Raw genomic sequence first — 64,345 nt, 5'->3', positions numbered from 1 at the left:
ATGTGACTGTTGGACAGAAAACAACTACAAATCATTCATGCTTAAATAATAGTTTACTTTCAGAAAAACAAACTCACATTGGGCCGAAATACATAATAGTAAATAAATAATGTGTCACAGATTGTAACAAAAATATACCAATACTTCCATAAAGCTGGAACTTCATTGAGTTCTTAATAAAATAAAATATTTTCCTTTCATAAAACAAAGGGAAACATTGAAGAGATGTCACTGTTCTGGAAATTTGTCCACGAGCTTCCCAAAAAGGATGGGAACCGTTCAGTTTTGGCCACAGTTTCCTCGAGCCTTTTCCTCACTCTGGCAGACTAAGCTTTCAAAAGTCAAGGAGTGTATCGTGCTTCCTTTTTTTTCTGGGTGATTTGGGGTATGGCGCCGGATTAGAAGATGCCGACGACGTGCCCGGTGGTGTGGATGGTGTGGTAGCTGTGATGGTGACCAGCTCTTCCACGGGACGTTCTACAGTGGCCTTTAGGTTGGGTGGCAAAAACAATAATTACTTAATGCTGGTGTATTGTACAAAAACAACTGTGTATAGGATGCTCAACAAGTTGATGTGAGACAGGAAATTATAGGATGTGTTCTGGATAATTTTTTGATAGTGAATAGATACACAAAATTGACATGTTATTCTTATGGCTGTCAGAGCCTTCTATTGGCCAGCATCACATATGCTTTAGAATTGTCTCCACATTTGGACAACAATTTGAGAAGGTAATTAGTTTACTTAATATGTGTTTACAGAGAAGGCAGTGGACTATGTGATAGTAATTTGTTTCAACTGTATTTCCACGTGAAATGCGGAGACATTACTCATGATGCATGATGAAAACTAATGCATTCTGATCTCACATGAAAGAATCATATTGTAAATAAAACACGACACCCGAAATTGTGTGCAGTAAACAAGCGCATATATCCAGAACGTTATTCTGACTATGCTCCTTTAGCGACTGGCCATGTAGATGTAAAAGCACGACTCGTTTAAGATACAAACAGGGATGGGCTGAACCGTGATTTTCTGCACAGTTATCCTACTTTACAGTTTGTAGCGTATAGATTTTTTTGGGCAGCTCCCTTGGTAGATTTGTGCACTCCGTAAAGTAGCGATTTTGCAATGTTCATGTTTTAACGCGAAAGTATGATTTTCTATTGCATTTACGTCTAACTAAGATATCTCAATACATTTCGTTGCAAATACATGCGTGGTTGTGGAAAACTACTTACATTTGTGCGGTTCCTTTCCAGGCATGTGTGTTGATATTGAGAATTCGCAAAGCCTTCTGGGTAGTCACTTCGCCGGCAAGTGAGGTAGAGAGCTCCCTAGGTCTGAAGTGGTTATGGTTTGAGGGCACTTCTCCCTCGGTCTTGAGAGTATCGGGACACACCCCATTTTCACGTGAACGCGCAAAACCGAGTGACACATAGCGAGTGAAAGTGCAAAGAATGGGACTCAGCATAAGATTGTAACAGGAGGCAGGCAGGTACCCTTTATTGTTTTTCTTTTGTTTCTTTTTTCCTACCTTTTTTGCCTTTTTTTTATTTTGTTCTCTAGTTTCTTTTTTCCTTTATTTGCTACTTCCTTTTCTCTTTTTTTCCTAGCTTTTATTTTTATTTTTTTCTTGTTATTCTTATTTTTGTATAGTTTTCTTTTTTTTCTTTTGCTTAATTTTTCTCCTTTTTAACCCATTCTGTGAATAAGGCTGCATAATGATGGGTAATATATGAAGGAAAGCAACAAAAACAATCTGAGGAGACGTTTAGGTGCCCAAAAAGCCTGCTCTTTTCGTGAGCCGAGCTGAAAGAGCCGCTTCTTCGAAAAAGAAGGAAACTTGCGCAGCAACATTGACGTATCATGTAGGTAAGAAAGGTCACGTAGCTAAATTGTCCAACCGTGCAGCTATTAGTGAATGTAAACCACACTTGCATTTCTATCATTTAATGTCTTAGTGATAAAACAATATAACAATAATAATTGTGAAAATAAAAAGGAAAACACTTACAAGTTACAACCCCCCAGCCGCCTCTCTCGCAATAACTCGAGCTCACATGCAAGCTTGCTTTATTTTTCGCAATCTGGTGCTGACATTGACTTCAAAATACCATGCTTTAAACACAGCAAAAGGAACTTGCATTGTTTTTACCCACATGCACTATAATTTTGGCCCAGTTTTCATAATTTGAAGACCATACTTTTCTGCGCAGGATGTTATTTCTTGTGCGCTGAGACGGTCTGGGCAGTGCGCAATTGCACAGTTTAGAGCAGACATGAGCAAACTACGGCCCGCGGGCCATATACGGCCCGTTGGTCTTTTTAATCCGGCCCGCCAAACATCCCAGTTATATCCAAAAATATACCAGCAAACTTTGTTCATTTACTTTGCCTTGTAATGCCCACATTTCCCCAATAGATGGCGCGCTTGAGTATTTGCCCCCTTTTCTTCGCGCTTAAGCTTTTCCCAGAAGAAGCACTCTCCTTCTCGGTTTCCGCAGTAAAGCTTTCTCCCTCCTTAAAACAAACATGAGTTTATCAAAGAAAAGAAAAGTCGACAGTGAGTGCCGAGTGTTTAAAACAGATTGGACAACAAAATATTATTTTAAAGAAGTCCGATCAAAGGCTGTATGCTTGATATGTCAAGAAAGTGTCGCGTTTTTTAAAGAGTACAATATTAGCCGTCACTTTGCTACGAAGCATTCCAATTATGCCAGCAAGCTGTCGGCGCAAGAATGGGGAGCTACAGCTGAGAGAATGGCAGCCAATTTACTGTCCCAGCAACATTTTTTTCACCGACAAACTGTGCTTCAGGAGTCAACTACAAAAGCAAGCTTTTTGCTGGCCTTCAAATTGGCAGCAGCTAGCAAGCCTTTTTCCGAAAGGGAGTTTTTGAAAGACTGCATGGTGGACTGCAGGTGTTCTGTGTCCGGAAAGTCGAGGCAATTTCGAAAAAATCAGTTTGTCACTTCGGACTGTGGCTCGTCGTGTGGAACTAATTAATGAACATATAGCTAGCCAGCTAAACAAAAAGGCAGAGTTCTTTCAGTTATATTCACTTGCACTGGATGAAAGTAATGACATGAAAGACACAGCGCAGCTCATAATTTTTATCCGAGGAATAAATTACAACTTTGAGATAATGGAGGAGTTTTTGACCATGGAGTCCCTGAAGGGAACAACGCGGGGAGAGGACATATATGAAAAGGTGTCTGCTGCAATTGAGAAACATAAACTACCTTGGAGTAAACTTGCCAATGTCACGACGGATGGATCACCAAATTTAACAGGAAAAAACGTTGGGCTGCTGAAACGAATCCAGGATAAAGTAAAAGAGGAAAACCCTGAACAGGATGTTAATTTTACTTCACTGTATCATCCATCAGGAATCACTTTGCAAGTCTTAGTCATGTTGCAAATCCAGTAGTAAAACTTGTGAACTTTATACGCGCAAGGGGACTCCAGCATCGTCAGTTCATCACATTCCTGGAGGAAATTGATGAGGATCATCAGGACTTACTTTACCACTCTCGTGTCCGGTGGTTAAGTTTGGGCAAAGTGTTTCAACGCATTTGGGACCTGAAAGAGGAGATTGGCGCATTTTTAGAGTTTTATGAGGAATTTCCTGAGCTACGAGACCAGAACTGGCTTTGTGATTTTGCGTTTTCTGTGGACATATTTTCACACTTGAATGAGCTGAATGTGAAAATGCAGGGGAAAGATCAGTTTGTGCACGACATGTACCAACATGTTACAGCGTTCAAATCTAAGCTCATTTTATTCTCCAGACAAGTTGCGAACACATCTTTCACTCGTTTCGCCGAACTTGACACTCAGAAAGAGGCGATATGCAAAGAAATACAGCAAATCACTGAATGACCTGCACAGAGAATTCAGTCGCCGGTTCTCTGATTTTGAAAACATTGATGAGTCACTTCAGCTCATGTCTTGTCCCTTCTCACAAGACCCGGAAACAGTACCACATGAGGTGCAATTGGAACTGAACGATCTTCAGTCTGACGCCACTTTGAAGGAAAAGTTCAAGACTCTTAAACTTAACAACTTTTATGCTTCACTGAACGAAGCCACCTTTCCAAACCTACGGAGGATGGCACAGAAGATGCTGGCCTTGTTTGGCTCGACCTATGTATGTGAGCAGACATTCAGTGTTATGAACATAAACAAAGCCCGTCACAGATCCAGGATAACTGACCAACACCTCGGATCGATCCTGAGAATCGCCACAACAAAACTTACCCCAGACTTTGATGCACTGACAAAACAGGGAGATCAACAACACTGTTCCCACTGAAACTGATGGTGAATTTTCCTGCTTTTTCAACTGAAATGTATTTAAATTAATCATAAATCATTAATAGGTCAAATCCTGTATGTAATTTCTATAACACTCAATCCATCTGTTCTTGGCTCGGCCCGTCTGTCAAATTTTAGAACTCATTGTGGCCGTCGAGTCAAAAAGTTTGCCCACCCCCGGTTTAAAGCTGGCTTGCTTTTTAAAATATTCTTCTTCTTTTCGTTCCTCTATTGCAGGTGTCGGGAACCTATGGCTCGCGAGCCATATATGGCTCTTTCTATGAGTACCTATGGCTCAGAAACCAATTTGATTGCATGCAAAATTTCTCCATCTTGTTCAAAACTGAGATTGTCTATCCTATTCAGGTACACGTAAAGCCAAACCAAAGCTAAATGCAAAGGAAACACTTCGCAGTATATATAGGGCACGTTTTTCACTACAATTTACAGTCAAGGTGTCACACAAAAAAAAGGGGAAAAAAAACTCGTTTTGGCTGTACAACGCTAAAAAATCCTTTATTTAAAAGTTCACTATATAATCTGTGTTCAGTGTTCAGATACTTTATGATGAATCCACAGAACTGTAAATACGCCAAAACACCGGAAGAGAACTTAGTCATTTGATTGGGTGAGTGGGAGGGATGGGTGGAGCTATGCAAAAAGTACAAGCATTCCCTCCCATCTCTCGCCAAAGGTAAGCACATAAGGCTCCCTATTCTCAGAATGTTGTGACGTTTTTACAAAATAAATGCTTGCATCTGGTTTTGAAACCAATATGTATGAAAAAAAGGGTCAAAAGGAGTTTAACCGATCTTGAGTAATTGCAAGAAAGAGACAAGTTTAAAGTGGTCTGTTTGTTGAATTTGGGACAGGGGCTCTGGCATTATTCTCTTTTCATAATTTTTATCAAATCATCAAAAATAAATGTGCTGAAGACTAAGCTTTTGTCTGGGGCGCGGGTTTAGCAATTTAGTAAATTTGTCTCATAATATATGGTGTGGCTCTTTCCCAAAATAAAATTAATATTTTTTGCTTTTATGGCTCTTTGAGTCAAAAAGGTTCCCGACCCCTGCTCTATTGGATTACCATACTACATACGGCTATGTTTTCCTTCTTTTAAATGAAATGAAATGTTTATTGAAGGTATTGTTGGATACATTAATCAAAACATGACACAAAAAAAAAAAAAAAAACTAGTGCTGAGAGTGAGCATGGCCAAATATGATCACCTTACGCCCCCTCCCCTAAGGAAATTTGACAGATCTGTTTCTGCCAACCTTTGCTTTAAAGGTTTGCACCGTATTTGCACTAATAACCCGGTCAGGCAAAAAATTCCAAATTTTTGGTATCCTGAAAGAAATAAAGTTTTCATGCAAGTTGCTGGTAGGTTTAGGCACCCGTAACTTATATCTGTGACCACGTAAACCATCAACACGACAGAACTCAAAAAATTGATCAAAAGGCACATCGATCATTCCATGCAGTACTTTGAACACAAAAATTAAATCAAATCGAATTCTACGGAGCTCCAAAAAGTCCAAGTTCAGTCTTTGTAGTCTTTCCGGATATGACAAGCTGTGCATCCCAGGTATCCGCTTCGTATACCGTCGTTGAACTCCTTCCAGTAGGTTAATGTCCTTGAGTAAGTAAGGGTTCCACACAACGCTGTTATATTCTAACCCGGGTCTAACATAAACGCAAAACATTCGAACTAAGAATGCTGGGTTCTTGTTGTAAAAGTTTCTGTAAATGTTTGATGCTATGTTATTGACTTTGTTGGTAATTTTGGCAATATGCGTGATAAACTTTAAGTTTGAAGTAAGAGTGACACCCAGATCCTTATGTTCAGTAACAACATGCAAATCATGATCATTAATGTTATACAGCGGAACAGAACCATGTAAAAACGACTGTGCTAAGCATTTATGAGATGAAAATTGCAGTTGCCACTTTTCGGACCAAAGAAAAACTGATTTAATGTCATTTTGGAGAGAATCAATTGTTCCTGTAACCTGGGTTTTTGGTAAGAAAGCCGACAGTTTAGCATCATCGGCAAAAATTGAGATGTCACTACTTTGAATGGCCTCAGGTAGGTCGTTCACAAAAAACAGAAATAATAATGGTCCTAGTACTGAGCCCTGCGGTACCCCAATACAAACTTCCGACCACGCTGAAAGAACATCATCAATTTGTACGCATTGTTTACGATTTGACAAATATGCTGTTATCCATTCAAGCAGTTTTCCACTAATACCATAGCATTTCAGTTTTTGTAAAAGCTTGTTATGAGACACTTTATCAAAAGCCTTGCAAAAGTCTAAGTAAACAACATGACCAGCCATATTGTGAACAAAAAAACATACTGGTAATATTATTCAAATGAGCTATTAAGTTAGTCATGGTAGAATGTCCGGACCTAAACCCATGTTGTTTAAACGTAAAAAGATTGTGCTCCTGTATAAATTTCCATATGGCATCTGAGATAATTTTCTCAAACACTTTACAGACGCAGCTAGTCAAGCTAACTGGTCTATAGTTGGCTGCACTTGTTGTGCTCCCCCCTTTAAAAATCGGTATGACAATAGCACTAAGCCAGTCCTCAGGCAGCTGTGAATCCTCAAAAGATCTAGAGAACAGGTAAAATAATGGTTCACATAAAAAGTCAGCTAGCTTTTTAAGCAAGAAATTTGGAATTTTGTCAGGGCCGGCTGAAAATTTGCTTGGAAGTTTTATCAAGTATCTATAAATTAACTCCTTTGAAAGTTCCACAGAATTTAGAACAGCTGAAGTTCTGCTGGGAAAGTCGGGTGAAACACCATTGTCACGACCAAAAACACTGGCATACTGATCATTTAATATACGGACATTGTAGCATTATCTGTAGCAACGGTATCGTCAGATGCCTTCAGGTTGGGAATAGATGCCCTAGAAATTAGTTTACAGTTGATGTATGAAAAGAATTTACGAGTATTATTAGCCTCTAAAACTTTATTTTCCTCAGCCACCCTTTCCCGCCTGATGGCCCTCCGCAGTTCCCTTGAAGCATCTTGATAACTTTCCAAGTATGCCAACTGATCACGTTTATAAAGCTTGTGAATAAACTGCTTTCGTCTATGCAATTCAGCTATATCACGGTTGACGTGAGGTGTAACAGCAACTGAGGGTACATATACAGATATCAAAGTGTAAACAACAGATTTAAATATTGCCCACATTTCTTCAATATTCCCACAATTATCAAATAAGAGGTACCAGTTGACACTAGACAGAAAGTATCTCATGCCATGTAGATCACAGTCTTTAAAATTTATGTAATTCTGAGCAGCGGTGTCTTTTTTTAAGACCCAGGTTAAGTTGGAAAGTAACAGAATCGTGATCACTGGTAGAGAAACTCGGCCCAACGTCAATGTTTTTAATCAGATATCTGTCAGTGGAAAACACAAGGTCTAATACGTTGGACCCCCTGGTTGGTTTATCGACATGCTGAAAGAAACCTGCATCTGAAACCAAGTTTTTGAACATTGAAGTTAGATTAGTATCAGAATTTTGAAGAAAACTGTGGTGAAGGTCAGGAAAGTTAAAATCACCCATAAGTAGAATTTGCAATTTAGTATCAAAAATAGAATTCAGATGTTCGAACATAGCGACGTTGGCCTGAAAAGAGCTCAGACCAGAGCGATATACAAGCACTATTCTCAGCTTCACCCCAGAAATAAGAATATCACATCTCAATAACTCAATTCTATTGAATTGATAATTAGTGACAGAAAACACAGTTATACCATGAGAAACCATGAGCAAAACTCCTCCATGTTGGGCATTTTTACGGTCAGTTTTAATGGTCTGATATTTCTCTATAGTTGGCCCTGTGTCACCAGCGGAGTACCAAGTTTCTGTAATTGCCAAAATATTAGGGGTGTAGAAATTGATGTACGAGACCAAGTCATCTGCCTTTAAAGTCAAACATTGGGCATTAATGAGATGAATCAAGGGGCTGTTCAATAAAGGCGAAGGCGACCTTAGGCATTTCCCAGCTTGACAATAATTTTCCCGTCCCGTATAATAATGTTTACTTCACCTTCGTCCCGACGGCGCTTAAGTTCGTCCTGTAGTTCCCTGTCGCGTTCCCTTTCTTTTGGTGTCATATCTGGACGAACAAATCCAGAAGACAACGTCGGAAAGGTACTTTTCACCCGATTTAATCCACGGAGAAACGCCAGCCTTGATCTTGTATTCCGGAATCGGATCTTCACAATCCTGGGTTTACCATCATTCCTCAGCCTTCCATCACGAAAAACTTCCAGAATGTCCTGTTTCTCTGCTTCGGCGACTTCCTGAAAGAGCTGGGTATCCTGGACAGCTTCACCATTTTCTCGATGTGTCTTTGCTCCAACCACCACGAGATTATGCTTCCTAGCCTCCTTTGCTAGCATTTCCTCCATTAGGCTAGTTGACGTTCTGGCAACTTCTGGCATCATCTGCGTCATGATCTCTCGGACCAAAGTTGGTACCATGGCCTTCACGGTTTCACAGACAGTGGAGACCAAATCAGCAGAGTTCAGGGCACCGCACGGCCCAGACGACCCGGATAAAGGCACCGGAGTGCTATCCACGTAGGTGAACACCATTCCAGAGCTACTCAGAGAGGCGTAAGAATCCTTATCATACGCGGATAAGCCGGGGACGCAGGACTTGCAGATGTAAGTAGCTTGCTTATCTTGTATCGCGAGGCTTAGGTCCTGAACTGACAGTCCAGAGCACACGTAATGTATATAGTGTTTGCAGTGACTGAACTGGATCATTGCTCCATGGTCCACGGCACCGCAAAAACATGGTTTAGAAACTGCCTTTCTAGGCGCCATATCAAATAAATCAAAAACTCAGTTCAATTATTGAGTAAAACAAAACAAAAACTTCGACTCGACTTCAAAATACGGCATTTAGGACCCGCCGCATTTTCTTTTATTTTTCCCTTTTGTTGTGCTTTTTCATTCACAACCACAGAAAGTACACTAACTTGTTATATGTGTTACCTACGCGTGTGAGCAAGTGACTTTCTAACTTTGTCAGGAAAATCCCATCCTAGGTAAATTTCATTTTGCATTTTGTCAAATCAATGCCTTTTTCCCATATGGCTTTTGGTGGGAGAACACTCACGGCTTGCACTCTGTTTTATTTTGTTTTATAACTTTGTTATAAAAGTCATCAAAACATGCATATTCTTTTCTTGCCAGGCTCAAACACTGTACTACATAACACAATTTTTTCAGTTTTAAAATTGCTTTATGGCCGACCCAACCCACCACACGTGATGCGGACACTTTAGCAACGCTTGTTGCTTCTAGTGCTCTGCAGCTGAGTGTCGAGGGCCCGAAGCTGCTCCAGAAAAGCGCGATTGGGCGAGATGTTGCGCTTGGCGCTAACTGCTGTGATGGCCTGGGCTAGTGTCATCCCCTGGTGGATCATCAGGTAGGCCAGCACCAACGTGGACGAGCGGCTCAGCCCCATGGCGCAGTGCACAAGTACTCGCCCTAAAAAAAAATGACGTGACAAAGAAAGAATATCTCTTTTATGGAAGTTGTTTTAGATTTTAAAGGATGAGTTGTCCGTGACATAATTTTAGACAGATGCGGGATCAACAAATTCAAAAATTCAGAGAAGCCTTTATACAAACAAGGTCACCAGTCGCAGGGCAAACGGAGACAGACACCTCACTCGCTCATTCACACCTAGGGACAATTTGGACTGGCCAATTAACCTGACATGCATGTTTTTGGAATGTGGGAGGAAACCGGAGTGCCCAGAGGAAAACCCATGCAAGCACGGGGAGAACATGCAAACTCCACACAGGAAGGTTCGATCTCATGACCTCAGAACTGTGCTGCGGAAGTGCTAACCACTACTCTGTCGTGCTGCCCACCCAGAGAACCATAAAAGCAAATCCACCAACCGCCAAACCACTTTCTATCTATGAATCTATGAAATAATTATGCCATAGCCTGTGTCCGATATCAATGTAGATACACCACTTAAAATTGGTCTCACTATTGCAGTTAGTGTTGAGGCTCATTTTGACTGTCATTTCTCTCCTAAATTATGGTTTTAAAACAAGGTGCATCACAAAAAAGTGCAATTGCGGATACTAACTATTAACCTTTTGTGCAAACAGCGCTAGGCAAAAGAGAAAAAGTGTTCAAGCCCTGTCAATAGCTAGGCCCATTCCTACTACTCACCCAATCAAATTGCTTTGCTTGAGCTTCTGGGAAATTTTTGGGGGGGATTAAAGTTTGTTCTGCGGGTTTAGCGTAAAGTGTCTCAACAATCAACATAGACTGCTTAACCAGCTTCTTTAGCGATATACATCAACAACAGGTTCTGTTGGTGTGAGAGCTTGACTGTAAACTGTAAAATTTTGTTCTATATAACTGACATGCATTTGCATGTGGATTGATTGGCCCTGTATGAATTAATATATTATAAAACTATACAAGTTCTCTTTTATCTCTGCGCTATAAGTACTCATAAAAGAGCCATATATGATATGACTCGTGAGCAATAGATTCCCTACCCCTGCTGTTTAATATGTGCTTTTCAACTTCCCTAGTGTCCCGCAGGAAATTGTCCAATTGTATCTTGTCAGGTAAAGCATACAATCATTCAATATATTTGGTTTCTTACAGTGAGCACCCAAATAATTGTAATATTGATAAAAATCAATAGATAGCAGCAGATTACTATTTATTTTCTTTATTCATTTTCATTATCTGCTCACTAGGTATAGCACAGTATCTTTAGTAATGATAATAATAATAATAATAATAATACATTGTATTTCAGGACACTTAAGGTCGCTGTACATATTAGTAGGAAACAATAAACAAAGAGTAAAACAACCAAGTAAAATATAGCCAATAAAACACATTATAGTTAAAAGGGGTGGTGTGTGAGCCATATGGTCAAGAATAGGCAAGTCCGAAGAGGTGGGTTTTGAGTCCGGATTTGAAGGTGGACAGGGTCGCAGAATTTCGGAGGTCAGGCGGCAATGAGTTCAGAGCTGGGGCCAGAGCAGCTGAAAGCTCTGCTCCCCATGGAGCTGGGGCGGGGAGGGGTATAGTGAGATGGAGGGAGGAAGATGATCTCAGGGTGCAGGATGGCGTTGGCAATGTGAAGAAGGTCGGAGAGGTAGGGAGGGGCAAGGCAATGAAGAGCCATGTAAGTGTAGAGCACTATTTTAACATCTTATTTTGTTTTATAAAGCTATTTAAGACTGCCCTGCAAAAAATAATTATATGACACCACCTCATGACATCTCCTGGTTGAAGGCTACAGTCACTGTTTGAGTGACTGCAAAGTTAGCACTGATTAGAAATAATATATGGTAAATGGTATGCATTTATATACAGTGGGACCTCGGTTATCGCGGTTAATGGGGACCAAAACCACCCGCGAAAAGTGAAAATCTGTGAAGTAGCGACGCCCCTTTAAAAATGCTTAAAAAAAAATAAAATTAAAAAAAAAAAAAATATATATATATATATATATATATATATATATATATATTTTTTTTATTCTATTATTATTATTTTTTAGGCCTACGAAGCTCTGAACCCACGAACGTGGAACCACGAAGTAGCGACGCCCCTTCAAAAATGCTTAAAAAAAAATATATATATACATATATATATATATATATATATAATATATATTACCGTATTTTCCGCACTATAAGGCGCACCGGGTTATAGGGCGCACCCTGAAAAAATAGTTTTTGGTCCTATTTTTGACATATATAAGACGCACCGGATTATAAGGCGCTACAATGGGAACGTGGACAAAACAGTCAGATAGTTCAGTCCAACTTATTACCCCCTTAACATTCCGAAAGCTTGCAAAGACGCAAATACGTGTCGAGAACATGTGCGAATGCGGTGTCCGTAAGATGTCACTCAAATGCATCGTTCCATCATTCGGAAGGTTAAAGTCTTGGGATTCAAGAAATGATAACCATTCCTTCGTATCTATTTTCTTTTTCGCTCGCAACTTTACTGTGCATATGACAATAAACACTTGGAATTGAGTCTAATTTAAAAATAGACACTCCATTCCATCCATTATCTGCACCGCTTATCACAGAAACATCGAGTTCAGTCTGAAACAAGACAATATAAAACCGGGAATAGCTCACCAAAGTCATTGTGTTCATAATAATGTGCAGGCAATGTCCTCTTATATCCGTGAGGGTAGTAAATCCAGGGGAATACAATATTTACAAATACAGAATAGAAAAAAATGCTTTCTCTATGCCATCGGCCACATGCTATACGCATTCATCTTTTTCGGCCAATTCCAGGCTTTGTTTCGCTGTTTAAGCCAATGGCAGCCTGTACATTATAAAAAGGATCCGCCTCTTGACCTCCGAATAACTTTAGCCAATAGTGATCGATTCAACTGATGATTGACACATCTTTTTCGGCCAATTGCAGGCTTTGTTTGCCGTTTGAGCCAATGGCAGTCTGTAAATGATAAAAAGGATCCGCCTCTTGACCTCCGAATAACTTTAGCCAATAGTGATCGATTCAACTGATGATTCACACATTGGTTAGCCAATGAAACGCCGGTAAATAAATCCCACCAACCACCGCGTACTACTTGGCGTTCGGGGGAAAATCGAGTCGGCGGCTGCCAGTTAGTTGGAAAACTTAATGTTGATCCATAAATAAGGCGCATTGTATTATAAGGCGCATGGTCAGCTTTTGAAAAAAATAAAGGCTTTTAGGTGCGCCTTATAGTGCGGAAAATACGGTATATATATATATATATATATATATATATATATATTTTTTTTAAATTATTTTATTTTATTACTATTATTTTTTAGGCCCGCGAAGCTCTGAATCCGCGAATGTCGAAGCGCGAAGTAGCGAGGTCCCACTATAGCGCTTTTCAAGTCAATGACCTCCCAAAGTGCTTTACAATGTGCTTCACACTTACCCATTTACACACACACTCACACACCAATAGGGAGTTAGCCATTGTATGTAATAGTTAGTAAATCTAATAAAATAAAAATCTCACATCATTTATATATTTTTTCTTTTTATTTTAATCATTCTTTTCTTATTTTACCAAAAAAGGATATATAGTTGTAAATGAAAAATTTATTCCACAGGCGTCTTATTTTTGTTCATTATAAGTATTTATATTTTTTTTTTAAATAGAAATAAATGCAGAAAAACTCAAGCAAGTGGTTAAAAACCGGAAATATTAACCAAAATACAGTGGAACCTCGGTTCTCGACCATAATCCGTTCCAGAACACTGTTCGAAAACCGATTTGTTCGATCACTGAAATCATTTTTCCCATTAAAAATAATGTAAATCGTTTTAATCCGTTCCAACACCCTGAATGTTTACCATGAATGTTTAACGGAAACATAAAGCTAACCCAGGCTAATTGTACGTCCGCGTTATCGTAATCTTCCGTACGAAAGATTACGCTAACATGAACGTGTAAAAATAAAAAAATTAGGTCGTTTACAAGTCATTTAGCACCCGGGTCTCCACAACAAGTGGTGAGCAGTTCATTGGAAAGGGGGCTCTGTTCCAACACCCTGAATGTTGGGCTCCGTTCCAACATCCTTAATGTTTACCTGTAAACATAAAGCTAACCCAGGCTAATCATACATTCGCGTTATCGTAATCTTCCGTACAAAAGATTACGCTAACATGAACGTGTAAAAATTAAAAAAAGGATAAAAAAATAATTATGGATAGGATTTCTTACCTTTGTGGTGGTCAGCAGAAGGCGCAGGTGGACGGCCGTTGTTTGCTTATAGCACTCACTCCCTTAGCCACGTCACTAGATTTCACAGCCTTCTTATTCTTTAGTATCGTACTGATCGTAGATTTAGCCATGCTGTATTCCCTAGCAAGATCAGACACTCGCACACCTCCTTCATATTTTGCTATTATTTCTTTCTTAAATACAATAGTTGTACGCACTATTTTTTTTTTCACCCGTAGCAACTTTGCTGCTTGCACTGACTTTCTTCGGAGGCATAATTAGGGGCTAAAACACCAGTACGCCGCTCAGCATCGCACCCTAGCGTACGCACTCACGCATTACCGGCGTTCAAACTCTGATTTTTTGACTGAACAGCGAAGCAGGAATTTCTCAAAATTTTTGGTCGGACTCCGATTTGTTCGAACTGAGAGGCGTTCGAAAACCGAGGTTCCACTGTAAATACATTGGGTTACACCTGAGCCATGGTGACCACAAATTATAAGAACAACTTTAAACTGTCCATTTAAGCTGAAAAAGAAAGACATGAAAGTAGTTTGGCAAATTATTTTTTATACATTTTCGACGAAACGTATGCTTCGGGATTTTTTAATGAATAAAAGTGCCTCGGCTCAACAAAGGTTGTAAAACCCTGTAATATAGGACCACTATTGCAGTGTTTCCCATAGAACTTTGTGAGACCTCAGTGGGCGGTCAGTCTTGCAGCCCGGGGACCAATTAGGGCCCACAGGGTGATTGTTAGATGCCCCCACTGTAGTGGGGACAGATGTATTATTTAGTGCCTCCTAGTGGTAGAAAAAAATATTCATCAAAGGTGGGGTGCATTGCTTGAGTTGTCCTTAGAAAAAAATATATATATTTTCTCTGTTAAGCATGTTTTAACAAAATCCAACTGTGTTCATAAAGAGGAATTCGGGCATGTCTAAGAAATACCATGTACTTGCACACTAATCATGTGTTACTCTGCCGGCATCTCCTGGCTTGAAGTCATGATTCAGCCTCAAGTATTCAAATCGCGCATCCCGACTTTAGAAAGGACATAATTGATTTTAAAAAACAACACACACGAACTATGAAATAATCATGCAGTCTTTTGAAAATACTCTTTGCTCGAGAAATGTGTATTTATTTTACATAACATGAACTAATGGTCAGCCATCTTTCTGCTACGGCTAACCAAAAATCTGGGAAGGAAGATGGGAGGTAAAATTTTACATTTTGGTCACTCTGCATCTCCATATTTTGTATTGTACCTTCCAATTGTTTTTGGTTGCACTACACAATACAGCATCATCAAGTTGTCAAATAATACACATCGTCCCTTTAATGTACTAATGTATATATCACACTGTTACAACTGTCTACTAGCAGTGTTACAACCGTACATGGTACTGAGTTCAACTGAGACTGTCACAGACTTTGGGAGCTACTTAGCACTCGACCATTGTAAAAGACAAATTAAGGTACCATTTATTGAGAGTTTGAGAGTAATAGCACAAAAGATCATAAAATGGGGGGCAACTGTACTCGGTCTCCCTACTATTATTTGCTTGAATGCAACCTAGGGCAATCGCCGTTCTGGGCATCTCACCTGTCGGCAGAGTCAAGGCATTCCGGATGAAGTCAGCTGCCGAATAAAAGAAGACGCTGAGATCAAAAGTGACCATGTCAAAGGCTTCCACGCCATGATAAGTCAGGTTGACATCGCGGTAGAAAGCGGCGCCTGTGTTGACGTTGAACTTCCCGTGGGCCGCGTTCAACACATGGCTAATGCCTTGTGCCCGAAGTTGACGCCTGTCTTTGGCGGCATACCTTAACAGAACAAAAATTGAATGATAAACACACCTCAGCGTGTTCATTGCTCTTGGATATCGACACCACAGCTCTTCAAAATAGAGGCTTTCAAAAGTTTTATTACAGAACAAGCAGAATTTTTCTGTGTTGGTGGGCATTCTCCTTGGGTGTGGTTGTTGGGGTTGTTAGTGAGCTCAGTCGAAAGTGCTGCTTCCTGAAAAATACCTCACTCACCTCCCATCACTAATCTCTTGTTCGGAAAGGACTTGGCGTAACTAATTCGCGAGCCAAACAACCCCTCTCGCCTGGCTGTGTGGTATCCCTCCATGGCCCAGTAACAGCCTGCAGAAGTACGGTTCCGAACTGGAAGTATAAATACCCCCCTAGGCTCGGTCCAATGGCCAATTGTAACGCACACGTTTCGGCAATCCACAGCCCTCAAGTAGAATGCCCATCAATGCCGAGCCACGTGTTATTATTCAAATAGTAGAAGTAGCCAAATGTGCCTGGCACCTAAGAAACAGAATCAGACCAGGATGTCACTGAACAGGATTTATTGAAATGATACCAAGTGTAAGCGTGACTGGGGAAACATAAGTCTGGAGAAGTCTTCCGGGATTCGACAAAGGGGGTGGTGAACTTGGGGCGAATGTCAGGCTTTAGACACTGCTATTCGGCAAGGAGGGAGTCTAGGTGCAAGAGGATAGGCAAGGCTTACAGGACGTCTAGGCAAAATTAGGAGATAAAAGAAAACAAATTTGACTGGTCAAATGTGAATCAGCTTCGATTTACCACAAATTCTCAATGTTAGAGAAGTTGTAGCTTGTTTCCAGTAGCTTTTAAGGCTGCAGTCTTGATTTGAGGCTGCTAGAGCTGGGTTGACATTGTTATTCATTGGGGGTGCCTTGACACAAAGCCTAGCTAAAAAACCCCTAGAGCTTTAAAGTACAACCGTGTAAATTTTCACAAAACTAGGTCAGCTGTTTCGGAGCCTATAAGCCACAAACACACACACACACACAAATAGGTATTTATAAATACATTTAGATAGATTACATGTATATAATATTAGATACATTTAGAAGTTTATGTCATGATTCAAGGCATCTGTGGCTGCCCAATTGGCGCCAACAGCCCTGAGAGCTGATTAGCTAAGAGACTCCTTTTAAACCCCCGGCTTTCAAGAGGAAGCCGTCAGATCGTTGCGTACCGATACTCCCAGCTAGGCAAGCTCATACTTTCAGACATTTTTCCTGCCTGTTTTCCTCTGCTTGATACCTGATGCCGACCTGTTTCTGAACCCGATTCTGCCCTGTTCTGCCATCCCGACATGCAACCTGTTTTGCCCCGCTTCCTGCCTGACACCTGTTGCCAACCTCATTTCTGAACCAAATACCGCCCTTGCTCTCCCGTGCCGGCTAAACGACCAGTATTCCTGCAAAGTCTATGATGATCCCCGCTCCACACGGAAGTGCCACTTCCACGTTTCCAGCCACCTGCTACCCTTGTCCGTCAACCATCGGATCGTGGAAGCAAGCCCTTCTATCCTTCTTTATCAATAAAACTGAGTAAACGAACGCTACTGGGTCCTGTCTCTGTTTCTGGTCCATGACAGAACGATCTGACGAGAAATGGATCAAGCTAACGTTTCTCCGAGCGGAGATCGAAGCAACTCGGAGTCTTCCTCTGCCTAGCAATGCTTGCAATGGACCGAGGGCGCCGTCCAACAAGTCACGTGTGACGTCGCCTCCCTTCTACAACAAGTGCTACAGCAACAACATATCCTAGAGCAACAACAGCAGCAAGTAGCAAGAATGTCGGATCAGCTGTCAAGACAACTGACGTTATCGGCTCCGTCTCTCGGCAATCCGTCCCCGAGCATACAATCGCAATCTCCGGTCATGCCGCTCCCAACCCCCCACGCAATCGAAACGGCAGAAACGCGTATGCACGCGCGGTAGAAATCTTGTGGCGATCCTGCATAGGTTTGCGCTTTCTTGGTGAATTGTCAACTCATACTTGATCTGCAACTTCACGTCAGAAGCGGCCCAAGTGGCCTTCACTATCAATCATCTGTTCGGGAGAGCCTGACGCTGGGGAACGGCCGAATTCCAGCGGGGTTCAGCGCCGTGTTCCTCCTTCGACCTCCTGGCTCAGGAGATACTAAAAGTTTTTGACCCAGGATCTTCATCAGCCGATGCATCCCGGTCCCTAATGAACATTCGCCAGGGAAGACGTACCATAGCAGATTATTCCATTGACTTGCGAACATTGGCCAGCCAAAGCAAATGGAACGCGGAGGCATTAGTGGACGCCTATCTCCACAGCTCGGCGGACTATATGAAAGATAAGTTGGTGTCCCACGCCCCTCCTACCAACTATCTTGATGAAGCTATTGCGCTGATGGCCCGAATCGCTCGCCGAGTCCAAGCACGACGTCAGGAGAGGGGCCGCCCGGGACGACTGTCAGCCAGTTCGCCCAAAGAGCGACTTTCCTAGGGGCTCTCTTTGTACTGTGGCCGCAAAGGACACCGGGTCTCTTCTTGCCCGTTAAAAGGGGGAGTTGTCAGACATCGGAGGCGTCCATTTGAGTTCAGCCCTTATTTCGACCTCCCGAAACCCTGGACGCATCCTTGAAGCTCGCCTCCTGATTGATGGCTCCCCCCAGACCATCCGCGCTGGTGGATTCCAGCACCGAAGCAAACCTCCTCGACATCCTTTCGCTCGTAAGCTCGGAATACTGCTGTCTCCTCTCCCGACCCCAATATCAGCCCGAGCGTTAGACGGTCATCTGTTGGGCACCTTCAAACAGATCACTGAGCCGGTGGAAATGAAGTTGTCCGGCAACCATCAGGAGCGGATCCGTTTCCACCTTCTTCCATCCCCCGGTCAACCGCTCGTTCTGGGACACCTGTGGTTGGTGCAGCACAACCCCCACCTCAATTGGCGCACGGGGCGGGGCTGGAATGGGGTGTCGATTGCCACCGGTCCTGTCTGCGCGCCGCCTCTCATCCCGACCGGCCCACTTCCTCGAAGACTCCACCGGACCGGTCCCAAGTTCCCGCCTGCTACCACCACTTACGCGAAGTTTTCAGTAAGGCCAAGGCCACTATGGGCCTTATGACTGCGCCATCGACCTCCTACCGGGCTCTACTCCTCCTCTGGGCCGGCTCTACTCCCTTTTCTCTCCGAGAGACAGGCCATGGAGGAGTACATATCAGATGCCTTGGCGGCCGGCATAATATGACCGTCATCGTCGCCGGCAGGAGCCGGGTTTTTCTTTGTGGGAAAGAAGGACGGTTTCTTGCGGCTTGGCATCGACTACCGGGGACTTAACGAGATCACGGTAAAGAACCGGTACCCCTTACCTTTGATCTCCTCCGCCTTCGAACTGTTTCAGGGGGCCAGTTTAGACAAAAGTTGATCTCCGCAATGCTTACCATCTGGTCCGTATCCGGGAGGGCGACGAGTGGAAGATGGCTTTCAACACCCCCACGGGGCACTAGGAATACCTGGTCATCCCCTTCGGACTAACCAACGCCCCCGCCATCTTCCAGTCCCTCATTAATGACGTGCTGCGTGATGTAATCAACCGGTTCGTGTTTGTCTACCTGGTTGACATCCTGGAGGAACACACGCAGCACGTCTAGCTCGTCCTTCGTCGCCTCCTAGAAAACTCCCTCTTCGTGTAGGCGGAGAAGTGTGAATTTCACGCCAAGACCGTGGCCTTCCAGGGATACATCATGGCGGAGGGGAGGCTGCAGATGGACCCCGCGGATGTATCGGCGGTTACTTCCTAGCCTGTCCCCGATTGTTGCAAGAAGCTCCAGCAGTTCCTGAGATTTGCCAATTTTTACTGCCGATTCATACGGATTTACAGTACAGTAGCAGCTCCCCTAATGGCTCTCACCAGCCCTAAAGGAGCGTTCAGGTGGTCTACCGCAGCCGACAATGCCTTCACCACCCTCAAGATACACTTCTTTACGGCTCCCATTCTCCAAGTGCCCGACTCTGAACAACAACTCGTGGTGGAAGTGGACGCCTCGGATGTGGGGGTAGGTGCGGTTCTGTCCCAGAGGTCGGCCGAGGACCACAAGATGCACCTCTGCGCCTTCTTTTCACGACGCTTATCCCCGGCAGAACGCAATTACGAGATCGGGGATCGTGAACTACTGGCCATTAAGCTGGCACTAGAAGAATGGCGTCACTGGCTGGAGGGGGTGTCAGTTCCGTTCCTGGTGTGGACAGACCATAAGAACCTGGAATACATCCGCTCTGCAAAGCGCCTGAACCCGAGACAATCCCGCTGGTCCCAATTCTTCGCCAGATTTAACTTCACTCTTTCCTACCGCCCGGGGTCCCGTAACGTCTCCCACCAGTTCCAGAAAGAGGACGATCAACCCCGGGGTCCGGCTGCTATCCTCCCTGCTTTCCGGGTGTTTGCCACCCTTTCCTGGGACATTGAGGACCATGTCAGGGAGGCGCTCCGCGATCAAGCGGGGCCCAGTACCTGTCTTGATGGGCGACTGTTCGTTCCGGAGGCTCTCCGTTCCGAGGTTCTCCAATGGGGACACGACACCACTTTTCCTGCCACCCGGGGGCAGCCCGCACCGGGAGCTCCGTGGCCCGACGCCTCTGGTGGCCCTCCTTGGCAAGGGACGGTTAGGACTACATAAGGGCTTGCAAAACCTGCGCCCGGAACAATTCGTCTAACTTACCCCCTGCTGGCCTACTGCCACCCTTGCCAGTTCCCAGTCGTCCATGGTCCAACATATCTATGGACTTCGTGAATGGACTGCCTGCCTCGGAAGGATGGACAACCATTCTCACCATAGTCAAGTCAAGTCATTTTTATATAGTTGTGTATAGCCCTTAATCACAAATAGTCTCAAAGGGCTTCACTGGTTATTACACAAACTATTTTTCAGACTATTATTACACCATCCCCTGATCTGGAACCAACATGAGGGCAAGGAAAAACTCAAAAACCTCAACATGAGGAAATTGAAGAAACTTTGAGAAGGGACCGCACATGTGGCATCCCCCTTTCAGGATTACCAGACAGCAAAGGATGCTGCAATCACAAATAATACAGAGATATTGTCCAAGAAGAGTATAGGTTATACATATGCTATAGAGTAGAAGTGTGTTGTAAGCTTAGATTTAAACATTTCCACTGAGGTTGCAGATCAGATCTCAGGGGGAAGACCATTCCACAGCACCGGTGCCCGGATGGAGAACGCTCTTGAACCAGCGGAACACTTCTTGGCCCTTGGGATCACCAGAAGAACAGCGCTCTCAGAACGAAGGCTTCGGACCGGAACATAGGGGGAAATCAGATCTGAAAGATATGAAGGAGCAAGTCCATGTATGATTTTGTATAATACTAAGAGAACCTTGAAATCACATCTTAGGCTAACAGGAAGCCAATGCAGGTTAGCCAAAATCGGCGTGATGTGATCGGACTTTTTTGTCCTAGATAAAAGCCTCGCTGCAGCATTTTGTACCAGCTGAAGACTCTTGATTCTGGACTTCGGGAGACCGGAGTAGTGCATTACAGTAATCGAGACGGGAAGTAACAAACGCGTGAATTATAATTTCCGCATCCGACTGAGACCGCATAGGACGAATTTTAGCAATGTTGCGAAGATGGAAGAAAGCGGTTCTAGTAATTTTCTTCACATGTGTTTGAAAGGACAGATCGGGGTCAAATATGACACGTAAATTTTTAACTGACTCACTCTGTGTGATGTTACATTTGTCAATGTTCACAGCAGGTTTTGAGAATAAGTCATTTAGATGGACCAATAACTAACATTTTGGTCTTTTCAGAGTTAAGACGCAAGAAATTGAAATTGAGTGACATCCACTCTTATATCTCAGTGAGGCAGGCCTCCAAATTTTCACAATTTAGTGTGGCAGATTCCTCCAACGGAAGATATAGTTGAGTGTCATCTGCGTAGCAGTGGAAATTGATATTATACTTGCGAATAATATCACCTAATGGAAGCATGTAAATGCTGAAAAGAAGGGGGCCAAGCACTGAACCCTGCGGAACACCACAGGTAACACTAACACGCTCAGATGTCATTTTGCCATATTTATCACAGTGCGTCCTATCTGAGAGGTAGGATCTGAGGACAGTTCCTGAGAGACCAATTCATTTTTTCAGCCGTTCTAGTAAGGATATTATGGTCCACTGTGTCAAAAGCAGCACTAAGGTCCAGCAGCAGCAAAAGTGATGAAGCGCCAGAGTCCATTGCCAGTAGGAGATCATTGGTTACCTTAATCAGAGCTGTCTCAGTAGAGTGGTTAGCCCTGAATCCTGATTGCATTGATTCAAAAAGATTGTTCTCGGATATGAAATCATTCAGCTGCTGTGCCACTACTTTTTCAAGTACTTTAGAAAGAAACGATTTTTGGTTTGACACAGGTCTATAATTACATAAGCTTTCTGGATCAAGGTTGGGTCGTTTCAGTGTAGGTTTAATAACAGCGGACTTAAAAGCCGCTGGAACTACACCTGAGGAGAGTGATATGTTTATAATATTTAGAACTGAAGGTCCAAGGACCCCAAAAAGACCTTTAATAATTGAACCTGGAAGCGGGTCGAACAGGCAAGTCGTCGACTTGGACGTATTCACCACCTGTTTAAGGTTATCGAGTGACAGTTCACTAAATCGGGACCAATTTCCTGGACAGCCACCATGTCGTGCATCTATACTGTAGATTTCAGCCCTTTAGTATGTGTTGTATTAACACTGTCTTTAGCAATTTCTTCCTGTATGCATTGAATCTTCTTATTAAAGAAGACCATTAAGTCTTGGGCTGAACTGGTGGAACTATCTGGGATAATCTGTTGCCTTGTAAGCGATGCTACAGTGTTGAAAAGGATTTTGGGATTGTTCTTTTGTGACGCAATCACCTTCGAAAGGTAGGCTGATTTTGCAGAGGCAAGGGCCGCTTTATACTTTAACAAGCTGTCACACCAGGTTTGATGGAAAACTTCAAGCTTGGTAGCGCGCCATTTTCTTTCAGATTTCCTGCATTCTTGATTAAGGGATCTAGTTTCATCAGTAAACCAAGGCGTGCATCTTTTAGGTCGTGATTTAAGCCGTATGGGCGCTATTGAATCCAGGACACTAGCCAGGGTAGCATTAAACTCATTCATGAATGAGTCGATAGCACCTTTGTATGAAGGAAAGGACGCAACTGCTCCTGAAAGAAGATCGGAGAGCTCAGAAACTGTGCCAGTGCTTATATTGTGTCCGCTAAATCCTTCAGCTTTTTTAGTACTACATTTAGCTAGCACCTCAAATGTAACTAAATAATGATCCGAGATAACGGTAGTACACGGTAACACCATCATGTTTGAGGTTGAAACTCCTCGAGTCAGAACCAAATCTAGCGTGTTTCCATCTTTATGAGTTGGCAAATCACCCAGTTGATTAAAACCAAATGCATCAATTAGAAACCAAAACGCAACAGTTAGTGAACTGAGTGGGAAGTTCATATGAATGTTAAAGTCCCCCATAATTATAATTTTGTCTGCATAGGTTACTAGTTCAGACAAAAGTTCATCGAATTCGTCCAAGAAAGCTGTGTATGGCCCTGGTGCGCGATAAATAGTTACTGCATAAATTGACAATAGAGAGGACTGCATAACAAGAGCCTCGAACGCCTTTTAATTATTAGATTAGATTATTATTATTATTATTATTATTCCTCATGCCATGAGGCTCTTTAACTCCACCCGGCAGAGTAAAGGCCCACATTATTTCATTCATTTCCGGCGCCGTCACGAATGGCAGCCACTCCAGCAGCTCTCGTGTTATTTTCGCTACTTTTGTGATTTATTTATTTGTTTAGTTATTTTTTGCTTACTTTATCAGTGCCTTGCAACACTTGGATTACTTTCTATCCTATGGATATGGGTTTCAACTCGCAAAAATACTTTTTGTGAATTTCCCTTAGGGGATGAATAAAGTATCTATCTATCTATCTATCTATTAAACCACACCACCTACATTGGATATTACCGAATCTTACTGCAATATGTATTCTGTGTAGCACTATTTAGTTACTCTATATAACACGCTACAGTGGGCATTTGCACGTCACACTGGGTATTTGTATATTGTATTCTTTTGGCTTTATTATTGTATTGTTCTCAGCTCAGGGATGCTGCTGGAAATGTGAATTTCCCTTAGGGGATGAATGAAGTATCTATCTATCTATCTATCTATCTATCTATCTATCTATCTATCTATCTATCTATCTATCTATCTATCTATCTATCTATCTATCTATCTATCTATCTATCTATCTATCTATCTATCTATCTATCTATCTATCTATCTATCTATCTATCTATCTATCTAGAGGTACAAGGAGTAAATTTGAGCGTTTTTTTTTCAGAAATTAGCACGACATGGCTGCTCACATAGTCTTGAGAAGAAGCCTCATTTAACAGTAAAAACTCATCCGGTCTCAACCAAGTTTCACATAGACCAATCAAGTTAAGTTTGTAATCACGAATAATATTATCAACAAGTAAAGATTAGGAGCAAGCGATCTAATATTTAAAAGACCAAATTTTAGCTTTGCTGAATCATTTAACTTAGCTGAAGTCTTTGTGGAGATTGTCACAAGATGTCGCCGTACGGGTGCGTTGCGTTTCAGGTGTCGGTTGACCCGCAAGATCGATGAAGAAATAATGGTTGAATTAGACACATCTTCGTGTCCTTCTTGCTCTTTCGGCTTCGCACGCTTCACACACTTTCCCGCACGACAACCCCTCTTCTGCCTTCTGTCTTTACGGCGCCTTCGTCGCTTCATAGGTGGAGTGGCTGACCACGTAGATCCCGGATCCCTTTGTAGCTCGTTCGGGATGTCATAGGCGGTATAAAAAGTGCCCGAAAAGTCGAAATTTAGACGCCCGACCAAATGAATAAGTTCCTCCCGACTATAAGTCTTATTGGCCACGCAAGTGTCCAAAAAAGAAAGCAAAAAAGACAAGAGAACAGTAATAAATAGAAGATTAGCTGGAGAGCAACGAGCCGCAGCATCCATCATGTGCGCCGCCATCTTGCCAACCACTCAAAAGATCGTTTCAGTGGATCGTTTCAGAAAGATGGTCCACTTCGTGGCACTACCCAAGCTCCCTTCCGCCAAGGAAACAGTTGCACGTTTTCCGGCTCCACGGAATCCCCAAGGAGATCGTTTCTGACCGAGGTCCCCAATTCGCTTCTGGTTTTTGGAAGGGGTTCCCTTGCCTTCTGGGGGCCTCGGTCAGCCTCTCGTCTGGGTTTCACCCCCAGTCAAATGGACAATCGGAATGCCCGAGCCAGGAATTGGCGACGGCTCTCCGCTGCATGGTTTCCTGGGAGCCTCTTTCCTGGGCACGGCAGCTGTTGTGGGTGGAATATGCCCATAACCCGTTGGTCAGCTCTTCCACTCGCATGTCCCCGTACCAGTGCGTCTACGGCTATCAACCACCCCTGTTTCCCAGCCAAGAGGAGGAGGTCACCTGTCCTTCGGCGTTCGCTGACGCCCGATGCTGTCGCCGCACCTGGACACGGGCGCGGGCTGCTCTACTCCGGGCGGTTGACGCCTACTCCCATGAAGCTAACCGTCGGAGGACACCGGCTCTTGCGTACCAGGTGGGCCAGCAGGTGTGGCTATCGTCCAAGGACCTTCCGCTGCGGGTGGAGTCGAAGAAACTGGCGCCACTTAGACGAGTTTTGATTTTTTTTTCCTGGGTGCATTTTTTTCCCCCTTACTGCTGGATTACTTTTTTTTGTTTCCCCTGCCTGTTTGATCACTTTTTGTCCTTTTGTGTTTCCTGCCTGTTGGATTACTTTTTTTTTTTTTCCTCCTGTCGGATTACTTTTTGTCTTTTGTTTCTGGTGGATTATTTTGTTGTTGTTATTGTTTGTGGACTTCTGGAGCTGTCCCTGGGGGGGGGGGGGGGGGGTTTGGCGGGGTTTCATGATTGCCGATTTAAGGCACCTGTGACTGCCCAATTGACGCCAACAGCCCTGAGAGCTGACTCCTTTTAAACCTCCGGCTTTTAAGGGGAAGCCGTCAGATCGTTGCGAACCGATGCTCCCAGCTAGGCAAGCTCAGACATTTTCCCTGCCCTGTTTTCCTCTGCTTTTGATACCTGTTCCCAACCTGTTTCTGGACCCGATTCTGCCCTGTTCTGCCATCCCGACATCCGACCTGTTTTGCCACGCTTCCTGCCTGACACCTGTTGCCGACCTCGTTTCTGTACTCAATACCGCCCTTGCTCTCCCGTCCAGGCTAAACGACCAGTATTCCTGCAAAGTCTATGATTATCCCCGCTTGACACGGAAGTGCCATTTCCCCGTTTCCAGCCACCTGCTGCCCTTGTCCGTCAACCTTCTCTCGCTCTTTATCAATAAAACTGAGTAAATGAACGCAACTGGGTCCTGTCTCTGTTTCTAGTCCGTGACAGTTTAGATATATTCTGGGAATAAATGAGCTAGCAGACAATGTAGCAATTCACTTGTGCGAAGACTGATACGTCTTTACCATTATTCTTATACAAAATGACAATAACGATCGTATTGTCGGAAGCGCAGCAGAATGCGCATTCACTCGAGGGTGGGAGGATTTTGCAGGGGAGTCGAAATTAGGCACTACAGCGGCAGACGCATGCGCACAGTAGCATCAAACGCTTGCTTCGTTTGCAACGAAAAAAATGATACAGAGGATAGGCTAGCGCGGCGAACTGACTTGATTGATTTGCCGTTTCGTGATAGTCTGTGTATACCGGATGGTAACCAATGTTCCCTCTAAGCTGCGCGGGTGGACAATCGCGCACTGCCCGCACATTCTCAGCGCACAAGAAAATCTATCCAGCGCATAAACAACATCAACATAATGTATTAATTAATATCTAATATTAGACTTAATCTAATCCAATTAATTTGCCCAATAATATTGTTTTTTTATTTCTCACTCAGTGAGTGACAGGTGTCTAGCCAATGATATGATACCGTTTACTTACGGTAGGTACTAAGCCAATCATGGCATTGACGGTGCTTGCGTCTGGGCCCCGCCTATATGTGCTGTGCAAGTTAGCTAGCAGGTTAATGCAGTAATCCCTCGGTTATCGCGGTTAATGGGGACCAAAACCACCAGCGAAAAGTGAAAATCCGCGAAGTAACGACGCCCCTTCCACGATCACATGGCAAAGTATGTGAGTATACCAGAAAGCTGGCGAAGCAAAAACTATGCCTTTGAATTTTTTAACTCAATCAATGAGACTGAGACTATGTGCAGTATTAAAAATGCACCCTGGCATACCCTGATAGTAGATGAGAGCACAGACATATCAGTATACAAAATGGTAGTCACATATATTAAATACAGGGAGGAAAATTATATTAACTACAAAACTGTGTTTGGTGGCATCATCCAGCTGACAGCATGCACTGCTCAGGATATTGTGCAAGGAATAACTCAGTTTTACTCCAAACATGGACTGGACATGCAGAAAATGCTGGTGCTGACCCCGAATGGTGCCTCAGTAATGTCAGGAAAACAACGGAGTAGCAGCTTTGTTAAAGCGCCAAATACCACACCTAACTGAACAACATTGTGTGGCCCACGGAGAGGACTTGGACAATGATGATGCCTGGAAAAATGTGCCTTCGATGCAAGATGTTGAAACTCTTCTTAGAACTGTCTATTCCACTTTCTCTCAGTCCGCTGTGAAGAGGGGCAAAATGGAGGACCTGGCAAAGATTCTTGATGATGATGCACTGTCATTCAGGCCTCTGAACGAAGTGCGATGGCTGTCGCAGCACTAAGCTGTCAATGCTGTTCTGAGGAACTACACTGTGCTTACATAATTCTGTAAAAGATAATTCACAGAAAACAGAGATCCAGTGGCAAAATACTGCAACAAAAAGCTGATTGATTCAAAATTCAAGGTAACTATCACTGCTCTGGGAGATGTTTTGGGTGAGCTAGCACAACTCTGCCTCACTTTACAAAGACGCAACCTGACTGTGATGGAAGGAGACTGCTTTGCTAGAGCAAAATATGAGAAGTTGCATTCCCAATACTTAGAGAAGGATGTACAGTGGAGCGACCGTGTCAAAAAGGTAATGGGGACCTCATCAGCTGATGGCAGAAATACTGGTGAGATTACTCTTTTTATTCGTAAACTGTGTGATCACATGGATGCTCGTTTTCCAGAGGATGAATTAAAGGAGTAGTCTGCATTTGACATTGAAACATTGAGCTCAGATATCAGTTTTGACTATGGATCAGCAGACTTTGCAACGTTGGCAAAGAAGTATGAGGCCATTCTCCACCACTCATTACAGTCTATGAAGACCTTTAACAGTCAGTATGCTGAATTCAAGTACATAATGAAGCAAAAACTTAAACAGAGGTCAATCAACACCTTCTCAGATATGGTTGCTGCAACACTTAGATGTGAGGAGCTTAAGTAGATCTCACAGCTTGTGGATATTTGTGCTACATTTCAAGCTTCCAGTGCCGACTGTGAAAGAGGATTTAGTTTAATGAATTATATCAAAACAAAATCCAGAAATCGTCTTGAAGTGACACATTTGGACCAGCTGATGCGCATAAAATCAAAGCGAGAAGCAGACGAAGCCAGCAACCTGGACAGAGTGTACAACCATTGGAGAAGTAAGAAGGACAGACGTGAAAAATAAGGTAAAATTCAAGTCAGATTTGTGCATATTCTAGTGACGGTTATTCAGATTTTGTCTTTATGGATATTAATCATTAAATGTTGTTACTATTAGGTCATTTATGGGTAGTAAAATGCCAAGAAAAACTGTAATTAGATATTTTACAGACAAAGTTTTACAGGAATTTGCACTGTATCACAAGCTACAGCACAAATCATTGTGCAAAATGTGAATGTTTTCATGTGAGCAAAATGCTATGTCTGAAAGGTGTAGATGTCTCATATCTTCCAGAACAGGACCCTCGGCCAGGCCAAAGCAGAACTCTTCCCATGGCCAAAGCAGGACGCTCACATACTTTATAACATCTACACATCCCATTTTTCAGATTTTTGTCTTTTTTTTAAGTGGACCAAATTACTTGTTTAAAAATAAAGCGTGCATACCTGATTTTGCATACAGTAGTCCTCAGTTTGCTCAGGGAGCTTGTCTGTATGCCCAGATACAAGAAAAAATAGAGGGAACATTGACCATAATTGACAAATTTGCATTTTTACGTACAGATTTTCTTGTACGTCGTACACGTCTTAAAACGCATAATAAACGTACTTTGTACGGCAAAAACGTACAGGTTGACAGGTATGTAAATGTGACATAACTTATTTCAGAACACCACTTAGAACAATGTAAACATTGTGTAACGACTCGATAAGTATTCATACATCACATGAACGCACCGCACCGCACCGTGAGTGAAGCTAGCGTAGCCGCTAATGTGCTATGGCCACTTGAATGCCGCGATTTTGGCGTCTGTGGGTTTCGAAAAGAAAATAAAGCACGGAGTCGACGTTGTCGTTGACTCGGCGGATTTCTTTCGAGAACCAGTGCAGGAAGGAGGCCGATTCGCCTGCTTTCCGAGATCGGCCATTGTTGACGCTGGCAAACATGGCGGCGCTGCTTTGTAAAGCGACCAAAACTAAGTCCGGCGAAATAACAACTTGAGAGTCAGAGGGCGATCGGGTGAGGCAATCAGTGGACGGTGCCATAAGAGAAGCGTGAAGTTTTCGAGATGCCGAGCAGAGATGAAGAACTCGAGGAAATTAAAAAGTCACTCGACTTTTTAATGGACAAAATGGATATAGTCACTAAACAACAAGACAGAATCTTGAGTTTAATGGCTGAAATCAAAGACCTAAAAACCGAAAACATGGAGAAAGACAAGAGGATTATTGCGCTAGAAGGACGCGTCGCAGATCTGGAACAGTACACCAGGATAAATGACATTATTATCACCGGTCTGGACATCAAACCCCGGACCTACGCCAAGGCTGTGGCAAATAAAAATATTGCTGATGAGGATTCTGCTGAACAACAGGTCATTGCTTTTATGAGCAAAAAAGGCATATCCATCAATGCTGAGGACATAGAAGTATGCCATCAATTAACAAGAGGTGAGAGGCGACCATCGTGAGATTTGTCTACCGGAACTGAGCATTGTTGATCACACTGACTCCAATAATTCAAGATTAGATGACTTCGATCCTGACCACAAATTCCTATCAGCTAGCTCAGACAATTGCAAATATTATATTGGAAATGAATATAATACTTTTGTTAAATCTGAAGGCAAATTCTCAATAATACACTTTACCAGCATGTACACAAATTTTGATGACATCACTGAATACTTACAGCAATTTGAGAACCCGTTTAGTGTTATTGCAGTTTCTGAAACGTGGTTCAGTGAGGAAAGGGGTGTAAATTTTGAATTAAACAACTATAATTTGAACTATGTAAATTGAACAAACAAAATAGGAGGTGGAGTAGCTATATATGTGCACAAAAGATTAAAATCAAAAATATTACAAAACATGTCATTTGTCATTGACGATTTACTTGAATGTATTACAATAGAAATTATAAATGAAAAAAGGAAAAACATTATAGTCAGTTGTGTATATAGATCACCGGGCTCAAATCTGGAAACCTTCACAAACTGGGCTGAAAAAAAATATTCAACAATAAGCACCAAAACACTATTCATTTGTGGAGATTTCAACATCGATCTAATGAATCCAAACAAACATAAAAACATTGATGACTATATTAATATGATGTTCAGTATGAGTTTGTACCCAACTATATTGAGGCCTAGTAGATTCACTTCACACAGTGCAACTCTCATTGACAATATATTTATAAATAATATGGAATTTACAAACGTCAGCGGATTACTGGTTTGTGATATTTCTGATCACCTACCAGTTTTTACAGTGTATGATGAAAAGGTTACTAGACAAGAATCAATTAAGGATTATGTTTACAAACGAGTTAGAACTGAAGAGACTATTATATCACTCTATGATGACTTAGTTAAACAAAACTGGAATGCTATATATGGTACAGATGATGTGGATCGTGCGTTTGACATATTTTTGGAAACATTCACCAACAAGTATATCAAAAATTGCCAAATGAGACAAACTAATATTAAGAATAAATCTGTAAACCATCCATGGATAACTAAGGGTTTACATAATGCTTGTAAGAAAAAAACACCTTATATAGAAAATTTATTAAACCAAGAACTGAGGAAGCCGAATCCCGATATAAAACGTATAAAAACAAATTGACAGGAATATTAAGAGCAAGCAAGAAATTATACTATACCAATTTATTACATCATAACAAAAGTAATATCAAATGTATTTGGGATATATTAAATAGTATAATAAAAGGAAAGAATGTAAGCAATGCATATCCAAACTATTTTATTGATAAGAACAGTGAAAATTAGAATTTAAATCAAGTTGTGGAGAATTTCAATAGTTATTTTGTAAATGTTGGACCAGAGCTCGCTGCAAATATCCCAGAGTGCAGTGGTAAACAATTTGAGTCACTGATAAAAATGAACTCCAAGACCATGTTTTTATCTGGGGTTACGGAATCAGAAATCTTAGACGTGGTTAACAACTGTAAAAACAAAACATCTATGGATTGTTTTTACATTGATATGGTACTAGTTAAGCAAATTATAAATAGCATTGTGAAACCATTGACCTACGTAATCTATTATTTCTAACAGGCAAATTTCCAAATCAAATGAAAATAGCAAAAGTTATACCAATCTACAAAAATGGAAACAAGCACATTTTTACAAACTATAGACCGGTATCTCTGCTTCCTCAGTTCTCTAAAATATTAGAGAGACTTTACAATAATAGACAAGAACAATTTGTAGATAAACATAAATTGATTAATGAAAGTCAATATGGTTTTAGAGCAAACAGATCAGCAACAATGGCAATTATTGATGCAGTAGAAGATATCACCCATAGTATAGAAAAGAAGAGATACGCAGTCGGGATATTTATTGACTTAAAAAAAGCATTTGATACCATTAATCATAATATACTATTAAAAAAACTGGAAAGATATGGCATCAGGGGAGTGGCTTTGCAATGGATTCAAAGATATTTGACGGGGAGGAAGCATTATGTAAAAATGGGAGAGTTTTCATCTAAATATTTGGACATCTGTTTGTGGAGTACCACAGGCCAAAGTTATTTAATTCATATATTAACGATATTTTTAATGTTTCAAAACTATTGAAAATAGTAATATTTTCAGACGACATTAACATTTTCTATTCAAATGATAACTATATTGATTTGGTAACCTGTATTAATCGTGAACTAATTAACCTAAAAGTATGGATGGATATAAATAAATTATCTTTAAATTTAGATAAAACCAAAGTAATATTCTTTGGTAATCGTACGGCAAATCAAGATTTAGAAGTAAAAATGGATGGTGTCGCAATAGACACTGTATCAGAAATTACGTTTTTAGGGGTGATAATAGACAATAAATTAAGTTGGAAAACACACATCAGACACATACAAACTAAGGTATCTAAAAGCATTTCAATAATTAATAAAGCCACATTTCTTTTAAATTATAATGCATTGTAATTATTTTATTGTTCTCTCGTTCTGCCATATTTAATATATTGTACAGAAGTCTGGGGCAATAATTACAAAAGTTCACCACAGCCCCTTTTTATCCTTCAAAAACGTGCAATAAGAACCATACACAGGGTAGGATATCGGGATCATACACATATTTTATTCATGCAGTCCAAATTATTAAAATTGGATGATTTAATAAAATTTTTCACTTCACTACTGTTATTTAAGGTCAACAAAAACATAGTGCCAGAAAACATACAAAAATTGTTCACTCGGAAAGAGGGAAATTATAACTTTAGGGGAACGACCAGGAAAAGTATGTGTGTGTCTGTGTGTGGAGTCAGACTTTGGAATAATTTGCAAAATGAGGTCAAACAATGTCCAACTATCCATGTGTTCAAATTTAAATACAAAAACACACTACTGGCGAAATACAGGGATGAGGGAAATGGGATATGAGGGAGATTGGAAATACTGCATTTCAAACTATGGTTAACTTGTTGTTATTGTTGCTATTATTATATCAGAACTGTTATTATAAGTATTGTGTTTATTTTTATTGTTATTATCACTGGTTCCGCAGTGACATTATGCGCATTATGACGTTGAGGGATGGGTATTGCGAAGATTAGTGTATAAAATATGTGATTATTGTAACTATTATAATTATTGATATCCAACCTATGTAATAAGTATATCTATGAGATTTTGTTATATTAGACATAAGAGGAAAGGAGGATTTGTGGAATGTATTTAGTGGGGAAGATAATGGGGTAGGAAAAATAAGCATCTGCTTCTGACTACCCCTTTTCGAACATGTTATGTTACATTATTCTGTTGTTGACTCATTGTTTTTGTCCTGTTTTTATTTTTATGATAAAAGTTTTCATTCATTCATACATACTAACCCTTTGACATTTAAAAGTAGTAGATCTGATCGTGCACACTATGTTCACATGCAAAACTCAATATTAAAAATACAAAAATCTAAAAAAAACCCACATGTGCTTGATTAAAACCAAAAGTCGCAAGTGACTTTTACCAAAACAGATATTTAATGTGATTGTTGGAACAGTTTATTTATGCACGAAGTTTTACTTCAGAATAAAATACTCGAGGCAAAATGTGTTGTTGTTGTTTAAAAAATGTCGATTTTAAATTTGTCGATTGGTGTATTTCAAGGGGAGAGGAGCTGTGGTCTGATGCTTAAAACTGTAGTGTTGAATGGATATATTGTGGTTATAAGTAAAAACAACAAGAAATTAATATAAGTACATTGGAATTTATGGATAATCATACTGTGCATTAATTACCACTAAATTGTTTACTTAAAGTCACACAATTATAACTAAAAGTAGTAACGCATTTTAATATTATTAATTTAGTCCAAATTCAGATTGTTGAATTCCTACTCCCGATATAATTGTTTACCAGATTTCACTCCCTAAGTAGATACGTTTATACTTTAGCAGACACTGAAAATAAGGAGAGAAGACATCAATTAATTTTGAGCTTGCAAGAAAAAACATAGAGGACTGTTTGCCAAATTTCAAATCTGTTCTTAAAATCAGTCACGAAAAGCAATTCCGCCATAAAGGGTTTGGGAATCAAAGATAACCAACATGATTGGCCGATAGTGACAATGATGTAAACAGTGCATAATAGTCAAGATAACTTTACTGGCATCCTATGCAATCGCCTTTGACGGTATCAATAGTAAAAACAGAATCAACATATCAGTAGCAGTGGGATGGTCGCTCCCACCAACCGCATGACCAACTCACATGTCCCCTAAGAAGATCCTAGGATAAACCTCATCCATGTGGTGGTGCTCGCTGCCGGTCTTGCTCCACATCAACCTTTGAAGTTGTGAGGCTGGCGGACTCTGGTACCTGGCGGATGCATCCCTGGGACTGACTGAGCTCCTTAGGCAACGTGTTTGGTCTGATTTAGCCATTTTGTTCTTTTGTACTCACTCTGAAACACACAATAGTCTATAAAAGATATATGCACTCATTCATTCACTGTCAACCCGTTTAAAAAGGATCTTTGATGTCTTTATCTGTCAACGGGATAGAATTTTTGTGCTTTTTAAGATTTAAATCACTTTACCGCTGATTTTCGAACCTGGGTGTGATGGGGCCGCATCAGGCTTCCCACAAGGAAAGCTGATAAAATAAAATTGTTCTCAAATGTCTCTATTTTGCTTTATTTATTGCATTCAAAAAGTTAATATGAAAAATAAGAAATCCTATTAAAATAAATAATTAATAAAAAAACAACTATAATTCGGTAATTAATACAAATAGCTCAAGGGACAGTGTTATATTCAGCTCCTCTGAGTACTAAAAAATGTAGTTCATTAATAAAGACAATATTGATTGGAAAATAAATTAAAATTAAATTACCGAAAGGGAGCTGACATAATAGTCCGCCATTTTGCTGCTACGCGTAAACAAAAACCTCAAAGGCTCGGCAAAAAAGTGTAAGTAAAATACAGTATTTTCTGGACTATTGACCCTTTGCTCGTGAGTTCATGTTGCCTTCTCGGGCAGAATGTTAACCACCACTTTTTACACTGGTGATTCATTCCTGTTCGGTGGGAAAACCTCTAAGCCCGATTTAGAATCTTATCCCTTTTGATGAGGACAGAAGATGACAATTTTTATCTGCCGAGGCACAACACTGGCAGGCTGGCAGCCCTCAAGTATTCCAGGATTTGCGGCAAACATTTTTTACAAGGTATGTTTATCCGTTTCAGAGAAATTTGATGTTAAGTAGGTTTGAGTCTCGTCAAAGACACTAAATATTTTAAGTTAGCTAGTGCTAATTAGCTACATTACTGGCTTACCGTTGCCATTTCTTACTACGTAAACAAGCTTCTTTTATTTAACCAGTGATTCAAAAAAATTATCTTTCGATATCACATCCGTTGCATCTCTCCCTTAGTGCAGTCTGCGCCGAAGGTAAATACAACAATATCCTTATCATTTGCAATATTTTGCGATAGTTTTACAAAATAACATGTTGTTATGAAACCAATATTAAGGATAAAAATGAAAGTCAAATTGAGACTCTTAAGTAACTGAAGGGGCCAGACAAATTTTGAGTGGTATATTGATATGGGGCAAAAGCGCAGTATTTTTATTTCATAGACTTGATAAGGCAAGCACGGCTGAGTGGTTAGAGCGTCTGCGGCACAGTTCTGAGGTCATGGGTTCAAATCCAGCTAGCAGCCTTCCTGTGTGGAGTTTGCATGTTCTCTCCGTGTTCACGTGAGTTTCCTCCGGCAACTCCTGTTTCCTCCCACATTCCAAAAACATGCATGTCAGGTAGATTGTCCACTCAAAATTGTCCCAAGGTGTGAGCAATATTATGAACGGTCTGTCTCTGTGTGCTCTGCGGCTGGCAGGCATTCAGTTCAGGGTGACCCCTTCCCAGTGCCTGAAGATAGCTGGGATGGGCTCCAGCACCCCCGTGATCCTACTGATGATAAGCGGTGCAGAAAATGAATAAAGTTGATCAAGTCATGTCACACAGTGAAAGAAAATGTGCTGAAGAATTAGCTTTTGTTGAATTGTGTCCTATATGCTGTGAATCCCTCCAAAAAAGGTTTGCCTTTGGTGTGTCTTGGGCATTTTTCTAGTATGACTGTAGTTGTATTTTATAGTATTATGTATCTGTATTTCGTATCATTTATGGACTCTTATAATGAACCATGCAAAAAAATGGTGGTGTTTCATAATACTCTCATTTTTACCCATATCGGGAGAGATTTGTCTCAAAAATATTTACACATGTATTGTTCTAATGCAGAAATGTATTCACGATTTAGTCAAGATCTGAACATTTTATACAGTATACTGATGGACTCACACGCAAGTTTACAAATCACATATGCAAATTGCAGATGTATTTGTGACTTTGAAATACGATTATTACTATTACTTAAATGCACCTCACTTGTAATGTTAAGGCTATGATACTAACTAATGTGTGTGGACATGAGATAACTATCTGATAATTATTCGTTCAATAATTCACACTTGATTTTCTACTGGAGAAATGTGAAAATTTGGCTATGTAAGTCCTTTTAAAGGTGCTTAAATTTGGCCCTGAAAATGATTCACAAACCCTGTGTCAGTAATCCTTGCTTCCCTCTTTCTCTTCCTTTTTTAAAGCGGCAAAAATTAAAAGCCCCCCCCACCTTTTTCATCTCAAGCTGTCCCACATTTAAAGGCATGAGGTGGTTTATATTTTTCCGACGAGACACTTACTTGCGTAGTTGTAGGCGAGGAAGCCAGATGAGGTTTGTAGGCCACTGACTTCCTAAAACGTAATCTACTCGGCAACATACTTGGCTATTTTAACATTGGCTAAAAATATTTTCGCTGTCATGTTCCAATGAGGTAGGTCCATGGCGTGAAGGTTGTAATGAGGCTCTGGCCATCTACATTTGTGTTTACACCAGAAAACGGGATAGGGACACTGTGTAGTACACGGGTCTCAAACATGCAAATGAGAATGATAGTTTTCAGGTCCCCGCCTTAATGTGAAAGTTAGAATAATAGTGTGTCTTATTTGCCAAATAAATGTTGCTGATTCTGTCGTGCCACTGAAAACGAGTGCTAAAGCCACAACGGAAAAAGAGAAAGTCCGGAGTCCCAAAGAGACCAAAATCTTATACTTTTAAAAGATGAATAAGAAAATTTAAAGATTTATATATATATATATATATATATATATATATATATATATATATATATATATATATATATATATATATATATATATATATATATATATATATATATATATATATATATATATATATATATATATATTTAAATATTTAAAAAAACAAAACAGAAAAATCAAAGAGCGAAATCAGATGAAACTCAAAAAAGGAAAAAGTTGATTTTGTTTTTGTCCACTTTCAGTTTCAGATTCGATGGTATCCACATTCTTACATTACGATTACCATGGGTCCTTTTGAATTCAACAGATGAGTTGGGAATCATTAGGTGACCAAACCCCCCAATTCCAACCCCTAATGCCGAGCGCCAAGCAGGGAGGCAATGGGTACCAATGTTGTAAGTCTTAGGTATGACCCGGCTGAGGCTTGAACCAGTAACCCCCCAGTCTCAGGGCGGGCGCCTGCAAGACTACCGAGCTGGTTGCTCCCCCTACTTTTCTTTTTAATCCCGTTTTCCTTTTTTGCCCTTTTATCTTATTTCTTCCCTATTTTTTAATTTTTTATACACACATTTAATATATATGTATAATATATATATGTCACGAGGGAGACCGGACCAGAACAGAGGCAGGAAGGGAGAACTCAATTGCGTTGACGATCAAAACTTTTATTTAGTAAAATAAAAGTCGTCCAAAACTCAGGGACAAGACACAACAAACAGGCTTTAACTAAAAACGTGCAAACACAGGTTTCTTCCGACTCAAACAAAACAGGACAGAGCAAAACAGAACGGGAAATGCAGACAGAAAATGCAATGAGCCAGCACCCGCAAAACCCACAACCCACCCTTAAGTAGCACACAGGCAAATTAGCTAATCTACTGCAGGGGGCGGGGCCATCCGGTCGCCACGGCGACCATGCTGGACACGACAGAGCCCCCCCTTTAAGGGACAGCTCCTGAGGTCCCAAAAAGATAAATTATTACCTCGCACCCCGGAATGGTTCGACGCTCTCGATTGGGGCAAACCCGCTCCCTCCTCCGAATACGCAGGAACGGGGAGAGGCAGGCGCCATCGGCGTCGGACAGATCGGACTCGGCGCTCGGCAGGGGGGGTCGGACAGGCGATCGGCAGCGGAGTCGGAATGGGTCGACGCTCTCGATTGGGGCAACCCCACTCCCTCCTCCGAACACGCAGGAACGGGGAGAGGCAGGCGCCATCGGCGTCGGACGACCGGACTCGGCGCTCGGCAGGGGGTTCCGGCGGGCAAACTGGACAGGCAAAATCGGGACCGGCGGAATCAGGACCGGCAAAACAGGACAGACAGAATCAGAACCGGCAAAACCGGACAGGCGGAATCAGGACAAGCAAACAGGACAGGCAGAATCAGAACAGGCAAACACGACAGGCAGAATCAGAACAGGCAGAATCAGGACAGGCAGGGGAGTCGGACAGGCAGGCAGGGGAGTCGGACTGGCAGGCAGGGAAGTCGGACTGGCAAACAGCGGAGTCGGAGTCGGACTGGCAGGCAGCAGAGTCGGAGTCGGACTGGCAGGCAGCGGAGTCGGACTGGCAGGCAACAGAGTCGAACTGGCAGGCTGCGGAGTCGGACTGGCAGGCAGCAGGGTCGGACTAGCAGACAGGAGAGTCGGACTAGCAGACAGGAGAGTCGGACAGGCAGGCAGGAGAGTCGGACAGGCAGGCAGAGGAGTCTGACAGGCAGGCAGGGGAGTCGAACAGGCAGGCGGGAGAGTCGAACAGGCAGGCGGGAGAGTCGAACAGGCAGGCATCAAATCTTCCCGGGGCAATACCCAAAACCCCCCTCGCACCCCGGAATGGGTTGCCGCTCTCGATTGGGGCAACCCTGCTCCCTCCTCCGAACAAGCAGGAACGAGGAGAGGCAGGCGCCATCGGCGTCGGACGGATCGGACTCGGCGCTCGGCAGGGGGGGTCGGACAGGCAGGCACGGGAGTCGGATGGGATCGTCCGCTGAGTTCATTTCTTGGCAGGCTCATTCTGTCACGAGGTGGACCGGACCAGAACGGAGGCAGGAGGCAGGAATTGAGAACTCAATTGCGTTGACGATCAAAACTTTTATTTACCAAAATAAAAGTCGTCCAAAACTCAGGGACAAGACAGAACAAACAGGCTTTAACAAAAACGTGCAAACACAGGTTTCTTCTGACTCAAACAAAACAGGACAGAGCAAAACAGAACGGGAAATGCAGACAGAAAATGCAATGAGCCAGCACCCGCAAAACCCAAAACCCACCCTTAAGTATCACACAGACAAATTAGCTGATCTACTGCAGCCGTGCCCAGGGGGCGGGGCCAACCGGTCGCCACGGCGACCATGCTGGACACGACATATATATATATATATATATATATATATATATATATATATATATATATATATATATATATATATATATACATACACTGTAAATTCCGGACTATAGAGCGCACCTGATTATAAGCCGCACCCACCACATTTTAAGAGGATAACCGATTTTGTACTTACACACGCCGCACCTGTATATAAGCCGCATAAGCCCACATTAAAAAATGTAACACAAACACAAAATTAACATAAACCCGACTTTAAGTCCCACGATTGAAACTGAATGTTTTTTTTTTTTTTTTGGTTTGATCAATTTTATTGACACTTTTAACAGCAAATAAACAATGTGAGGTTTGAACATTTTTTCTCGACACTTTTTACACCAATTAAGCATATTCACAATTTCGTTATATCATTTTCTAACAATATGAAACTGAATTTTTGTTTTGTTTTTTTGGTTTGAATGCCCTTCTGGTTTGATTTTTGGTTTGAACAATTTTATTGACACTATTAACAGCAATTAAGCATATTAACAATTTCGTTATATCTGACAATATGACGTTTTAACATTTTTTTCCGACATTTTTAACAGCAATTAAACACACAATTTCATCATATCCCAACAATATGAGTTTTTATCGACACTTTTAACAGCAATTAAATACATTCACAATTTCATTATATCATATTCTAACAATATGAGGTTTGAACAATTTTTATCAACACTTTTAACAGCAGTTAACCAATGTGTAAAGGGCAATACTATTGTGCAAGGGCATAGCTCTGTCTTGTCAAGTGGGATTCCATCCCACTTATTTGTTTTTTTTGGTTTGAACAATTTTATTGACACTATTAACAGCAAATAAACAATGTGAGGGTCGAACAATTTTTCTCGACAATCTTAACAACAATTAAGCATACTCACAGTTTTGTTATATCTGGCAATATGACTTAATCATTTTTTCGACATTTTGGAACAATTACACAGTCTAAAAATCACAGCCGGCAAAATGAACAGAGAATGATACCGGTACTTAACGTTTGATGCAGACCTGCAGAGTCCGGGTCCCGTTGAAAGTAACCCAAGGAAAAAAGTGTATATTTCCAAAGGTAAGGGTGGGAAAAATATATATCCACTATTGTCCGCCGCGTCCACAAACACGTCTCACCTTTACTCCACTTCCCGTCAGCCCCCGTTTTTTTCGCCCCTTCTTTTTGATTTGCCCGTGCAAAACATATCAGAATAAGTCTCTAAAATAAATACATTACAAAAATATACAGTTGCAAATACATATTATACATGGTTACACAAATTTACAAAGAAAGACGGTACACTGAGAGAGTTTTCAAAGCTTTAATAATAATAATATAACTTTCATCCCAAACGGTGCCTGACAGGGCAGTCAATGGTAGCAACACGCTCGCATAACAGTAAACGGGTCTGTTAAAAAAACATACCGTACTTTTAAAAATCACGGTAAACCGTCCTCATCTTCCTCCTTAGAACTGAAGCCATCAAAGTCGTCTTCCTCAGTGTCGGAAAGAAACTTTGTCATATAGACGTCGTCCCACGCTCCCGCAGCCGGACTCGCGCTGTCACTGTCGCTTGAACTCTAATCCACTCCTGATTCTGTGCCCTCCTCTCCGTCACGCAGCAGACCGGCTTTTCAGAACCGGTTGGTGATGGTGGATTTTTTGATGTGCCTTTCTTTTTGCATTTTGCATGATGAGGGTATGTTAACGCTAATTTAATTTGTGCACAAGCCAAGAAGTTGCAGTCTTCTTCGGCGCATATATTCCACCGGTCTAAATCTCACCTTTTGTACTCCAGTGCTGCTGGCGGCCGTTAGAAAAATTACATAAATTGGCTGCATCACTGAATAAGCCGCAGGGTTGAATGTTTGGGAAAAAAAGTACAGTCAGGAATTTACAGTAATCAAATTACAGGTACATTGGATTGTAGTTGCAATTACTGCTTTGAATCCAAAACAGTGACTTGAATGCCAATTTCATTTAGCAATGTGCAATTGACCGTTGATTGTTTGATTTATTGTTAATAATTTTCCCTGTGGTAAGATAATGTCGGATCTACCGATTATTGTTTTAGACAGCCTTGTGAGATGCTGCTATTTGTTTCTTTCAAAAGAAAAAAAAAAGGGGGGGGGGAGATGTCATGTACGGTAATTGATTGTGCCTGCGCGGCAGACGCGTTATTACGGGACACACAGGGAGACCGCGTGGGATCTGGAGACATGTTTGTAAACTAGCAAAGACGCTATATCGTGTTCTGTAAATAAACAAGTTCATGTTGGGTTTAAAGAGGACTCCGTCCATCTTTTACATGGTGTCAGAAGTCTGAAAGGATCCAGATAAGGAGACATGTCATAATGGCCAAGTTTAATCCTCCATCGAACTTTGCTTTCGAGATACCGTCAGAATGGCCGGACTGGAGGCAGCGTTTCGAGCGCTACAGAATCGCTACGAAACTAAACAAAGACGATGGACAACTTCAAGTAAGCTGCTTGATATACGCAATGGGAAGCGAGGCGGAGAATGTGTTCAAGTCTTTTGTTTTTGCTAATGACGGTGAAGAGGATAATTATGACGTTGTGCTGAAGAAGTTTGATGATTACTTCGTTCCGCGGAGGAATATCATCCACGAACGTGCGTGTTTTCATCAGCGTTTCCAGAAGCCTGGGGAGAGGGCAGAAAGCTTCATAAGGGCTTTATATGAACTATCAGAACATTGTGATTTCGGCACGAGCCGTGAGGAAAACATCCGAGACCGGATAGTTATTGGAATATTGGACAAGGAAGTCCAAGCTTCAGTTGATGGAAGGCCTGACATTGACTCAGACTGTGCAAGTAGTTCGACAGGCGGAAGAGATTACTACGCACGTCAACATGCAAGGGGAAGCAGTAGGGACGGTGCATGAAGTTACAAGGCAGAGCTACAGATACCCAAAGTCTAAACCACAAGGTGGGGAGAAAGACAGAAAATGGGGAAATGTGAGAAAATGTCTTATATGTGGAAAAACACAGCATAACAAAGATGAAAACTGCCCTGCTAAGAAATCTACCTGCCATATCTGTCACAAATCCGGGCACTGGGCTAGAGTGTGCAGGAATAAAAAGCAAGTGAATGAGATTAGTGAGCGGGCAGAACAGTCAGGACAACCCGAGCAGTCAGCATACTTCCTGGGTGCTGTGTCACATGTGAAAAATGTAAAAGAACAGTGGTCAGTTGAGCTCCGGCTAAATAAAAAGCCAATAACATTCAAAATCGACACAGGGGCAGATGTGAATGTAGTCAGCGAGGCGACGTACAACACATACACTCCAGAAAGTGTGTTGGAGCCACCAGACATTCCACTGGACGGCCCAGGTGGAGAGCTAAATTGTCTAGGGAGGTTCCAGGCCACAGTAACCTACAAAGGAAAATCATATCCACTAACAGCTTATGTAGTAGAGGGGATCACTAATAATCTCTTAAGTCGCTCAATGTCAGTGAAAATGAATCTTGTGAGGAGAATAGACGAAATCAGTTTGAACATTCAGCAACACGCAGACTATGGGACATTGAAAACAGAGCCAGTGAGAATACAGCTTAAAGACAATGCCCAGCCGTATGCTGTACATACTGCACGCCGGGTACCACTCCCGATGCTCCAGAAGGTAAAAGAAGAGCTAAAGAGAATGGAGAGTAATGGCATCATTGAGCCCGTGACACAACCTACTGATTGGTGTGCACCTATGGTCCCTGTCTCAAAGAAGAACACAGACAAAGCTCGCATATGTGTTGATCTCAAAAGACTGAATGAATCTGTCAAAAGGGAGCGATACATCCTACCTACTGTGGATGAGATAACAGCCAAGCTAAGTGGAGCAACTGTTTTTTCATCACTCGATGCAGCCAGCGGGTTTTGGCAAATTCCACTGCATCCAGACAGCATCAAGCTCACAACTTTTATAACTCCATTTGGTCGGTACAGCTTCAAACGCTTGCCATTTGGAATTACTAGTGCACCTGAAATCTTCCAGAGGAAGATGATGGAGACTCTACAAGGGTTGGAAGGTGTAGAGGTCTTCATGGACGATATTTTGGTCTACGGGAGCAATATGGAGCAACACAACAGACGTCTCAACAAAGTGATGCATCGTATTCAGTCAGCTGGACTTAAACTGAATAAGGAGAAGTGCTCCATTAGGCAAAGCCAACTAAAGTTCCTGGGGCATCTCATCGACAAGTCAGGGATTCGACCTGATCCTGAGAAGGTTGCAGCAATTTGTAAAATGCCACCTCCAGTAAATGTCACTGAGCTAAAGCGAATCCTGGGAATGGTGACTTTCCTTGGCAGGTACATTCCCAACCTCTCCACTGTGGGGCAGCCGCTCCATGAGTTGCTGAAGGACAAGAATAACTGGATGTGGGGACATGCTCAACAGACAGCCTTCGAAAACATAAAGGAATTACTGACTACTGCACCGGTGCTGGCCTACTATGATGTCACCAAACCCACTGCAGTGTCAGCAGATGCTAGCAGTTTTGGACTGGGGGGTGTGCTGTTACAACTTCATGAAGAACAGTGGAGACCAGTGGCATACTGCTCCAGACGACTATCTGATGCAGAAACACGTTATGCCCAGATAGAAAAGGAGTGTCTGGCAGGTGTGTGGGCATGTGAAAAGTTTGACAGATACCTAAAAGGCCTTGAACGTTTCAGGTTAGTGACAGATCACAAGCCGTTGGTACCCCTTATCAACAATCAGAGCTTGGAAAATGTTCCTCTCAAATGTCAGCGTCTACTGATGAGGCTCATGAGATTCAGCGCGGTGGCCGAGTATGCACCAGGTAAAACTCTTGTGGTAGCAGGCACACTGTCACGAAGCCCACTGACATGTAGTGAAGGGGATGTGGATACACACAGTGATGTAGCCTGCTATGTAGCCTCAGTAGTCGGGGGAATACCAGCTTCACCAAAGAGACTTGAAAACATTAAAAACGTCACTGCAACTGACACAGAGTTACAGCTTGTCAGTAAGCTTATCAGGTCAGGGTGGCCTGAACACATAAGTAGTGTCCCTTTGGATGCGAGGGAGTTTACCAAAGTGAAGTCAGAGCTCTCCGTTGAAGGCGGCCTAGTCTTAAGAGGGTGCAGGATTGTCGTGCCACGTTCTACGAGAGCCGAAATTCTGGAGAAGCTACACCAGGGGCACCAAGGCCTGATCAAATGTAGAGAGAGAGCCAAAACATCAGTGTGGTGGCCAGGGCTGTCCAAGCAGTTAAAGGACACAGTGATGTCATGCCAAGTGTGTTTGGAAAAGAGAAGGAAACAACAAAAGGAACCTCTTATCTCCACACCACTACCTGATCGACCTTGGCAAAGAATTGCGTTGGACCTGTGCGAACACAACCACCACAACTACCTGATAATATCAGACTACTACTCTCGATTCCTGGAAATACTGCACCTGTCCTCAACCACTAGTTCACACATAATTGAGAATCTTAAAACAGTGTTCGCTAGATTTGGGGTTGTTGACCAGGCAGTTAGCGATAACGGTCCACAATTTGCGAGTACAGAGTTTCAGAATTTTGCAAAGGAGCTGGATATTGAACATATAACATCCAGTCCTTATCATCCTCAAGGCAATGGACATGCCGAAAGAGCAGTATAGGTTGCTAAGAAAATCCTGAATCAAAAAGATCCATTGCTAGCCCTGATGATCTACAGATCCACTCCATGTTCCACCACGGGCTACAGCCCAGCTGAACTGCTAATGGGAAGGAGGATCAGGACGACAGTTCCAACCTTGGAGAAGAATCTCCTGCCCAGATGGCCCAGCAGGAAAACGGTAAAAGTGAACGACGCCAAGCAGAAAGCAGTGCAAGCTCATTACTTCAACCGCCGTCATGGAGCCAGACTCCTACCTGCTCTAAAACCAGGAGCAACGGTCTACACCAGGCTGGATCAAGAAAAGTCATGGTCTAGACCAGCTGTGGTCTCAGGAGAGGCTGCTACAAGTCGATCCTACAATATCACCACCCAAGACGGTGCTGTTCTACGGCGGAATCGTCGTCATCTCCTGACATCGTCAGCTATACGCCGCACTCAAGCATCGTCTACAGAAAGTGATGAAGTGCAGTTACAGTCTACGATTCAAGAAGAGACTGTACCTGCAGTCCAGGCTACATGTCCATCCGACACACCTCCACCAAGACAGATTGTGACAAGGTCTGGAAGGGTGTGTAAACCTGTTAACAGACTTGACCTGTGAATGAGTTAAAATTCATTATGGCCTTTGGGGAGAGGGGTTAAGAAATGGAAGAGACAACACACACAGGGGACTAATTGTTCTTGTTCGGATGATAATGCTGTGAAAAAAAAAAGAAAAGAAAACATTGTCCCTGAAATGTGAGTTGTGACCAAATGTTATGATTGAAATGACATATTGTTTGCACATTGGATTGTAGTTGCAATTACTGCTTTGAATCCAAAACAGTGACTTGAATGCCACTTTCATTTAGCAATGTGCAATTGACCGTTGATTGTTTGATTTATTGTTAATAATTTTCCCTGTGGTAAGATAATGTCGGATCTACCGATTATTGTTTTAGACAGCCTTGTGAGATGCTGCTATTTGTTTCTTTCAAAAGAAAAAAAAAAGGGGAGGGGAGATGTCATGTACGGTAATTGATTGTGCCTGCGCGGCAGACGCGTTATTACGGGACACACAGGGGTGGGATCTGGAGACATGTTTGTAAACTAGCAAAGACGCAATATCGTGTTCTGTAAATAAATAAGTTCATGTTGGGTTTAAAGAGGACTCCGTCCATCTTTTACAGCAGGATTACAATTTTATTTATAAGTATATTTATATATACATAATGCACCGGTACACGAATTGTGCCTATCACCATTTCATTAAGCTGTCACTGACACTGGAGAGATCTAAAGAGATAGGGGTCACACACGACGTGCGCGCACCACTACAACACTTCACTGAAAAGGGCAACAACAACACCGTGCAGTGCAAGTTATGCCTTCCAGCTGTGAAACTGCTGTCATCGTCCAAGGACTCCGCTTCTAATTTGAAGAAACATTTACAGGTAAGACCGCTATTATTAGCTTAAGTTAACTTTAGTTAGCTAGCGTACCAGAGGCGTGTTCAGGAGAGTGATCAGACATGTAGTCTCTTGATAATCGCTTGCCGCGCACTGCTGAACGTTTTGTAATCGCTCACTGTGATTGCCTTACTGATCCAAAATGGCCGACGACAGTACAATGGATTTCGTTCTACAGCTTGCTTTGAGCGAGTTGGCTGATATGAGCGACAGTTCGCAAATTGACACAGTTAAGGTTATCCTAAACGCAGTGGAAGGGTCATACCTGTCTTGCATTGTTCACAAACATTACCAGGCAATGTAAGACGATATATTACATCGCCAACAGCACTCGTCAGGGTGAGATCCTCCATCTTCTGCACTGTCGACGCCATGTTGGAAATCAAAGTAAGCGGTCTTTCTCCCGTGATTACTCGGGCACGCGAGCGCTCAATAATCACTGGCAGTTCAGAAGCTAGCGATAGCTCGCGATAGCAATCACTCACTCTCCTGAACACGCCTCTGCTGATACTGCTACAACTACTACCTCTGGAAAATATTCTCCAGCTATATTTTCAGTGCTTTGTCAAACAATAGCTCTGGTTTGCTGGTAATTAAAGTCTGTCCCCTATTCCCACATGTAGATGTGTCCTTGAGCAAGACACTTAATTACCCAAATTGCTGCGTCAATGGTGAATGAATGTGCATGAATGGTGAGCTTGATGAGCAGGTTAGTACTCTACGTTGTAGTTAAATTTGTTAACGAAAATATGTTCGAGAGAGAGAGAGAGACTGCCAAGCAGCTGCGTGACTCAATCGTTTTCAGCGTTTTAGTGTTCATGAAGCGATTCTAAGTTAGCAAACGTGATTCTCTGTATCAAGACAACCGGATCATCATTTGCTGTATAGATAGTGACTTTTGTATTAAGTAGCTAACTTAATGAGGGTGGGAAACCCACAGTGGTGATGAGCTGTCAGACCCAAGGGGAATTTCCAGTCAGTTGACTATTAGTGTGAAATAGTGCATTAATAGTGGCATAATGTTAATGTGATGATACCGTCAATGACCACATGGAGCAAGTCCTCCTTCGTTATAACAGAAAGTTTTGCCCAAAGCTCAGTTTTGATTGAATATAAGACTACAGTTGGGCTGCACATTTCCAGTCTCAGGATTTTACAAATGGTTCTTACCTCCTACACACTAGTTCTGCTAATGTATACGCAGCAAATGTTCTTTTTCTTTATGTTCTTAAAGTGTATTACCTTACATTCATTTTGATTGTCCTTTTATTTCATTTTTAAAAATTCAGAAAGCACACCTGATTTGTTAAACATGGTGCGAAGGACTTAAGTATGAGAATTTGGTGTTCACTACATAAGAAGTATACTTTATTACTGTTTAGAGTTGTGTATTGTGGGTGCCCTTAATCTATATAGTAAACTTAAAAAGAGCACTTAGGCCCAATCCCATTCCTCTCACTTGGCCCTGAGAACCCTCCAGTGAGGTCCCTCCATAGGGAAGTCCCCTCGGTGAGTGGAGTGCAAAGTGAAGATTGTCCCCTAAGAAATTGGACGGGACTTGCAAGGTTCCACCCCAGTCCAGTAGATGGCCATAGTACAAATTGGCTGTTGACCTCAGTGACGTATTGGCCTACGTCACATGTAAACAACTCGAGTCTCAACCTGTGGTGTGGCAGTTGGAGAGTCCGTGCAACGTTGAAAATGCCCGCTACGGCTGTGTGATTACCGATCGCCTGGAAGCTCATCACCTTTTCAGTGTCTCCAATCAACGGAGGAGAAATGCGCGATATTGAAAACTGCTTCGGCGCTATGTAGCACTGATTCATCTTTACAAGGTACGTCCACTCATAAAAAAAAAAAAAGACCCGTTCGGTCAAATACAGTAAGGGTTAACGTACAACGCACGTTCTCATAATACCCTATGTTTGTGTAGACATAAATGACAACCTACTTATTAGTATCTTAATGCCATTTTATGACATATAGTAGGGGTCTTTAATGTGTGACACGATGAAAAGTAAACAAACACAATAACAGTCCACCTGACCCTTAAGCTGACATGATCGTCACCAAACTTCCCTGTAGGACCCCAACACCTTAGTTCATAAGGAATTTAATTCAAAAACGTCATTGGATATAAAAAAAAAGATCATTTCTACATTTTTTCATGATGCATACCTCACAGTAAAAGCTGTCTTTTTCTTTTCTATGCCCACATTTATGTCCAAATTGTTTATCTTATCTGTTGTGTTCCAGAGTGGCCATCCTATAAGCATGGACAGGTTGGACAGGAATGTTCCCATCCTGTGCTTATGGTTCGATGTGGAGTCAGAACTCATTCAGGACTTAAGGTTGAGCAAGAAGGTCATGTGGGCCCTGCAGGAGCTGCTGAAGAGGGAACAGGACCATGGCTGGAGGTCCTGATCTACGTCTACTGGCTGGCCCACGGTCTGTCCTATCGTGTGGTGTCACGGGTCTTCAGTGTTTCCAGGTCCACCATACACAGAATTGTCCACAGTTGATATGGAATAAATTCCCCAAAAGCTATGGTTAAAGAATGTCCCCCTGTGTGAAATGCTGTCCCTGGCATATGTTCTGAAAGTCAGACCTACATTTGCATCCTGTGCTTTTCTGCATTACTATTCAATAAACGTCTTCATTTTGAGTAACACCTTGGTGGTTTATTTCATAATGATGTGAGATACTGTGTGTGAACTATCTGACTGTTGGACAGAAAACAATTACAAATAACTCAGTGTTAAATAATAGTTTACTTTCAGAAAAACAAAGTCACATTGGGCCGAAATACATAATAGTAAATGAATAATGTGTCACAAAATGTAACAAAAATATACCAATACTTCCATAAAACTGGAAAACACAAACTGGAACTTCATTGAATTCTTAATGAAATAAAATATTTTCCTTTTATAAAACAAAGGGAAATTTTGCAGAGATGTTACTGTTCTGGAAATTTGTCCACGAGCTTCCCAAAAAGGATCGGGAACCGCTCAGTTTTGGCCTCAGTTTCCTCTTGCCTTTTCTTCACTCTGGCAGACTCCTCTTTCAAATAGTCAAGGAGTGTATCGTGCTTCCTTTTTTTCTGGGTTTTTTGGGGTTTGGCGCCGGATTGGAAGATGCCGACGACGTGCCCGGTGGTGTGGATGGTGTGGTAGCTGTGATGGTGGCCAGCTCTTCCACGGCACGTTCTACATTGGCCTTTAGGTTAGGTGGAAAAAACAAGAATTACTTAATGCTGGTGTATTGTACAAAAACAACTGTGTATAGGATGATGAAAAAGTTGCTGTGAGACAGGAAATTATAGGATGTGTTCTGGATAATTATTTGATAGTAATAGGTACACAAACCTGACATGTTATTCTTATGGCTGTAAGAGCCTTCTATTGGCCAGCATCACATATGCTTTAGAATTGTCTCCACATTTGGACAACATTTTGAGAAGGTAATTAGTTTATTTAATATGTGTTTACAGAGAAGGCAGTGGACTGTGTCATAGTTGTTAGTTTCATCTGTATTTCCATGTGAAATTCGGAGACATTACTCATGATGCATGATGAAAACTAATGCATTCTGATCTCACATGAAATAATCATATTGTAAATAAAACACGACACCCGAAATTGTGTGCAGTAAACAAGCGCATATATCCAGAACGTTATTGTGACTATGCTGCTTTAGATAACAACAGGGATAGGCTAAACCGTGATCTTCTGCAGTTATCCAACTCTACGGTTGAAGAGTTGTTTGCGGCTCCCTCTGTAAATTTGTGCAGTTTAAAGTTGCGATTTTGCAATGTTAATGTTTTAACGCGAAAATACGATTTTCTATTGCATTACGTATAAGATATCTCAATATATTTCGTTGCAAATACATGCGGAGTTGTGGAAAACTACTTACATTTGTGCGGTTCCTTTCCAGCCATGTTTGTTGATAGAGAATTCGCAAAGCCTTCTGGGTAGTCACTTCGCTTCAAGTGAGGTACCGACCTCCCTCTATCTGACGTGGTTATGTCATGGGTTGAGGGCACTTCTCCCTCGGTCTTAAGAGTATTGGGACACATCCCATTTTCACGTGAACGCGCAAAACCGAGTGACTAGGGCAAATAGCGAGTGAAAGTGAGAAGAATGGGACGCAGCCTTAGTGTTTTGTTAACAAACTATTTCCATTTGGAATTTTGCTTTAGGCCCATACTTAAATTCATATTTCATCTACCTACGTGCTGTATTTACTTAATGGTGTGAGTGCTAGATGAAAGACTAAAGTAATATTTTTGTGTTCACTGTACAAGGAGCAGACTTTATTTCTATTTTGTATATTGTGCTGTAAGCCTTGTGCTTTTAATTTATACTCAAAAGCACCTGCCTGAATTTACATTATGGTGTTCAATATCTTTCACTTGCTTGGAATTTTTGTTGAAAATTTACAAAGTGAACACTTTGTGTGTTTAAAACAATATTGGGCTCTTAATGTGAACTAAAACAGAGCAAATTGTCCCTAGGTGTGAATGAGCGAGTGAGTTCTCTGTGTGCCCTGCGACTGGCTGGCAACCAGTTCAGGGTGTCCCCTGCCCACTGCCTGAAGATAGCTGGGATGGGCTCCAGCACCCCCGCGACTCTACTGAGGATAAGGGGTGCAGATAATGGATGAATGTATGTATGGATGTTTATGTATTTTGGGCCATGCGAAAAAATTACAGTAGTGGTAAATTGTAATGAGAAGAACTTCTTGCAACTGAAAATAGATATTTTAATTCTACCCAACATTTATATTGGAAGAGATTTGTCTCAAAAATATTTACATGCGTTTTGTGAAGAATGACAACTATATTATATTCACGATTTTTTCAATGTTTAAAAATCATATACATTTGCATATATAGTTGTGGCCCTACAAAATACACGATTCTTACTCTTTTTTTATTGGTACAGGAGAAAATGGGAAATGGCTTTGAAAGTCATTAAAAGGTGCTTGAATTTGGATAGGGAAAGGGTGTACGAACCCTGCTTTCTTGCTGTGTCAATGAAATGATGAATACGATGTAGATGCATTGCGCCTCACCAGACATGGACCTCACCGCACGTCACTAAGTACTAGAATAATTACTCATACTTGGATTAAAGTCCTTATTATTTTTATTGGAGTCCATTGTTGACCTTTTTAGTATTCCAAAAGATGTTTTCTTGCCGCAGTTCACAGAATGACGCAACGGCGTTGGCAGTGATGTCGGCACTGTAGCCGCAGGTCCAAGTCCAGGAGCAGGGCTAGGAAGTTCCTGTTGGGGTAGATGGCGCGTTTGCGAACCAGTCGCCGCACGGCGTCCTCCAGGCGCAGGCGGCGGTAGATCATCAGGTAGGCCAGCACCAATGAAGACGAGCGGCTCATTCCCATCATGCAGTGCACCAGAACTATGCCTGAGGTGATATGGGATTATACAAGGCCGGGGATAAATCGTATATACGCATGTGTTCCATAACGATGTCTCCGATGAGCTTCGGATATCCGAGGTAAGGTCTTTTTATCAATTTCTTTTCTTTAATGCTTCTGATTGTATTTTGTTATCAGTTGGGGCTGCCTGATGCCAGGCCAACTCATTGCCACTAGTGCGAAGCCAGCCCAACCATTAAAATCCTCCATTTTATTATTGAATTGGGGCTGGCTTCACAAGGTCCAACCCACATCCACTAGTGCTGAAAGCACAACTTGAAATTAGTTAAACATTAAAGATTTCAAATCTTTAATTCTTATTATAAGCCTTTCATCTATCTCCCTCCCTAATGGTTTGTGCGGCTTCTCCACCTAGGGCTTGAAGAGTACCACAATGATACATGACAAAAATTCTGGCTCGACCGGGATTCATGTGCTATGTCTTTTGGTAGCGATAGCTGTTACTACAGCGGTTGTTAAAACCTCACATTGTTTGTTTGCTGTTATTAGTGTCAATAAATTTGTTCAAACCCCAAAAAATTATATCACAAGAGAAATGGACAGTATCTCCCGTTGGAAATGATTGTGGCCATTCATTTTAAATGCCTGGTCACCATGGTGACCAGGGAAGTTCCCAGGGGTTGCCCAGGTGGGTTACTTGACCCACATGAAGTGTAACCATTAGCAAAAGGCATGTTAATGAGTAGATGCTAACTAGTCATGCTAACAGCTACATGCTAACGAGTAAATACTAATGAGTCATGCTAATGGCTACGTGCTAACAAGTTCTTGCCAACGAGTCATGCTAACAGGTAGATCCTAACGGCTACATGCTCACAAGTAATCCTATCGGCTACATGCTAACGAGTCATGCTAACGGCTACGTGCTAACAGCTATATGCTCATGAATAGATGCTAACGGCTATATGCCAATGAGTTGTTAACATATAAATGGTATTGAATAGATGTTAATGAGTCATGCTTACGGCTACACGCTAACGACTACATGATAACGAATAACGTTAACGGTTACATGCTAATCATTAGATGCTAACGGCTAAATGCTACCGAATTCATGTTAACTACATGCTAACAATTACATGCCAGAGTCCAGCCCAAACTGTCACAATTGTCGCAGGAATTGTCTAGTTCTATGTATTTTTTGTCATATGGATGCAGAATTTGTTTTTTTTTTAGCAAGCCATTTAGCTAAGTTGCTATTTTATAAATGCATATCAAACTGGTTGCCCTGTGTGCTAATTGGTAACAAATAAGTAGCTCTTGGCTTGACAAAGGCTGGAGATCCCTGACCTAAAGACTTTTCTTTTTTTGACACTCGGAAATGTATAGCAGGCCGGATTATATCATCCAAAAGAGAAAAAAATAGAAAGAAAGAGAGAATATAAGATGAAAAGGAAGAGAGAGAACAAGATAGAAAGAAAGAGAGAAAGAGATCCAAAGAGAGAACTATATAGAAAGAGAGGAAAAGAGAAAGATAGAAAAAGACAGAGAACGAGATGGAAAAAAAGCGAGAACAAAATAGAAAGAAAGAGCACAAGATAGAAAGGAAGAGAGAATGAAATAGAAAGAGAGAGAACAAGACAGAAAGAGAGAGAACGAGATGAAAAGATCGAGAAAAACAAGGAGATAGAAAAGCTCATGGAGAGAATGACAAAGAAAGAAAACAAGAAAAACAATAAGATGGATAAAAAGAAAGAAAAAGATCAAATGAGAGATTGAGATAGAGATAGAGAAGTACAGCTCCAGTTGCTTTGCAAACAGCGCCTGGCTCGGGAAACATTGAGCGGACACATTTAAAACTGCAGCTTTTTTTTCTCTCGTGCTCCGCTTAGCATAGCCTCGCGGGCCAGAATAAAACCTTTGGCCGACCTGATGCAGCCCGTGGACCGCATCCTTGACACCTGTTTCTCACCACGTGGCGCCTTGAGTCCCTGGTGAATGAAGTCGGCGGCTGGTCTGAAGTAAACATCCAGGTCGAAGTGGGCGGAGTCGTCCGCCGGTATGCCACAGTAGCGGAAATCGTCGCCGTAGAAGGATTGGTCGCCTATGCTCCCCGGCTTGGCGTGTGCTGCGTTCAAAACGTGTGTGATTCCCAGCGCTAGCAATTTCGGCTTGGCCTGGGCCGCCGTCCTGGCATGACCGGAGCAGAGTGAGGCTAGGATGCAAATTTCCCCAAAAGGTCTTAACCATCCTTATCCACCGGAGTCGTAGGGCACCACTACGTGTAGTGTGTCTTGGGCAAGGACAGGCTGGCGGCGCCCAATCCTTTTCGAGCTGTTTTTTTTTTTTTTTTTTTTTTGCTCCCCTACATGAAACCGATAGTACTGGTTTCCACAGATACCCGTAGCAGGAGAAAGCCTCCTGATCTGATTTAGATACAGCACATTCATCATCTGGTCGTCGTTGTTTTTTCTGGTGTAAAGCAGAGGTCTCATACACAATTTCGTAGAGGGCTGCTAAATGACGTTTTCCACAAAACAGCATTGATATAAACTTTCAGCTGTTCTTAAAGAGACAGTGTCTTATGTTTGTCCACTAGATGTCGCTGTAATGTGTAGCACAACTAAAAAAAGAGTCCAAGGACTACTACAGACTACAGAGACTAAAAGTGAGCAAAAGGCACCTTTTTACTCAGCCTCTCTCAAAGAAAGACAAAAAAGAAAAATGTAAATATTTTTGAAGGAATAAAAGATAGGGAAGATGAAATAAGAAAAAAAGGCAAAAAATGAAAACGGGAATAAAAAGAAAAGTAGGGGAAAACAAAGAGAAAAAAGGACAATTGAGAAGAAAAATGGAGAAATAAAAGAAAAGAAATGAACTAAAGAGAAAAAAAGACAAAAACATTTTTCACTTGTCTTTTCCTTTTTTAATAAGTTTTACATTTTTTGCCTTATTTCTTTTTTCATTTTTTAATTTTATTGGTTATTTTTTGTCCTTTTTTCTTTTTTTTTTCATTTTTCATTTTTGCATTTTTCTTTACCTTTCATTTGAGTTTCACTTTTTGTATTATTTCTTTTTTGCATTATTTATCTTCTTTTGTTCCCTTTTCTCTTTTATTTTCTGTTTTTCTTCTTTTTTTCCTATTTCTCTTTTTTTTCACTACAATGCTATGTCTTCTTCCGTTGTGCTGTTTGCACTCTTTTTCGGTGGCACGACATAATACAGCGACATGTAGTAGGAATTTAATCCACACTGTCCCTTTAACTTTCATATTAAGGCGGGGGCCTCAAACCATCATCCTGGGGTCCGCAACTGAACGTCCAGACTGCAAGCTTAAGACCCTTGGGTTAAATTGTCATCCTACTCGCAGAGCAGCGACGATACAAAAGTAGCAATAATCCTTCGTTTTTTTGTGGGGATTGTGTTCCAAAAAGGACCCACAACACTCAAAATCCGTAGTAAAAACATTTATTTGTTTATCAAATATTGTATTATGGATTTAGTTATCAAATACGTGCAAAATTCTCATAGAACAGCACTCTAGAGGAGCGGTGGGAAAAACTATGGCCTGCTTTTTATCAGGCCTGCCAAACGTAAATGGTCAAAATATAATGATAATATATATATTAGTGAAGTAATTTTTATGGAAAATATATTTTGTGGCAACTTCGTCCCCATTGTCCCTTTGTTTGTCCCCAACATAAATACTACTATAGAAATAAAACAAAAATACTTCAACCAAAAAAAACTAAAGTTGAAATTTAGTGCTTAAAAACAGGGACCTAATATATTATTTTGCTTTTATTCGGACAAGAAAAAAATACTACAGAAATACGACAAATATTGCTGCAGTAATACTATAATATAAAGATACCACTGCAGAAAAAAATACAAAAATACGATTATGGAAATACTTACAAATATTTCTACTGAAATAGTACAAAAATACCACTACACTAGTATTATAGTGTAAAATACCATGACAGAAATATAGCAGAAATACTACAAAGAACAAATACAGTAATACTATGAGAGTACTATGAATATAGTACGAAAATAATCTATATAAATACCAAAAAGTACTTCAGAAATACTACAAAATACTGCTACAGTAATGCTAAAATATAAAAATACTACTACAGATAAAATACTATAATGGAAATACTTCAAAAATACTTCTACTGAAATAGTACAAAAATACCACTACAGTAGTATTTAGTGTAAAAATACTGCGACAGAAATATTATAACAGAAATACTACAAAAATACAACTACAGTTATACCATGAGAGTACTATAAATATGCAACAAAAAGAATCTATAGAAATAGCAAAAAGTACTACAGAAATACTACAAAATACTGCTGCTGTAATGCTGTAATATAAAAATACTACTACTGATATATCACAACAGTAATACTACGATAATACAACTGCAGTAATATTACAAAAATGCTGGAGAAGTACCCCCAAAAATGCTAGGGAAATTTTCAAAAATGCTTCTTCCAATATTGTACAAATATACCACTACAGTCATACTATAATTTAGAACTACTATGGCCTAAATACATTATTAGTTGTGATTGCTTCAGCAAGGCACAACTACATTGCCAAGTGCTGTAAGCAGGCACAACTATTATAATCCCTGAGATCTTATTCAATAAAATTAATATTATTATTATATTTATCTTCTTCCGCCGAATTTTGACATGCCTCTCCTCCCAGAGATTTTGGAGTAGCCCAACGATTCATATAGCAAAAATTCCGGTCGAATCAGGACTCTCCTGCGACAATACAGATTTTCGATTCGACCAAAAAAAGTCCCCATCCGGAATAATGGGTTTTGAGAATCTCCCATCCGGAATACATGGGCCCATTCATTTCTATGGGTAGTCATGGAAACGAGGGCTTTTTCAGAGGTTAGTAGGGACTAAGCAGGGACTGTCCAGGGTGGCTTAAGGGGGCCCGACCCACATTACCTTTAACCATGGGTAAATGGTGAATTCCAAAGAGTGGATGCTAGCGAGAGGATGCAACAGCTATGTGCGCCGCTAGCAAGGTGTTGGGCTGGCATAGCCAGCCCAAGTATTAGCGATGAGAGGTTGAAGCTATGCTTACTCATGCTAGCTCTATAAACTTTTGGTGACGAGTTGGGCCCAAGTATTAGCGCAAGCTAGCTGTAAACACTGTCCGCAATGGGTTGGGCCGATCTCAAATGAACTTGCCAGTACCGGGGGGGTGGGGTGGCTGGAGTTCCCCCACAGAACCATGTAAAAAATGACAGAAACATCTCTCTGAGTTAAAAACTTTATGCTAACTCATAATGCTAACAACCAGGGTTATATATACATGCCGGGATCATCTTCCAGATTAATCACAACTCTTACAATTGCCGCGGAAATTGTCTATTATTGACATGTGTTTTTAAAAATATAATACAATTGATGCTATAATTTTATAGCCTACACCTCTTGAGGAAGTTGATTGCATTGCACTGCGGACACATTAAAATTGAGCATGTTTGTCACCAAAATAATATTTGAAATGCATTTTATTTCGGGTTAAATGATTGCAAACACTTAAAGTAAATCATTAAAATTTCCTTTTTTGCAGATTTCACTGAAAAATCAGGGTAAGAAAAAGATAGACATGAAATGCTGCTACAAACAGAATCACCCATTTTCCATTTTGACATGTAAAGCACAGCCTCCGATGACTGCACATCACAGGTAGCATAGTCAAAGTAGCTGATTTCTTACCGATTAAAGTCCCCAAAATTCTCCCTCCCATAGCCAGGCAGCAAATATCAGTACTCACACGCTTCCAATGTATATGTTGGGCCAGACCTCATCGATGTGGCTTAAGTGCAGTTTGCACGAGTCTAGGATCTTCTGCAGGTCCTTGACCGTCACATAATTGTGGTGCTTGCCTTGAGCGCTCCGCATTTTGCAGGCAAAGCCTGTGGGGAGCCTTTACTTTCCTTCCTGCCACTTGCTCACACTTGCAGAACCACTTAGCAGTTTCTGCTTGCTGTGTTTTGGTCCTAGCAGCTGTTTGGACTCGGATGACAACCGAGTGACACTTAAACGCTTGATATAGAAGCCAGGCAACAGTCATCATTCATTTTATGGGAATAATAGTAATGATAGTGATGTTATCTCATGTTAAGGTTATGCCTGTTTTTCATTGACACTATCAAGAAAGTGGTGTACAGTACATTATTTGTTTCCAGGCAGAATTCCAAACTCAACCTATGCTTAGCCTTAGTTATGTCTTCTTGGAATAACACAACACCGTCCTCTGCTGACTCAGATCTTAACTGCGTTTTCCATGTTTTTACACTTGCAGGGGTCTCCAACCTTTTTCAAGCTGGTTGGTACTTTTTGCTACTAACTAAAACAAAGGGCACCCAATCTTAAAGGTTTTCTAAAATAACAACTTAACATGGTAACAACATAGTGATAATTTATTTCACACTTAACAATCTGGGTTGTTAGGGTACCACTTCTTGTGGTGTAACTTTGGAAAGTACAGCCTGGCGGTTTTCTCCCCAGCATGAAACACCTGTTCACATAGTCACAAAAAATAGGGTTATCATACTGATCTGACTCAGATCCAGCACCTTCAACATCTGGTCACCATTGTTTTTCGGTGTAAAGCGTCATCCTGCTCTTCAGAGATAAGCCGGACCTCGGCATTGACGGGCAAGAGCTTGTGACAATGCTAATTCTAGGTTTTAAATCACTGTCGCAGATCTTTTTTTTTTACGACATTTAGAGTATCACATCGCCATTATTGTTTTATGGCAGTTTTATCCAATTGTGGTGACATAACTCAAATATGAATGCAAACAATCTTGTAACATATCTCTTATAAACATCGAGTATGCAGTTGCGTGATCATTTGAAACCGTTTCGGCCACAAATATCGTTGATTAGTTTTGGGTATGTAGGTGAACGGCATCGTATATCCCCAGTGACGATTTCGAGAGGCATGCTACAGGCACATACATAAAAAGAAACTAGGTGGGATTCTCGGTGCCCACGGGCACCACGTTGGAGACCTCTGGTCTTCAATTTTTGACTTAATTTATTGTTATGTGTCACGACGGGTACTAGTAAGGGGACCCAAATGCGTAACGTTTCACACAATGCTTTATTAAGGGATTGGGGAAGCCAGGGCAAGAGGGAAAAAACAACAGCTATCCGGGGCCCGCTGGCCAGCGGGAAGCTCTCGCAAACAAAGCGTGGTCGGAGATCGGAAGAAGTCGGACAGTCGGGATGGGCGGGATTTCAGGGACCTGGGATCGAAACAGGAAATGGAATCGGGCAAGATATGGGTAGCCGAGACATGGGAAAAGAGCTTGGATTGGGGATTAATACAGGAAACAAAATCAGGATATGGGTAGCTGGGACAGGAGAACGGAGCTTGGATCGGGGATCGATACAGGAAACAGAATCAGGATACAGGTAGCCGGGACAGGAGAACATAGCTTGGATCGGGTTTCGATACAGGAAACAGAATCAGGAAACGGGTAGCCGAGGAAAGGAGAACGGAGCTTGGAGGGATCGATACAAGAAACACGTCGGGATCAAAACGGGAGTCAGAGTCAAAAGTGCTTGCGTCGCACGCGCTGAGGTTCGCAGACCGACTGACAAGGAGTGAACGAGAATGACATGTTTTAATAGGAGGTGGACCAATTAGGCAACGAATGGCAGCTGGGGCTGAACGAGCGAGCACATGTGAGGGCAATTGGCAAATCATGACAGTTATGTACAGTAATTCCTCGCTATAACACGTTTTACTGTTCACAGTTTCGCGACTTCGTGGAGGTTTTTGTTTTTAACACGTCATATTTTATTTAGTAAGGTGAAAAAAAAACATACTTTTTTGTTTCCTTCATTATATTTAGAAAATCAGTCCCTGAACTATAAAATGATCTGACAAAACACTCATGTTAAGTATCATGTTACTTATTTCACTGTATTATAACCGTTTCTTTTCAGTGAATAAATAAATATTTTCAGGAATCTTTAGCTATTTGTCATTTCAAAAAAGGTTCAAAGGTTTATTAAAATAACAAAAACCACTATATAATTATGACAATATATAAAGGGGAAAAACCTTCCAAAAGTAAATACAAATAAACAAAACTGCAGTAAAACAACAAAAGTAATTGTTGCAATACAAAAAAAGCAATATATTCCTTCGATTGGATAGAATTTACTACCATACCAATGAGCTGAGAATTTCTTGCAGTGTTCGTACGTTGCTGTAAAGAGACAGTGTGCATTATTTAATGGTTCCGGGTGGTACAAAAAAAACGTTATTTCAGTAAAAAAAACAATTTATATGAATACCCGGCAAAAATACATGAACTATTACACTAATGTTAGTTTTTTATTCAAACATAAAATACCAGTTCGACAAATTTGTACTTTTTTTTACAAAGTGAAATTCGCACTAAGGTCGCCGCCATGTTTGTCCAGCATCCTGCTGCCACTTTGTGCTCTGTAGCACTGGCCCTCGCTCGTACCAGACAACACAGTGCCATCGAGTGGTCCAATGTTACACATCAGGGCTTTAAAGAGACTCTGTGTATGTTTTGACCACTAGATGCTGCTATATTTTGTAGTTGATACAGAAGTAAGAATACAAACTACTGAAACTGAAAGTAACAAGAAAGGACCATTTTCCCTATTTTTTTCCCAGCCCTCAGCTAGGTTTTTTGTTTTAGGTTACCCGTAGCAGCAAGGGACAGACAATCATTCCAGGCTCCCTCTCTGAGCTCATGTTATGTAAAACAAATAACATTATCTCAAATATTTATTTAAAAATGCACATTTATATGATAATTCATGTATTTTTGCTTATCCGTTTAAATCAATATAGTTTTTTTTTGTCCTTTTGTTTTTTTAATGAATGAAGTTTTTATCACTATAACGCTCTAAATACTACACACTGTTTAATTTTTTGGCACCACAAGAATATTACAAGCAGCCTCAACTTTTGAACGCAATGTGATTTGTGGATGGATTCACTGCAGCAAACGCAGCCGTGGAATTTCCCATGTGAGTTGGCAGTCCAAGGCTCGGAGCTGATTGAGGAATCCGAGGTTTGGAAGATCTAGCAACATTCCTTGACTTTGCAGACGGCCTCTAGAAGGCTGAAGCTGTGGCTGATCATGAGGTATGACAGCACCAGTGAGGCAGAGCGGCTCACGCCCATTGCGCTGGGGACCAGAACTTGAGCTAAACATCAGCGGAACAAAGGTGAAAATGATGAACACTCAAGTTAAATATTGTTGAAGTCAATGAAAAAAATGTGTTCTGTTTGTATTATATCTAGATCAGTGGTTGTCAAAGGGATACCCAAATTTTAAAACATACAAAATATGAGCAAACAGCATACCTCCACAGCCCCATGCCCTTACAAACTGTCGTATTTTCCTTTACAAAATACAAAATAATCTTACACCATATTTTTTTTCAAACGTGTTTATGTAGTTTAACACATTATATTGTACATGTGTTTCATTATATAATATATATTGTTAATTAACATTTTGTTGTGAGATACTGAGTTGCTCGACATGAATGAGGTTTATTATAAAAACAAGTTCAAAAATCAAGTAGCTTGGACGTTCACTGTAGAAGGAAAAATAGATGCAAATATAATTAAGTAGAATAATACATTTTCTTATTCAAATTATGAATTAATTTTCTGCATTAAATTATTCTTGGTAATATACTGATTAAAGGGATAACCACAAACAGGTCTTTTTTCATTTTCTCCTTTTATACTTCCTTTTTTTCTTAACTTCTTTATACAACATCATAATTCGTAACACAATGCATCAAGGGAAGTGAGCCGTTTGAGAGCCGGCTCTCTTTAATGAGTTGAGCCAAAAAAGCCGGTTCTCTAAAAAGAGATTGACTTTCACTTCACAACTACCACATGAAATCCGATGTTTTTTAAGACCACATGTATTTCAAATTTACTCAATCAACGCGCCTGTTGTTTTCAGGTCAAAATGACTTACGGCGTCTTAATTCAGGTTCGGCCATTGCGACTTGATGATTGTATCCAAAGAAAATTCAAAACTATGTTGTAATGTAGGCCTACTGCTCTGCTTTCGCTTTGTTCACGTGTAATCAGAATGATGCATGATAGGGAATCCCCAGGTGGCAGACGCATGCGCACAGTAGCATCAAACCGCTCGCTTCGTTTGAAACGAAAAAAACGGTACCGAGATAGAGGCTACCGCGGCGAACTCGTTTGACGTGATTGATTTGCCGTTTCGTGATAGTCTGTGTATAGCGGATGGTACCCATAATTGACAAATTTGCGTTTTTCCGTACAGGTTTTCTTGTACGTCATACACATCTTAAAATGCATAATAAACGTACTTTGTACGGCAAAAACGTACAGGTTGACAGGTATGAAATAGTACTTGTATTTTTGCAATATATGGGGCAGCACGGCATTGCAGTGGTTAGCACGTGTGCAGCACAGTTCTAAGGTCTTGAGAACCTCCTGTGGGTTATAGTCCAGCTACCGGACTTCCTGTGCGGAGTTTGTATGTTTTCCCCGTGCTTGCGTGGGTTTCCTCCGGGCACTCCTGTTTCCTCCCACATTCCAAAGACATGCATTTCACGTGGATTGGCCGGTCTAAATTGTCCCTAGGTGTGAATGAGCGAGCGAGTTGTCTGTACCTGTGTGCTCTGCGATTGGCTGGAAACCAGTTCAGGGTGTACCCTGCCCACTGCCCGATGATTGCCAGGATGGGCTCCAGCACCCCCGCGACCCTACTAAGGATAAGCGGTGCAGCTAATGAGATAATGATATATATATATATATATATATATATATATATATGTATATATATATATATATATATATATATATAGTCATTGGTATACTGTATTGTAATTATTTTCCGAGAGGTGTTTGGTAGAGGATTGCAAGCCGCCTTGTGGGCACATTCACACACACACACACACACACACACACACACACACACACACAAAACAACAATGGTGGTGTCACCCATGCAAGGCAACTACCTGCTTATTGGGACATTAGGGGTCAGTGTCCTGTCCATGGATACCCTGACATTTAACATGGTAGAGCCGGGAATTGAACTTCCATTCCGAGATGATACATTTTGAAGACAGTCTGTCTCGTCTTTGACTACCTGAGCTGTGACTTCATGTGAAGATCCCTAGCAAGCCTGTCACTGAGTGTTTAAGCCAAAGTTTGGTAGTTTTTCTGGAGACTGCCTAGGCATTTTGTCTCAAGTGGGCCCATCAATGGTACAACAAATGGTGAGCAGCCAAAATGGGGCCAACTGGCAAAAATAACACACAGAGCTAACCGCTAGCCGCCTGATAAAAAAGGTTAACTGTGACCGATCGGCGGAAAAACGGGAGGCTGGCCGACCAAAGACTTGCAGTAAGCAGCAACGATAAAACAATTTAGGCTACAAACAAGAACCCAGCCAGGGAAAAACAATTGGCACGGCAGGCTAGCCAAATTGCCGACTGCTAACGGGACTAACATGGAAGTCTTCGGAAGCTGGCACGCTATTGGGGGAGGTATTTTGACAATCTTCTACTAATGTAAGACACGCAGCACAATCACATACCTAAAATGAGGTGATGGCAAAAAACGAACGCTACAGCGGGTAAACTTACCCCATGCAGCTATTGATGTTTAAAGCACGCAACTCGAACAAAACAGTCAGAAGTACCCTAGTGACCTGGCTGGTTACTACAATTGCTGTCTTTTTCAACGGGATCGGCATTGATTTTATTCTTCATTGTCTTTCGCTGATGTCTCTGCTCTAAGAGATATAAAATATAAAAAGAGCACCTTCAGTGACAGACTGCTGTCACAGTCTTGTTCCACGGACAGACTAAGGAGATCATTTCTTCCTCATTCCATGGGGCTAATTTAACTCCAACCGGGGGAGTAAAAGCCCACATTAAACCACAGCCATACATTCCCATATTACCCTATTTTTAATAGTGTGTATTTTATGTAGCACTATTCAAATACTCTATATCAACACGTTACATTGGGTATCTATGTATTATATTCCTTTTCCTTTATCACTGTTTTATTTTCAACACAAGGAGACTGCTAGAAGTGTGAATTTCCCTATGGGGAGGAATAAAGTATCTATCTAT

General features: G+C 41.4%; 2 protein-coding genes across 2 annotated transcripts; both read right to left on the bottom strand.

The window, feature by feature from the left end:
* Nucleotides 1-9,037: 9,037 nt before the first annotated feature.
* LOC148346894 (dual specificity protein phosphatase 13B-like) lies at nt 9,038-37,145 on the bottom strand. The gene is made up of 4 exons (XM_088324200.1): nt 36,863-37,145; nt 34,370-34,562; nt 15,717-15,937; nt 9,038-9,855 (listed from the first exon to the last, which is right to left on the bottom strand). Exons 2-4 carry the CDS (start codon nt 34,540-34,542, stop codon nt 9,647-9,649), a joined length of 603 nt encoding a protein of 200 aa, XP_088180326.1. The 5' UTR covers nt 34,543-34,562; nt 36,863-37,145; the 3' UTR covers nt 9,038-9,646.
* Nucleotides 37,146-51,961: 14,816 nt separating this feature from the next.
* Nucleotides 51,962-58,099, bottom strand: LOC148346893 (dual specificity protein phosphatase 26-like). The gene is made up of 3 exons (XM_088324230.1): nt 57,972-58,099; nt 54,129-54,346; nt 51,962-52,182 (listed from the first exon to the last, which is right to left on the bottom strand). The coding sequence occupies exons 1-3, from the start codon at nt 58,097-58,099 to the stop codon at nt 51,962-51,964; spliced, it is 567 nt and encodes a 188-aa protein (XP_088180356.1).
* Between the last annotated feature and the right edge of the window lie 6,246 nt (nt 58,100-64,345).

This window comes from Urocampus carinirostris, chromosome 19 (assembly GCF_059441175.1).
Source record: "Urocampus carinirostris isolate Australia breed hairy pipefish chromosome 19, RoL_Ucar_1.0, whole genome shotgun sequence".
Taxonomy (NCBI): Eukaryota; Metazoa; Chordata; class Actinopteri; order Syngnathiformes; family Syngnathidae; genus Urocampus; species Urocampus carinirostris.
This window is presented reverse-complemented; position numbering and strand designations above follow the sequence as displayed.

Bases quoted from the DNA above. Each gene is read 5' to 3' on its own strand.
- LOC148346894 (XM_088324200.1), bottom strand. From the start codon at position 34,542: ATGGCTAAATCAGACCAAACACGTTGCCTAAGGAGCTCAGTCAGTCCC. The intron at 15,938-34,369 runs GTGAGTTGGTCA...TGTTCTGTTAAG, and splicing joins AGGATCTTCTTAGGGGACAT to GTATGCCGCCAAAGACAGGC. The intron at 9,856-15,716 runs GTGAGATGCCCA...ATTTTTTTTTAG, and splicing joins TGCCTTGACTCTGCCGACAG to GGCGAGTACTTGTGCACTGC.
- LOC148346893 (XM_088324230.1), bottom strand. From the start codon at position 58,099: ATGCGGAGCGCTCAAGGCAAGCACCACAATTATGTGACGGTCAAGGAC. The intron at 54,347-57,971 runs GTGAGTACTGAT...CGGTCATGCCAG, and splicing joins AACATATACATTGGAAGCGT to GACGGCGGCCCAGGCCAAGC. The intron at 52,183-54,128 runs GTGAGAAACAGG...ATATCACCTCAG, and splicing joins GGGACTCAAGGCGCCACGTG to GCATAGTTCTGGTGCACTGC.